General features: G+C 43.6%; 3 protein-coding genes across 3 annotated transcripts in view; 1 reads left to right on the top strand and 2 right to left on the bottom strand.

The window, feature by feature from the left end:
- The window catches only part of nanp (N-acetylneuraminic acid phosphatase), a 5,647-nt gene extending 3,993 nt beyond the window's left edge, over positions 1-1,654 (top strand). The window contains exon 2 of the mRNA XM_084321559.1: positions 665-1,654. Within this exon, the coding sequence (XP_084177685.1) occupies positions 665-1,306 (642 nt within the window). The 3' untranslated portion in view covers positions 1,307-1,654. The remainder of the gene's footprint in view (positions 1-664) is intronic.
- A 10,286-nt stretch (positions 1,655-11,940) lies between these two features.
- polr1b (RNA polymerase I subunit B) lies at positions 11,941-61,917 on the bottom strand. Its single transcript, XM_084321727.1, has 15 exons — positions 61,721-61,917; positions 58,561-58,728; positions 57,257-57,403; positions 56,792-56,924; positions 45,063-45,199; positions 43,794-44,017; positions 42,818-42,989; positions 42,501-42,672; positions 34,505-34,786; positions 29,408-29,541; positions 25,415-25,585; positions 22,107-22,263; positions 15,568-15,764; positions 14,383-14,633; positions 11,941-13,625 (listed from the first exon to the last, which is right to left on the bottom strand). The coding sequence occupies exons 1-15, from the start codon at positions 61,895-61,897 to the stop codon at positions 12,743-12,745; spliced, it is 3,405 nt and encodes a 1,134-aa protein (XP_084177853.1). The 5' UTR covers positions 61,898-61,917; the 3' UTR covers positions 11,941-12,742.
- Positions 61,918-71,570: 9,653 nt separating this feature from the next.
- ttl (tubulin tyrosine ligase) overlaps positions 71,571-72,089 on the bottom strand; it is an 8,746-nt gene continuing 8,227 nt past the window's right edge. Inside the window, exon 7 of the mRNA XM_084321764.1 lies at positions 71,571-72,089. This exon is cut by the window's right edge and continues 732 nt beyond it. The gene's annotated coding sequence lies outside the window, so the exon portion shown is untranslated.

Here is a 72,089-nt window from a genome sequence, read left to right as displayed (position 1 = left end):
CAGCACTACATATTATAGCTCCATCAAATCAGTGTCCCATTCAGTGTCTATGGTGGAGTAGGGACGCACCAACACAGACACTGGTGTCAGATATCGGTCCAATACCAGGTTAAAACGGATACCAGACTAAAATAGGGTAACATTATCAGAATCTGAGAATTTCCCCAAAATGAATACTGATACCAACCTAACCCTAATGAATACTGGTACCAACCTAACCCTAAACCCAGAACTGAGAGCAACGTGACTTGATTTTCTGCATTTTTAACACAGAAGTATGTTATATTTCTGTAATGGGGAAAAAATGTATTAGCCTGATATCTCAAATAATTTTTGTCCACTGACTCAACTGATGTTCAGTAAAAACGATAGATCGGGTCGATACTGTATCGCTGCCAACGGATCGTTCATCCAGGTGACGTCACCAATCTGAGTGTTATCTCTGTGTGTATGTTCACATTTCTATTGACTGAGCCGTCCTGGGACACAGGAATAATGATGTGATAATGGTTTTCTGACCACTCGTTCTGCTAAAACGTGTAGTGAAACGATGGGGCAAAAGTTGAAAATGTCTGCTTTTATTTAATGTGGCTTTTCTTGAACATGTGTTGAACTACACAGTAAATTCCGCTTTTTAATTCCTGATCTATTTTGACTTCCGCAGGTCAGTGAGCTTCTGAAGACCACACTGGGCCATGATGACATCACCATCGGTAACATCTGCGACAGGTTCCGGCAGAAGCTTCTGCACGAGACCTTTGATCCTGCCAACGGCGGGTCCATAGACGAGGTACGGACCGTCCACTGGGAGGACAGCATCCAGGAGCTGGTGGGAAGCTGTCCCAGGCCTTCCTTGGCCACAGAGTGCTACTACCTATGGAAAAACAGTCGCCTGGAGACTCTGAGTCTGTCGCTGGAAATCTGCGACATGCTGAAGGAACTCCGGACGGGATACAAGCTGCTGCTGCTGACCAACGGGGAAACTCAGACCCAGAGGGAGAAGGTGGCGACGACGGGCTGCGAGGAGTTCTTCGACGTGGTGGTGGTGGGGGGAGAGCAGCCGGAGCAGAAGCCAGCGCTCTCCATCTTCACACACTGCTTCGCCCTGCTGGGGCTGCGGCCCGAGGCCTGTGTCATGGTAGGAGACTCCCTGGATACCGACATCGAGGGGGGGTTCCGTGCCGGGGTGCGGGCCACAGTTTGGATCAATGACGAGGGAGGCTCCCCACCGGCGGGTTCTGTCAAACCAGACTATACCATTGCAACAGTGCTCGACCTACCAGATATTCTGGCGGGTTTGAAGTAAGGCCAGATCGGGTCAGACATTTTAATCAAATGCAGAGGGATACTGTGGAAGTGGGGGACTTACTTTTTTTCTTTTTTTTTTAAATACTATTCTATTTGTTGCCAGAAATGTATATCAAGTATTTCACCAAAATGTAAAGTGGATTCATTATGCGCCATAACCTCATACATATCCCAAAAAAATTATTTGGTTGGAGCGTTATCGAGTTGGAATGTACAGTATGATGTCATTATGGCACATATTCCAGAAAGTATTAAATACAGATCAGCATTGCTTGTTGTAGTTAACAAAGAGAGGCAGAGTTGATTTTGCAAAAAAAATAAAAAATTGATTTCTTTTTCTTTTTAACACTTTGATTGCCTAAGGTTAAATTCATGATATACCATCCGTTGCCAGCTCTATTTAACATGGAGAAGTTCCCCTTCTTTGCAGGGCTATAACTTTTTAAATTATATTGCTAGATTGCCATTATTAGGGCCAATTCAAGGTCCTATATGTATTGTTCATGGTGTAGCAACGTTAAACTTTTTCATTCACATATTCATACTAAAATATGGTCTAAAGTATAAGTATGTTTTCATCTCTTTCTGCAGCTTTCTCCAGAACGTGATTTATAGCCCCAAATGCATTATATTGATGATGAAAATACAGTTTGGTAGGAATCTGTGCGAGATCAAAAATTTCAATTGGACGTACTTCTAGAATTTACTACACGTCATCTGATGTTGACCGGATGGGCGAGGGGGCGTTTATAATTCCGTGGGCAACGTTATACCATTCATCTAATGTGGGTCATATGTTCATCATAGCAGTTAGTAAAGAACACGTTAGAATATAACGCTAAAACTCACCCCAGTCTCCTCGGGCCGTTGGGCGATCAGCGTGGGGTAGACAGTTTTCAATTATGGGATGTCGAAATACCGGATCTATTTCCAGGTTGTATAATAGTATATACGTCCAAATCATGTTTTTTTTCGAGTTATTTCCACCCATCGATGTTCACTGTGTGAATACTGAGTCTCTCTAACATTAGCGAGTGCCCGGACCACATATGGAGTGAGTCCTGCCGGGTTAAAGGTTGACATCCGGTTTTTCGATCTGCCGATCGGCCACCAGATGGCGCTCTTGAACCGCTAGAGGATTGAGAGGAGATCAGAACTGTGTGTGAAGGCTGCAGAGGGGAAATATGATTCCGATCACAGATTTTCGGCAGTTAAAGTGTTAATATATTCAAATTTTATTTTCATATTCGAATCCCATGCCCATCGAACGAAGCTTCGAAGTAGGACAGCCCTACAGATCAGTGAAAAAATATATATCATGGCCTTGGTATAGTGATAAAATGATAAGACATTTTATAGTTTGGGATATGCATTATAGGCATAATAAATCAGCTTTATGTTTTGGTAGCGTATTCTTTTAATATATTTAATTTATACATATGAATGATTTTATTTCTGTCTTTTTTTTTTACAAAGCATAGTAGTAGTGTACATACAAATTGAAAAACATTTAAATAAAGAATCCTACTTGAATTCATTTGATGATCAAATAATAGCATGTAAATAAATAGCCTGCTAAGATGTACACGCTAATAAACATCCTTATTCTGCTTGAAATAATACTGTAACGGTCATTCAAATTGTATTTCAGGGCCCCGTTCCTCGTACCTGGTTCAACTAAGCCGATCAAATGTCCTATTAGCCAGCTTAAAGGGGAACTATCTTACTATTCCTTTCACTATTTGGGCAATTTTACACAATTCCTGTGAGTCTATGGAACACATCTGTAAGGTAAAAAAAAATACATTTTGTATTTCTAATCAAGTACTCTAAAGCAGCATTTTTCCACTTCAAGATTTCAAGCTGTTTTGGGCTGGGCTCCGCCCATAAGCGCTTTGAGTGACAGTCACCCACATTCTGCACTGGCAGACCGAGAGAGATATAGAGATTGAGGGGGATACTAATTAATTTCGCCACGGGGGGCATAATCCCACGGGACAATGCATTGGTAACTTGTTTCAAATTACAATATATACCCCTGTGAATATTATTGCACAGATCGGAATACGGGCACGCGTGCATGATATTTTGCGAGTGGAGAAGCCCCATCCCTGCACGCCGGTCGGGAGGTTGTGTGTAAATGCGTGTTTCCCCCTCTCTCTCTCTCCCTCGCTCGTTCTCTGCCGTTTTTATTCTCCGATTGATCTTTGTGACCACCTTTTGTGCCATGCTCACCCCTGATAAGGTGTTGTCCAAAACACATCCTAGGTATGCGACTTCCTCCTTTGCTATTACCTTGATATCTCCTACCACTACTTTGAACCCAGGAGACCTCTTAAGTCGTATGGCAGAGCCAAAAAGGATAGCTTCGGTTTTACCCAGGTGGAGGGATGACTGATCTTGACAAGCTCTAGACTGAGTGACCTCTCAACTTCTCTTTTGTCCTGATGGGAGACCATGAGTGCAGCATCGTTTACAATTTACAATCACATGCAGTTTTCATATCATTGACATATAAAAGTGGTCCTAAAATACTCCCTTGCGGAGTCTGTTGAAGTGAGGAGGGGGCAGGCGTTATTATGCACATGAGAATTGTTTGACGTCAAAGATACGCTTAAGTTTCAGATGACTCAATTCAGTGAGGGAGAATATTGTGAGATGTGAATTGGAACGCGACAAAATGAGAATTAGAGACATAGACCCCATTAATATAAACCCACGTAGCTAGAAAACAATGCTAAACACTGGAAAAGGCCATTTATAAGATAGTTCCCCTTTAAATTAACCCAATGATTGATGTCAGGCTATCTTAGTTTCTCAGTCTGATTTGCGCTCAAACAATCTCGTTAATTCGAACCAGACTTCAGTAATCAGGATAACTGCGCTTACCCGTCCTAGTTCAAAAGGGGGAGGCATCGATCACCGAAACCATGATTTTCTAAAGGGAAAATATCGCAGACAAGTTAAATGCGTAAGTGTTGGGGGAATGTATAGTCTAATTTTAAGTGCCTCATTACCCCAATCAATCAGATTATATTTCTTTTTTTTTTGATCAAATATTTTATTATTATTCACATGAAACAAGACAACACATTAACCACAATCACAGTACATAGAACTTCACAAGAAAATAACAAAACAATAATAATAATACAGACTAACAATTATACAGACAAGAGAAAAGAAAACAGAGTTCAACCTTCTAAATTTTAATTCCAAGGGGTACTATCTAATAAATGGTCTTTCCCAGTGTTCAGCCCCGATTCCCGGCCGTGTGACCCTATATTAATAAAACGTACATCTCCAATCCACCACAAGGACCATTTTTTGAGAACACGACCCGAAAACAGAGCAATGAACCTTCATGAAAAAACAAAAACCTGTAGAGGTGTTCCATAGACTCACAGAGACCGTGTAAAAGTGGCCAAACAGTGAAGAAATAGTTAAATAGCTGCCCCCCCATAATATCCCCAGCTAAACTCAAGATGACAAGACAAAAGACAAGACAGACAAAACATTTCCTCCTCCCCCTCCCAAGAGACCGCCGGACTCACCCGAACACGCACCTCAACCCCGCTCAGCCGCACACTGCGGTCTTTACCTTCTCAGCTGCTGCGAACCATAGGTCAATTCCAGCCTGCCCCACCCCAATCACCCGGGCTGTGGATATCTCAAGATAAATCACATCCAATAGAGTTAGGGACCAGTTAATCATTGAAAGCTTCTCAGGCTCCTTCCATCTCATTGCTATTAGCTTCTTCGCTGCTGTGACGCCCGCTAGGACAACCCTTTTCAGTTGTACGGACGCGGGTAGTGTCGTTATATCGTTCAGGAGTAGCGTAACAGCTGTGCTGTACCTGTACCCAAAAAATCTACGCCCGCTTGCCTCAACGACTACCGCCCTGTAGCCCTCACCTCCATAGCCATGAAGTGCTTTGAGAAGCTAGTGAAGGGCTACATCTGTTCCTCCCTCCCCATCAACCTGGACCCTCTGCAATTTGCATATCGCCCCAACAGGTCCACGGAGGACGCCATAGCCCATGTGCTGCACACAGCAGCATCACACCTGGACAAGAGGCAGGGGAACTATGTGAGAATGCTGTTCATCGACTACAGCTCAGCATTCAATACCATAGTCCCCTCCAAACTCATAGCCAAGCTCAGGGACCTGGGCTTGAACTATGACCTGTGCCAGTGGGTCTTGGACTTCCTGACGGGCAGACCCCAGGTGGTAAGAGCCGGCAACTGCACCTCCTCATCCATCACGCTCAACATAGGGGCCCCCCAGGGCTGTGTTCTGAGCCCCCTCCTCTACTCCCTGTACACACATGACTGCGTAGCACAGCGGAACAACAACACCATCATCAAATTTGCTGATGACACAGTAGTGGTGGGCCTGATCTCTGCCAACGACGAAAGGGCCTACCTGGAAGAGGTAGAGAACCTGTCACAGTGGTGTCAGGAGAACTGCCTCTCCCTGAACGTCAGCAAAACAAAAGAGATGATTGTGGACTTCAGGAGGTCGGGGGTCAAGGACTACAGCCCCCTCAGCATCGACGGGGCACCGGTTGAGAGAGTGAACAGTTTCAAGTACCTCGGAGCCCACATATCCGAGGACTTGACATGGACCACACACATTGACAGTGTTGTGAAGAAGGCACGACAACGCCTCTACTTCCTCAGGCGCCTAAGGAAGTTCCAAGTCAGTCAGAAGATCCTTAGGAACTTCTACTCATGTACAATAGAGAGCATCCTGACCGGCAACATCACCTCCTGGTTTGGGAATAGCACTGCACAAGACCGTAGCAGACTACAAAGAGTGACACGTTCAGCCGAACGCACAATTGGAGGGGGGCTTCCCACCCTCCAGAACATTTACAACAAGCGGTGCAAGGGGAAGGCTAAGAGAATTATTAAGGACTCGAGCCACCCGAACAACTGCCTCTTTGAACTGCTGCGGTCAGGCAAGCGATACCGGAGTCTTAAGGCGAGCACAGAAAGACTCAGAAGAAGCTTCTATCCCCAGGCCATCAGGCTGCTAAACGAACAATAATCGCTAAACGAACAATAATCACTATGCAACAACCATCAAATGCACACAGCACACACACCCACACGCACACACTCACTCAAACAAACAACACACTGCAGCACCCACTCTCCACACTTTAGATCACACAAACACACTTACACTTTATATTTATTGATAAAGGATTTGCACTACAACTCGTACACCTACTGTGAATTGTACCTAAATTGCACCTCGTCCCATTTCTCCATTTCTGCCTTGCACTATATAGTATTGTATATTAGTACACTGCACAGTATTGTATATTGTATGGTAACTACGTCTATTCTGCATCGAACATTGTACATATGTCTAAACTGAACACTGTGACCTCTTTTTTTTACTTCTAATTTTACTATGTTTTTATTTCATACTTATCTTGTCTTGCACAGTCTCTGGAGCGCAACAGTAAGAAGCATTTTGTACAAAAGTATTCTGTACTTCTGTATGACAACTATTAAAGAAACTTGAAACTTGAATGGGATAGTTAAGCCACACAGATCTGAAAGTTTGTCCGTTATTGACCTCCAGAAGCGGGCCACTGGTGGGCAATCCCAATACATATGCCTTTTTTGAGAGCACAAAGTGCACAGAGAGTCGGTTATCAGTCCCATAGCATATAGCTTCCTAGGTGTAAGATAGGTCCTATGAATATAATTAAAATTAATTTGCTGGTGATTGGGGTTGCGGGAAGATAATGCCACATTTGCCCAAACATCATCCCAGTCAAACTCGGGGTCCAACTCCGGGATATCCACACGCCAGATTGTATCCAATGATACATTTTTATACGTGGATTGAATTAAGAGCGTATAAAAGTCGGAGACAAACCCTCTGGATGTCGTCCTGTCCACTATGAGCCTGAGGAAGGGGTGTGGGTGCAAGGCTTGAGCCCACGGTACGCCATGCGCCCTCAGTGCTGACCTTAGTTGAAGGTAAAGAAAGAAGGACTCGCCGGGAAGATCATAAAATTCTCTTAAGTCCTGAAACGCACGGAGGCCGTTCTTATCATAAATATCCTCCAGAGTATGAACCCCCCTCCTTTGCCATTGAGGAATATTAACCGGCTTGTGTCCAACAAGTAATTGCTGGTTATTAAAAATTGGAGAGTCCAGGTGCCAAGGGCATTTAACCCCACACGACCTCTGTACATTACGCCACGTTTGGATCACGTGAGTTATGATCGGTCCATACCTCAGCCGGCATTTCGAAATAGAGACAGTGGAGTACACTACATCCTGCAATCTTAGCGGAGATACCGCCGCCGCTTCTAAGGAGCGCCACGATACAGCCTCTACAGGGTCTAGCCAGCACAAGATTATATTTCTTTAAATGTGCCTGCTGGCAGTAGGCTTAATGGAATGAATCATCGAATGAGATCTTGCTAGAGAAAATAATTATTTAAACTTTCAGAATAAGTAGATAAAAACAAGCCCAAAGAGTATCTAATTGATACGAATTAATAGATACTTATAATATAAGGATATATGTACTATATTATAAATACATGTATGTGTTCCCAAAGTTTTCAGGCCGCGACCCCCACTATTAGGAGGTAGTTGAAACATGCAAACATTCACAGGCACTAATAAGCATTGGGAGGCTTTTAACACGCACAATAACTACACAAAATAACAATAATCAAACAACTATAAAATAATTTTGGAGACAGCGACTCGGAGCTCATCCTCCCCATTCAGACGTGATCTGTACTTTTTTATGTCAGTGCAGAGAATGTTTTTTCGCATAGGTAGGTAGATCCAAATGGCGGATAGCCGTGCGTATTCCCCCTCAATTGATATCCAGAACTCAGCCAGCGGCTTGGACTGAAACACTATTTTTAACTCATTCAGTGCCAGCTATTAGTCTTGGCCTTGTAGCTAACGTGCCAGGTTTCCATTACATATTTTCACTGTGCGTCATTATGTTTGGAGAGCTATATCTATATTATAGCTATGGGGACAATACTATGGTCATTTGACAGTGACTTTCTTCCATCCAAGATGCAAAAAAAGAGAATTTCTTCATGCATACGTTCGCGCGTGGTGAATATAAGTATAATCTCAGAGTGATCCGGGATCATTCCTGGGAAGCGAGTTATAGGGCGCAACGTGAATTCTACTATAAGCGTTGGCGTTTCTTGCCTGGACACACTATTTCCAAATCAAATGTATATAATAGGTAGGGCTGTACCGAATGCTTCGATCATAATGTTGACATTCGAATTCGAAATCAACATTCGAATCTTATTTTTAATTAAACATTTTTTTAAATCATTTGTTTTTTGTCTATTGAATCTGTTTAACACTTTGATTACCAGCAATGCGGTGTGCCTTACCCCCGTTGAATGCCACCACCCACTTCAATGATAGAGCTCTAAACGCATAAACTATGTCTTAAATTATGTGTCTAATCTGCCCGTCGCTTATCAATGACTTGTTTGCAGTCAACATTGTCGAAACGGATTTTTTTTTTTTTTTTTAATCTGTTCATTTCAGTTTTATAGCATTTTGAAAAGCCCTCATTTTCTTGAGTTTCAGGAAAATATAAAGATTCCGTGATAAACGGCATTTACTGGAATACACAAAAAACGTTGTAATCTTTCGGTCTATTTATGAATAGTTTTCAAATAAACGCTAGATTATCGATAGTATATGTGTACTTATGCACGCTAGAGAAGCAATCTGAAAAATCTATTCGCTCATTTCCTGATCAGCGCGCGCACACACACACATGGGGCAAATGCTGATATATAGGTGAAAACAGATCCGATTACCCCAAGACTGGTAAAATAGATTCCTTACCTCATATCAGATGTTCTCCAAAAAGATTATTCCAATTCCTGATCGCCATTCCAAATATCGATCGCGTTTATTGATTCAGCGCTGGGTACTGTTAGTGTAAATATGTATTCTACATTGTTTTCCGGCTCTGCAATCACTTCGGTCTCTTCAGATGACTTGCCGGATAAGTAAAATGAGGAAAGTGGACTCCCCCCCCCCCCCCCATCAGTCTAATCCAATGGGGTGCAGTTACACAGGGAGAGACGATAGGGGGCGGTATTTTCCCAATGGAGCTCAGAGAGAGTTTGGAGCACTAGCGTGAGGCTCGATTGATGAAATATGAATTCAAATCGCTAATAAAAAAAACGACAAACAAACGCTATATAGCGTTGCTGGCATTCAACTGGCGGCATGAACTAACGACTTATAGCGTCCATGGCACTCAAAGTGTTAGACCAATGGGGGTTTTCTTCACAGTTGCAGTTAAAGATTAGGCTACACTAATATTATACTATAAGACGTCACCATCACTTTCATACCAACCGTGCCCTTATTGGATTATTTATGTTGACGAAACTGTTATATTCATTAAAGAAAGTTGATTTAATAAAAGAAAGACTCATTTAATCAGATGAACACTTTGGATGCCACGCCCGAGATTTCTCGGGTTTACCCCCCGCGGGTTGAATGCCCAACACGAGAATACTCAGGTTTTAATTTGATTAGCAATCTGAAATCATATTGCATCAAGCGAGCCTACCGTTGGAGATCCAGTCACCCCAGGCGGCGTCTATATTTATCACAGCCGAAGAGTGCAAGAGAGCTTCCGCATTCTTCGCCATACGCCAGTACGGTAATGCGCATTTCCTTTTCCTTCGCCCAGGTGCTCGCCGCGCATGCGCATGAGGTCGCCGCTTGGTTCGACGCGGTTCAGACCCCCATTAATCACAGATGCCAGAACGCGCCATATGCCATATTAAAGCCAAAGCCTTTGGTTCATATTAACGCTGGTCAATCACATATTAACACGCCAAAGCCTTTGGTTCATATTAACGCTGGTCAATCACATATTAACACGCCATATTAGCACACATTAACGCTGGTCAATCACATTAATTGCTATTGCTATATATTGCTATTGCTATATGCTATTAATACTAATACGGTATATATATACACGCGATGGACGCAGCAGGCGATCACTGCTACTGTTATTCAGCCACGCCAGCCGCCGCGCCGCGTAGCATGTGTGTGTGTAACGTACTGTACAAAATAAATGTTTTTTCACAGGAAATTCACTATTATTTTACAGATTACTTTTGTTTTTCTACTTTAAGTGTAAATGCCATACAAATATAGTAAATTACCCTTTATCAAAATATTAACCATTAAATAAAGGTTGTAATTAGGGCTGTCAGTTTATCTGTGTGTCATACATGTCCTGATGAATTGAAAATGGGGGACCCTGATGTAAACAAGACGAAAGTCTTTCTCTGGTCTGCATCCCCTTAACAATTGTGTGTATTGAGCCGTACTGTATTGTACCCATTCTGCAATCTGTTAATAACATTTTCATTCAATCAATTTCATTCAATCAATTTTATGAATGCGTCGCGATAATATACATGTATTCCATAATATGTAAAGTACAGTTGACAGCTGCGTTGTGTTAACGTTGCAATGTACAGGGAAATGCTGCGTTGTGTTAACGTTGCAATGTACAGGGAAATGCTGCGTTTGGATAATATGTAAAGTACAGTTGACAGCTGCGTTGTGTTAACGTTGCAATGTACAGGCAAATAACGTTATGGCGTTGCGAGTGAATCGCGTCGTGATAATATACATATATTCCATTTGGGCGTCTGAGCGGGGGAAAAGAAAATGGGCATTTGGAGGGCGTTACCGGGGCCAATCAGGGCAAAATGCGGAAGCTCTCTTGCACTCTTCGGCTGTGATAAATATAGACGCCCCCAGGCGCTCAGATGTGAAAAAAGCGCCCCCTATCGTCTCCCAGATGGTAAATCACCCTTTTGGATTGGACTCAATGAAAGTGAATGGGAGAAAGGATTTCTGACTCCACATTTTACTTCTCACTGATGTAACCGGGGTCTACCAGAGTTCATTCTGGAGCCTTGGTGCCGCGGCGAATATGTGTTTTACTGTATACACGATGGATCAATCAAATGAGCGTTTTTTTTTCGAATGGCGATCGGAAATTGGAATAAACCATTTGGATACCATCTGATCTCAGGTAAGGAATCTATGTTATCAGTCTTAGGATAATCAGACTCGTTTTCACGGATATATAAGCGTTTCCCCTATATGTGATATGGCTGTTTTGACTGTAAAAGCCATCAGGAAATAAGAGCAGCGATTATCAGCGCGCGGCACGAGCGTGCGTGCGCACACATATACTATCGATTATCTAGCGTTTATTTGAAAACGATTCATAAATAGGCCGACAAATGACAACGTTCTAGAATATTCCAGTAAAAGACGATTATCATAGAATGTATTGTTTTTTCCGCGAAAACGAGTGATTTTCAAAATGCTATCAAACTGAAATGAAGCGATAAAAAAACAATCTGCTTTGACAATGTTGACTGGAAAATGAGTCTTTGATAAGCGACGGGCAGATTAGACACATAGCCATAATTTAAAACATAGATTAGGCGATATTAACGTTAACATTGGAGTGGATTTGGGCATTCAAGGGGGTAAAAAGGAAAACACGGCTGGCTCTCAAAGTGTTAATCACTTTATTCAAATTGAGGATTTAGTTTGAAAAAAAGCCGATATGCAAGACAAAATTAATATGCTAGCCTTGTTATCCAGTCGGCATCGGAGGTGGGCAGCGAGCTGGGACGCATTCTCCGCTCAAACAGGTGTCGCGCGTGCCCTAGCTATGATGTGCATTATGTAGGAAATCCATAGGGTGAATATGATTTATTATCAGCATTTTAGGTCTACTATTTTACATTTCAAAAGCATTTCTTTTAATTGTTTTTAATTATAGGCCCATTTCACACATTCATCTCGCGAGCCCCACAGCTGCTCGCGAGCCCTCTAGAAAAACGAAGAACAAAAACATTATTCAGAATGGTATAATTGGATCTCTGAGCAAGGGAGCTGCCACGGAATGGGTCCCAGGTGTCTACACTTTTGTTTATGACCTGATGTCAATCAGTCTCAAAGTTAAAACAACCGTAGCAGGATAAAAAAAAAAAAAAAATGTATTCAACATCCTGGATTACAATAACATGGAAAAATGGCAATGTTTTGCATCAAGGTTTTACTGATTGGAAACCTCATCCCACATCCATGCCATCATAGAATAGACTACCGTTGAACCTTTCCTCAATACTTTGCCCTTTAGCCCAAAGAAACCACTCTGGACAAGGGAGCCCAACTTCTCAGGCACCATGTTATTCTTACATTTAGAATAGTTAAATCAGGTTCCAACAAAACCATTATGTATAGAAAAATATTATTACAATAGAACTCAACAATCTCAACGGATTTATACATTGCAATGAGTGACCGGTCACAGAATAAGCATCTCCGCTCATTAGTCCGATTGGATTCACTTCACGTCCAGTTTGACTTTGATGTTCATCGCCGCCAGCTCGGCCACAAAGTAGCGGAAGACGTACGGCACGGACACAGTGTCGATGGAGTCGCTCTTGCCGCACAGGGTGCAGACGGTCCTGCGGTGGCGCGTGGCCGACCAGGTGGGCGGCGGCTTCTCCAGCAGGGGGGACAGCAGGCTGCCGCAGTCCACGCACACCTGGGCCACCGAGCGGTCGGAGCAGTTGAAGAGCCGGTCATGCAGCAGGAAGGAGGTGCCGTGGGCCAGCAGGGCGTCCCGCTCCATCTCCCCGAAGCGGATGCCCCCCTGGACGTTCCTCCCGCCCACCGGCTGGTTGGTCACCTTGTCCCGGGCCCCCGTCGTCCTCACCTGAAATTTGTCGGAGACCATGTGACGCAGCCGCTGGTAGTAGACCACACCGATGAAGATGTCCGCCTCCATCTCCAGGCCGCTCAGGCCGCTGTAGAGCCGCTCGGTGCCATAGTAGTTGTAGCCGGCGGCCCGCAGCATCTCGCCGAAGTGCTCCAGCGCCACGCTCTCCTCGGAGAAGGTGAAGGGCGTGGCGTCGTGGCTTAGGCCGTGCAGAGCGCCGGACTTGCCGGCCATGCTCTCGATCAGCATGCCGATGGTCATGCGGGAGGGGAACCCGTGGGGGTTGAACAGGATGTCTGGCATCATGCCGCTCTCCGTGAAGGGCATGTCTTCTGCCGGCCACAGGCGGCTCAGGATGCCCTTCTGGCCGTGCCGGCTGGCGAACTTGTCGCCGATGGTGGGGTTTCGCGGTATTCGTACGGTAATGCAGATGCGCTTAAAGAGGCCGGAGCCGGTGTCGTTGCTGCAGACCTTGATGTTGTCGACAACGCAACTCTCTTGGCTCCTATAGGTAGAAGGGGAATTTCTTTTCATTATTGTACGCCGTGATACTTTTTCAGTAAGACTACCTAGATAGGTTAGCTGATGACCAGGTTAGGGTTCAGTTCCCCCTGGGGCTGCGCCAAAGAGAGGAGGCCATTCCTATCTATACACCGTACAGTGAGATTACAGCTTTGAGACAGAGTACTCACTTTTGGATACTTGCCAATACAGAGTACCAATGAGTATTTTTAATAATACTGCAATTTTCAGTTACCAGAATAGTGAATTATTATTATTCATTATATGGCCTGGGCGAATACTCGATTGCGATTGGTTGGTAGGAGTCCATTAAAACTTGATAATGGTCACCTTCTAGGTAGTTCCAGCCAAACTGTCTGATCACCATTTTAAATGCTGGTTACATAGTATCTACTGTTGTAGACTCGCTACATAATATCCAGTCAGACGGTTAATTTGCTTGCCTGCAGCCTGCCTGACCACCACAGGATGGCAACAAAGTAACACACAAGCAAGACAGCACATCCAAAGTACCTCCAGTATCTCCTTTTTTGGAGTGTCAACTCTACGCAACTATATTACATTAAGTTGATATTTGGGTTTGTGTATCTCAGTGTTTTTACAAGTGTGAGTACATGAGCACAGTATCGGACCCGATATCGATACCAGTATCGGCACATCCCTACAGATAATAAAACATAGAAAAGACACAAAAGTCTTTGATGGACCACAATAGAGTTTCACAAATCATTATTACTCACTTATAGAATGTGACAAAGCTTTGGCCAGTATTGAGGTTGATGTAGCTGTAGAAGGGGTCTCCGTATTTAAGCACTGAGCCTATGTGGGGCAGCCCGTCAGCATCCAGCTTGTCGTTCACCTTGGGGTCACCGGGTTTGGTGCCAAACACCAGGCAGCCGTCTACTTTCATCTTGTCTGCCAGGTCCACCAGCTCAGTCTTGTAAACACAGCCGTGGGCAAAGCCCCTCTCCCAGGACGACTTGTTAATGATCTAAGATAAAGAGCTGTCAGTATGTCTCCCCATCTAAACACCTGGCTATTACATTCTCCTATTGCATGTGTTGAACGTGAAAATGAAGAATTCCATTCCAAAATTAGATATCAACCATCAGAAAAGATCTAGTCTTACAAAAGAATTGCGGACATGATAATAAAATGTATTGACATCTTTACCCATCTTAACACTTTGGACGCCATCTTTGTACCTACTGCGCCACTGCACTGTGCGTGGCCGTGTTTGCAGGGCTATATCTATATTATAGCTATGGAGACAATACTATGGCTCATTTGACATCAACTATCCATCGTTCAATATGTGAAAAATAATACATTTGTTCATGTATTCGTTCGCGTGGTATACCGTGGTGAATATTGTATAGTTTCAGAGTGATCCAGGCTAATTCCTGAAAATGGCGCTATGGAACAATATGTGAATTTTGCTACAAGCGTTCGCCTTGCTCGCCTGGACACGCTACTATTTCCAATTCAAAGGTATATAATAGGTATTATGTTTAATCATGAATGCATGAACGGGGGGGGGGGGGGGGGTCGTTTTTTTATGGTTTGATCGTCAGCAACGGCATACGTTTTGGAGTACGATGATCGTTGCGATCGATGTGAAATCATGGTTGGATCAAAGTAGGATTGATGTCATAGTCCTTACCTTTACTAGGAGGTATTCCAAAAAGAATATTCCAATTGTCTGATCGCGATTTCCAGTATCGATGTCGATGGGGTCCCTGACATGAAGTGTAAGTGAATAAAAAGAAAGAATGATGTATGGCGCTCAACCGCTGGCGAGATAACCCGACTATCATCGGGTCTGGCGCTGAATGAGTTAAGATCTTAGTTCTTTTTTATTTGTATTTTTTTTTTTTTTTTTTATCTTTTGTGAGACGTCACAAAATGTAGATGTGACGTCTCACCATGGCGTCCTCCATGTCGTAGCCGGTGTAGGAAATAACCGCCACAATGGCGTTGGTGCCGATGGGGTAGTTGTCCATATTGTAGTGGTCATACATGATGGGTCTGACCAGAGGGCTCTGCGGGGTCTGGAGGCGGTACAGCTTGTTGTCGGAGCGCTCCTGGAAGGAGTGGAGGGGGAAGCCCATAGTCTGTTTACCTGTAGGGGATAAAGAGAGCTTGATCTTCTGGCTCACCTAGTGCTTTATAACTCAACCTTGTCATGGGCAATCTTTAAGAGACTGGAATAATATACATTATAATGACATCACACTACTTAAAGGGGCACTTCACCCAAAAAACAATGCAGATTTATTTTACACATAATCTTGCACACTTATAAAAACTAAAAACGTTTTGCACACATTTATTTTTAGTTATTGAGAATATATTAGTTTGAATATGGCCACCAGTGATGTCATCTGGGACATTTAATCTGTGTATTGTGTTAATTACAGCTCAATGAAATGATAAAGTAGCAGTACCTACAAACTAAGGTATTTTTTCATCTACATCATCTACATCTACATTCATCTACATCTACGAGGTGGTGCCGACAGAAGCAGCCTCACCACACTCACCAACCCTCAGCAGCATCATCCTCACGGAGCACGAGGTAAGACGCACACTGAAGGGAGTGAACCCGAGGAAAGCAGCGGGGCCGGACGGTGTCGTGGGACAGGTGCTGAAAGACTGCACCGACCAGCTGACGGGGGTCTTCACTAAGATCTTCAACCAGTCCCTGTCCCAGGCCATCGTCCCACCCTGCCTGAAAACCTCCATAATCATCCCGGTCCCAAAGAAGAACTCCATCAGCTGCCTGAACGACTACCGTCCAGTCGCACTCACCTCCCTACCCATGAAGGTCTTTGAAAGGACACTCAAGCCCCACATCATCTCTAGCCTCCCACCCGGACTAGACCCCCACCAGTTCGCCTACAGAGCCAACAGGTCCACGGAGGATGCCATCGCTCCACTCTACCCTGTCCCATCTGCGTGAACACTTTCGGCAACGCACATGTACTTCCGCGTTTCTCTGATTGGCCAGCGTTGGCCAGCGCTCTCCTTCATGAATACCAGCCGCTCTACGCTCGTTTACCCCCTCATGAGTCACGTGAAACACTGCAGACCACTGATTGGTCAGAAGAGAGACGCGTCACTCGTTGGAGGCTCTCCAGAAAAACAGAAAGCCGCCATCTTTAATGTCTCTCGCGTAGGATTTCATTTGCAGCAGGAACAAGTGCAATAAACAAAAAAGGATACAGTCACTGTGTATTCTGCCTCATTTATTGATGAAACAAAACCGACATCAACACAATTTGCCACCGAGCGGAGAGTTTAGTCTCACAAAAAGATCGCTGACTTGTTAAGCTTGTTGTTGTTGTTAGGTTAGGTGCTAATGTTGTGCTAGCGTTTTAGCATGGCTATCGTACATAGCGCGATCAATATAACTCGCTATTGATTGTTTGTACTAGTAACTAATGGTTAATGCTAGTAGAATAGACACAACGTGAGGTAATCACCATCCATTTTAAACCGGTTATTACCTAATGCTAACGTTAGCAGATAGACGCAAGACTGGTGCCGTTACAGCTTGTTAGCTTAATGCTAACGTTAACGTTAGCAGATAGACACGAGAGCCTAGCAGTGGAGGCTGCTGACCAAATTTTTAGGTGAAGCACAAAATTATATTATATATTAAATTATATTTTTTAAACATCCCCAACGCTGCAACACCCCCATTTCTCCCAGGTGTCAGGCTCCTCATTCGCTTCCATTCATTTTGGGGACCATGTTTAAATATCATCCTTCTGAAGTATAAACAAACTATACTGCTGTGACGATTTCAATAAAACAGACCTTTCTGAGTCAATGGTATGCAGTGGTGTTGCGCAATATGTCGGGGCACCCCCGCAGGGCAGACCACTCCCCTAAATCAAACCAAGCAGACCATGGCTCGGCGGCCCGATCAAACCAAGCAGACCATGGCTCGGCGGCCCGATCAAACCAAGCAGACCATGGCTCGGCGGCCCGATCAAACCAAGCAGACCATGTACAGTATACAGTGGCTAATGTACTATCAATACTACTATTGAATATACATACACTATTTGTTACAAAGGGTCAGATTAAACAGAATATATATATTTATTGCCTGAGATCCCATGTATAATATCTGTATATCGTTTGATATCCCTTGTATATTCCTTGTACAATGTGCACGGAATGTCCCTTTAGTCTAGCAGGACAGACCATAATATTCATTCCTCTATTGGAAGCGATCCCATGGCGCCAGGCACCGAGTAAAGCCTTGCCCACTCGAGCTGACTTGAAAGCTGCCGCCGGGACTCGCCCAAACATGCCCGCTTTTCGCCCACGGCTACGAGACCGAGAGGCGACAGAAATGAGATAGGCACTATTTGTTCACGGTATATATATATATGGCGCAAGAAATGTAGAACCCCCCTTGCAGTTCCTCTTCAGTTCGCCTTCAGTTCAGTCTGGTTCAGTTACCAAGTAAAGCCTTACCCACTACGTAACGTGAGGTATAGCAGGGCTCGTATCGCCCAAGATAGAATCGTGTTATCCTAAATACGTCTGTTTGTCGTATCGTTCTCTATATATTAGTAAACCTTCATTACGAGTCAAAGACCACGTGAAGTGGGTAATTGTGTGTCTATAATAGAGCACTTATTGCCGCGTGCTAATAGTACAGTAACGTCAAGTTCAGCCGTGCACTACCGCACCGGAGAGGATATCTACACCGGAGCAGCAGCACCACGGAGGACTTACACCCCGCCAGCGGTGCCACTCTCCGGGCAAGGATTATCATTCTCCATTCTTCACCACGCTGCTGGAAGCAGGGAACCGCCTACACCCCCTGCTGTGGGATCCACGTGCCCGTGGGACCACCGCCCAACCCCGTCTCTGCCGGAGCAGAGACTTGACGGCTCTCATCTGCGCGGAGCGCACCCTGGGATCACCACTGCTTTCCCCGCTGCCACAGGGGTGACATCACCCCCTTGAACCCTGGACTTGCATAGAGCTTTGGCCCCCTCTGCTGGCTTACAACCGGTAGTACACCCCTTCCCAGAAGACCCCCTAGATAATTACTTAATATGCACTATTGATTTACCTGCACATTCTATTTGCCTTATAAGCGCATCTAAAGTGACAAAGTAATGTAATCTAATATTCCCCTTTGTGTAATAAATATTGTAAACTAGTATTCTGTGTGGAAAACCTGTTATTGTGCGAGTGTCGTCATCTAGAATACCTTTGTACGGTGTTGGCCAGCAATGTACAAGTCGGTAGTGATTCAATGATATCAGTACTTGATTAATACAGTCAGGGAATTGTACCCCTCAGTTACACTATTCATTTAATTTACACTATACATTTCATCAAACCAGCATGTCATGTCTCCCTTAACTGTCGGTGAAAAGAGGGAGAACTACAATGACCAGAATGCCTGGCAATGTTTACTTCCTCCTCCACAGAGGCACTAGTGACTAGATCTGATCAGTGCAAAGTACGCTAGCCTAGCCACAAGCTAGCGGCAAACATTCATTCATTTAGGCAGCACCACTAACACAGTGCACATAAATATTATCTGCAGGCTGCATTAGCAGCCAGCAGCCAACGTGATACATTACATTGTGTTTATAATGTGACATAGCCAAGTTAACAACGTTGCAATCCCTTAATCAAGTCTACTACAAGTATGTATTGTTCGCTAAACAGTTAGCTAACGTTAGCATCCAGGCTAATCAGGCTTTCGTTTTACAAACACTACAACTTACTTTTTTCTGATCCAGGTGCATAAGTCCACTTCTTCATGTTGCTCAGTTGCTGGTTTATACTTTGGTCCTAATGTTGGCGCAAAGTTTAATTTAGCCTACTGTGTGTTGTTACAGCTGTACTGTAAACTACTAGCTACAAGTTAGCTTGCCTTCACTGTCCAAGATGGCACGTTCACGTCAACTACAACTACACTAGTCTTCAACTGAGATAAAATAAAAAAGATATATCATCCAGTGCACAACAATAAGTGAACAAGTGAATAAAGATCTTAAAATATGAATGATTATATTAGGCAAATTAATGTTCTTCTTCAGGCAAAATGCACACATGAGATGATGGAACACAACTTTGACTAGAACACAGACGCCAGCCCAGCTGCAGTTCTGCATGTATTTTACCAGGCAGACTCTGATTGGATTAGCAAGGCTGCCAATCATTCAACCTCCGTGTATTGGATGTCAAGGGCTGTCAATCATTAAATCCTCCATTCAATGGCAAGAGTTTAACTGCACAGTCCGTGCTTAGATGAAGTTAATAGCCTATTTTGATTGGCTGTTATTTATTATTTATTTAACAATGGGTCAACCTGTGAAGTATTCTGCACGAATAATTACTGCAGGCAATACCTGCAGTGCAGGCCTGCTCAGAGCTGTCAATTTTGGCCATTTTTGAAGAAAAAAAAAATTCACTGGCATTTTTTTACAGAGGAAAACATTTATAATAAAAAAAATAATAAAAAAAAAAATATATATATATATAGGTATATGTAAATTAATAATAATTATGAATTATGAGTGAATTTGTATTTCACGTGTTGTCATAGAGAAACCTCCACTGGAGCCTAGGTAACGTTAAAGCAATGAGAGGTAACGTTAGCAGAATAGACACAACGAGAGTCTCGTTAATGTTATTATTGATTGATTGATTGAATGAAAACTGTTTTACTCTGGCTTGCGCCTAGCTCGCGGACATAAGTTAGCTATGCTGGAGTTCTCAGCTGTACACCAGCGGCCCCAGCTTGTTAGCTTAATGCTAACGTTAGCAGATAGACATGAGAGCCTAGGTAACATTAATGCAATGAGAGGTATGTTATTATTGATTATTGATTGAATGAAAACTGTGTTTTACTCTGGCTTGCGCCTAGCTCGCGTACATAACGTTAACGTTAGCAGATAGACACGAGAGCCTAGGTAACGTTAAAGCAATGAGAGGTATGTTATTATTGATTATTGATTGAATGAAAACTGTGTTTTACTCTGGCTTGCGCCTAGCTCGCGTACATAGCTATGCTGGAGCTCTCAGCTGTACACAGGGAGACAAGTACGAAATGCGCATGCGCACATTACCAGCGTAGGGGGAAGAGGGCTGGCCGATTGCTGGCCAATCAGAGAAACGCGGAAGTACATGTGCGTTGCCGAAAGTGTTCACGCGTCCCATCTGGAGATAGGGGGGGGCTACGCATGGCTGCTCTTCGTGGACTTCAGCTCGGCATTTAATACCATCCTGCCTGACAGACTAGTACCCAAACTCCTAGATCTTGGACTAAACCACCCCCTCTGCCGGTGGTCCAAGGACTTCCCGTCTGACCGCCCCCAGAGGGTCAGGATAGGCCCCCACACCTCCACAGCCATCAGCACCGGATCCCCCTAGGGATGCGTGCGGAGTCCCTTATTTTACTCCATTTACACCCACTGCAACGCCATCAAGTTCGCTGACGACACCACCGTGGTGGGCTGTATCTGAAAAGGTGACGAGACCGTGTACCGCAATGAGGTAGAGCAGCCGTCAGCCCTGTGCAAAATTAACAACCTGCAGCTGAATAAGCTAAAAACCCAGGAGATGATCGTGGACTACAGGAGGAAGAAGACCAACATACAGCCCCTGTACATCGACGGGGGATGCATGGAGAGAGTCTCAGTCATCAAATTCCTGGGCGTCCACCTGGAGGATGACCTGACCTGGAGAACCAACACCAAGGCGATCGTGAAGAAAGCACAACAGAGACTCTACTTCCTGAGAATACTCAGAAAATACCACCTCAGACAAGACCTGCTTGTGTCCTTTTACCACTGCTCCGTGGAAAGCATCCTCACCTACTGCATCAACATGTGGTTCCTCAGCTGCACAGCCGCAGAGAGGAAGGCGCTCCAGAGGGTCGTCAACTCGGCCCAAAAAATCATTGGATGCCCTCTCCCCTCACTGGAAGAACTATACAACTCCCGCCAGCCGCTTTAGCCATCTTTGTACTCAGTGTGCCACCACTGTAAAGTATAGGGATTTTCACTGTGTGTTGCGGTGTTTGCAGGGCTATATCTATATTCTATATTATAGCTATGGAGACAATACTATGGCTCATTTGACATTAACTATCCATCGTTCAACATACATAAAAATTTTCATGTATGTTATACCGTGTTATACCGTGGTGAATATTGTATATTGTTATTATCTAGGACTGTGTGACTGTTAGCAGCTAGGGCTGCATTTTAAATTGCGTTGTACCATTCTTGTGACAATGACAATAAAGATAATTCATTCATTCATGGAGCTGCAAAATAAATCAGCATTGTTTTTTGTGCCCCTTTAACGCTTCAACTCAATAACTCTGAAACCAAATTAATTTGTACGAGACAGTTTACAGTTATGGGATATGTGCGAGATTATATGAGTATAATATGTGTTCCTTTAAGAAACATACCCATTTGACACTGGTACATGTTCCTGGGGCTCTGGTTGTGGTCGGAGTAAGGGATGAAGTTAGCCACCACACTCAGCATGCTGTGCGGGAACAGCTCCTGGTGTGTGGTCACCCCTGGCTCAATCTCATCCTCCATGACCCCCACGTTAATGTAAAGCTGTGGAGGGGCAGACCAAGATACACATCAGAACAAACCGCACACACCATACAATACAAAGTTCAAGTTCAAGTTCAAGTTCTTTAATAGTTGTCATACAGAAGTACAGAATACTTTCATACAAAATGCTTCTTACTGTTACGCTCCAGAGACTGTGCTAGACAAGATAGTATCAAATAACATAATAACATAATATAGCATGAATTTAGAAGAAGAAAAATGAGGTCACAGTGTTCGGTATAGACATATGTACAATGTTCTGAGTTACCATATAATATACAATACACAATACTATGCAGTGTACTAATGTACAGTACTATCTAGTGCAAAGCAGAAATGGGATGAGGTACAATTTTAGGTACAATTTACAGTAAGGTGTACGAGTTGTAGTGCAATCCTTCATCCATAAATATAAAGTGTGGGGAGTGGGTGCTACAGTGTGTTTGTTTAAAGTGGGTGTGTGCTATAAAGTGTGTGGAGTGGGTGCTACAGTGTGTTTGTTTAAAGTGAGTGTGTGCGTGTGGATGTGTGTGCTATGTGCGTTTGGTGGTTGTTGTTGTGTAGTGTTCATTCATTGTTCGTTTAGCAGCCTGATGGCCTGGGGATAGAAGCTTCTTCTGAGTCTTTCTGTGCTCGCCTTGAGACTCCGGTATCGCTTGCCTGACCGCAGCAGTTCAAAGAGGCAGTTGTTCGGGTGACTGGAGTCTTTAATGATTCTCTTAGCCTTGCCCTTGCAACGCTTGTAGTAAATGTTCTGGAGGGTGGGGAGCCCCCCTCCAATTGTGCGTTCGGCTGAACATGTCACTCTTTGTAGTCTGCTTCGGTCTTGTGCAGTGCTATTCCCAAACCAGGAGGTGATGTTGCCGGTCAAGATGCTCTCTATTGTACATGAGTAGAAGTTCTTAAGGATCTTCTGGCTGACTTGGAACTTCCTTAGGCGCCTGAGGAAGTAGAGGCGTTGTCGTGCCTTCTTCACAACACTGTCAATGTGTGTGGTCCATGTCAAGTCCTCGGATATGTAGGCTCCGAGGTACTTAAAGCTGTTGACTCTCTCAACCGGTGCCCCGTCGATGCTGAGGGGGCTGTAGTCCTTGACCCCCGACCTCCTGAAGTCCACAATCATCTCCTTTGTTTTGCTGACGTTCAGGGAGAGGCTGTTTTCCTGGCACCATCCCGCCAGGACCTTGACCTCTTCCAGGTAGGCCCTCTCGTCGTTGGCAGAGATCAGGCCCACCACCACTGTGTCGTCAGCAAATTTGATGATTGTATTGCTACTCCGCTGAGCCACACAGTCGTGTGTGTACAGGGAGTAGAGGAGGGGACTCAGAACACAGCCCTGGGGGGCCCCTATGTTGAGGGTGATGGATGAGGAGGTGCAGTTGCCTGCTCTCACCACCTGGGGTCTGCCAGTCAGGAAGTCCAAGACCCACTGGCAGAGGTCATAGCCCAAGCCCAGGTCCCTGAGCTTGGCTATGAGTATGGAGGGGACTATGGTATTGAATGCCGAGCTGTAGTCGATGAATAGCATTCTCACATAGTTCCCCTGCCTCTTGTCCAGGTGTGATGCTGCTGTGTGCAGCACATGGGATATGGCGTCCTCCGTGGACCTGTTGGGGCGGTATGCAAATTGCAGCCTTTTCCACTCCTAGACTCACACTCAGACTCTGGTCGGGTCCTCACGGGTCGGATGGAAAGCTATAAGGAGCGTGGAGGAGGCAATTCAATTTCATGACAACTGAAAACCCAACGGATTATTATTTCTTTTTTGCAAATCATGATGGAGCGGGGGGTTGTACAGTACGTAAACAAAACTACTGGCCTGTTGGTGAGCATTTACTGCGACAAGTAGCAGAGAATTATAAGGAGATGGATCACCAGTGGTTTTGAATGGGGAAATCCGTATGATTTTTTTTTTTTTTTTATCCACTTTTTCTCCCATTTTTCTATATTTTCTCCCATCCCAATTTCGTATCATCCAATTCAACCCTCCCCTGTCACGAACGCTGTTTCTTGCCTCCCACAAGCCGGCTGCAATGTGGACTAAGTCATACATAGCACAAGTCCCCTCCGGTACTTGAGGTAACAGCAGTCGCATCTTTTCACCTGCGCAGCTCGATCTCTCAGTGTCGAGGAGTAACGCGTGGGAGGCTCACGCTGCCCCCGACACTTCCTGATTCTACTGCGCAGGCGCACCAACCGACTTGTAGGAGTCGCTTGTTCACAACGTTCGATCCCCACCCTTCAGTTTTCCCTCCCCGTAATACGGCCAATGTGTATTACTGCGGACGACCAGCTAAACTGAAAACAATGTGGAGAGCTGGATTCGAACACACGAATCCTAGCGTCTCCACACTGGTGGCGAGTGCCTTGCCCACTACACCACCTAGCCGCCCTAGAAATCCGTATGATTTAAAGATGGCAACAAAATGAGTCAGAGAAAATAATTAAATGCGATTTAATTTGGTTGAGTAGAGGTATAATTCACTGCATCTTGAGGTGAAATTAGAGTTTTAAAGATGCTAAAATGAATGATCTCTGGGCACCCAAGTGGCGACCCATGTAACGCGCTGCATCGCGAAGCGGCCGACCCGGGTTCGATTACCGGAATCATGCAGTGAACGGTTGCTATGGTAACTAAGGACCCATTGGTGGCACATGCATAGGAGCTGGCCAAAGTGGAAAAAAGGCATATTTCTATTACAAATTTGACCAAATTAACTCTTAATTCTGTGTTGTCAGTAATTTATCAGTGCCTTCAAATAAAATAAAAAATTGAAATTATAAGATGACATGTGACAAGGCAGCTGGGTGGCGCAGAAAGGAGAAAAAGTAGATAAAAGAAAAAGATGACATGTGACAGATTCTTAGATACGGATGAATCAAAGAGACAGGTCTGGTCTTGTAAGTTCCAGTTACCATGATGGCGGGAGAGGAAACAGACTTCTCTTTAGACAGACCTTGTTTGGAGCCTCCAAACTTCCCGCACAGAGTTACTACACACAGAACACTCAAAACAATTCACAATTGTTCCTGGGTTCCTCCGTTTCGTTCAGCACTTCCCACCAGTACTGCATTGTGTTGGACTTATATACACACACACACTACCACAGCAACCACATCATCCTACAGTTCAGTTTCCACGCGACCGTACCTGTTCAAAAGTGCCAATCAGCTCTTGCTCGCCCAGAGCCAGGTTGCGGACAGGCCGCACCATACGACAGGGGGTGGTGAAGAGGTAGAGGCCTGGGTACATGCTGGCCTTGCCCGTCTTGGGGACCAGCACTATCTCAGTCCACGGAGGGATCCTCTTTTCTCTCAACACCTGCGTGAAAGAGTGCAACTGTTACTTTACTGAAGTCAAAGTAGATACAACTCTGATGATGGAACACGACTCTGGTCCACTCAAAGGTTCTAATCGCATAAACAAGGTATTACAATGATTTTATGTGAAATGTTCAATATCAAAAGAAAAGGCGCTTGTGCAAAGTTATGGCCTCATACTTCGCTATAGAGAGGGATTCCATCTTTTACTAACTTCTGATTAGCCAATAGTTTGTGGTGAGCTAACGCCACTGGAAGAACAGTCGGCTCTGTCCCTTCCTGTAGAGGGCCTCGATGTTGTCCGTCCAGTCCAGTTTACTATCACTTGACCCAGGGTTGTTCCCAGCCTAGTGCGACTCAAGGTTCTTTGGTAGACTATTGCATTGGTCCATTCATTGAAGATGAACACAATGCGACATCCTTTACTAGGCTCACCCATCAGGTGCTGAACTGCTGATCCGAATGTATAGGTAAAAACCATATTATGCGTTTTTCATCAATAAATAAATAAATGGCCAAAAAATTGGGGGAATGGATTGGGGGCCCACAAATACATTCTTTCATGGGGCCCAGAATCTACAGCTACGCCCCTGGTTGGGACTAACGCATTACAAAGTAACGCATTACAGTAACACCGTTACTTTTGGCAGTAACTAGTACTCTAACGCATTACTTTTGAAATTCAGTAACGCAGTTACCATTACTGAATGGTTCGTTACTTCGTTAACTGCGTTATTTTTATGTAGATTGGTAGCGATCCAGTGTAGTTCTCCTGACTCCTGTCTGTGTCACCTCACCTGCGGAAAGACGCTATGGGCGTGTTTTGTTTACTATAGTCTTGACTGTCATGGCGGCAACCACTAGTCACGTTTTTACACATGGATATTCTCACTATATCTCTTTTGTCGAGCACAAAGAAAAGAACGTTTTAGTTAAATGTAATTTGTGTCTTGGCTCAAAGATCCTATCTACTGCCCATGCTTCAACGAAGATAGTAGCGGAGTCTAACGTTAACAGGAGTCATCCGAAGCCACTCGCCACCCGCTTTCAGGGATCTAGTTAGCATACCACCAGGCAAATGGGACGGAACACTTTTTCCAACTACTTGGAGAGAGAATATACAAAATGGAAATGAGCTAAAGAAAATGTTTGAGGGGCTGGACTACATCTCGACCACCGCAGACTTTGGTGAGTTCAGTAATGTGAATGCAAATGAATGGGAACTGTCAAGTTGATCAACAGATTTTGACTGTAAGAATCTGCAAGGGAATCTCATCAATACTAATAATAATAATAATACATTTTATTTGGTGGCGCCTTTCACGACACCCAAGGTCACCTTACAGATCATAGAAAAAAACACAGCAAGGCAGTTAACACTTTGATCGCCATGGTTAAATTCATAATTTACCATCCCTAGCCAGCTCTATTTGTCTATGGAGAAGTTCCCCTTCTTTGCAGGGCTATAACTTTTTAAATTATATTGCTAAATTGACATTATTATGGCCCATTCAATGTCCTATATCCATTGTTCAGGGTGTAGCAACGTTATACTTTTTCATTCACATATTCATACTAAAATATGGTCTAAAGTATAAGTATGTTTTTATCGTTTTCTGCAGCTTTCTCCAGAACTTGATTTATAGCCCCAAATGCATTATATTTATGATCAAATACAGTTTGGTAGCGATTGGTGCCAGATAAAAAATTTCAACTGGAGGTACTTCTAGAAGTTACTACGTATGATCTGATGATGACCGGATGGGCGGGGGGTCGTTTATAATTCCGTGGGCAACGTTATATCATTCACCTAGTGTGGGTCATATGATCATCAGAGCAGTTTATATGGAACACATTAGAAAATAACGCTGGATCTTACCGTATATTCCTCGCGCCGTTGGACGATCAGCTTGGAGTAGACAGTTTTCGATTATGGGATGTTGATCTAGATGAACCATTTCCAGGTTGTATAATACTATATACGTCCAAATAACGTTGTTTATTGAGTTAGGGTGAGTGATTGATTATCCAGTGTGTCGAGATGGAGTCCGGCTAACGATCGCGAGTGCCCGGACGAAATATGGATGAGCACTTCCTGTTTGGCGCGTCACTTCCTGTTGGCCAATCTGCCACCAGATGGCGCTCTTGAACCGTTAGAGAGTTGAGTGGAGATCAGCAGTATATATCAGGTCCCCGGAGGAGAAATATGATTTCGATCACAGACTTTTGAAATATTGATATCAAAGACGAGTTACGGCGTCTTCGGCAGAATGAGCATGGCGAGCAAAGACGAGTTACGGCATTTCCGGCGATTAAAGTGTTAAAAGTCAAGGTTAAAAATAAAACAAAACAGTAAGTATAAAAACAGTGAAGTTAAAATAACAAACAAACAAACAGCAGGGGGTATAGGACAGTGACAGAGGTTATAGTGAATATGCAAGTTTGAACAGATGGGTTTTCAGTTGTGATTTGAATGATAGTGAGTCAGACTGTCGGATATGTGGGGGCAGGGAGTTCCAGAGTCTGGGAGCCAAGCAGCTGAAAGCAGAGGCGTAAACTGGGGATGGATAAGAGTCCAGTAGAGGATGAGCGGAGTGTGCGTGAGGGAGGGGGGTGTATTCCTGGAGGAGGTCAGGGATGTAGATGGGGGCTAGATTGTGGAGGGCTTTGAAGGTGAGTAGGAGGTTTTTGAAGTTGATCCGGTAGTGCACAGGGAGCCAGTGTAATTGAATGAGGACGGGAGTGATGTAGTCGGATGAGTTGGTGCGGGTGATGATCCTGGCAGCAGAGTTTTGGATGATTTGGATGATGAGTGGACGAGGGTTTCCGTGTTTGATTGGGACAGAGATGGGCGATCGTCTCGGGTTACTTGTCTGACAAGTAAAATGTGGAAGCAGGATTTTTTTTTCTCCATGCGTTTCATTCAATCCAATCCAAAGGGGTGCAGTACCATCCGTAGAGACAATAGGGGGCGGTATTTTCCCAATGGAGCTCAGAGAGAGTTTGCAGCACTAACGTGAGGCTAGATTGATGAAATATGAATTCAAATCGCTAATAAAAAAAAAACTAGATATCTCGTCGCTGGCACTGAACGGTTGGCATGAACTAACGAGAAATCTCGTCGTTGGCATTCAAAGTGTTAACAATTGTGTGTATTGAGCTGTACTGTATTGTACCCATTCTGCAATCTGTTAATACAATTTTCAATCAATCAATACTTTATGTTGATGGCCTTTGTCTATAATGAGGTCAAGTTTGTTTGCACTAAGTTAATACTTTGACAAATGTTGCCTATATTTTTCAGTCAGTTCGGTCTTTGTGTGCCAGTTCGGTCTTTGTATTTAAGGCAAACCGCTGTAAACCTTATTTTTTACCAAATAAATGAGAAACATGTTTAAATCAGCAATGCCCCTCTTGCTGTACCAACATCTCTCCTAGCTCTAACCGGTCACTGTCAAAATAATGTGCCTGATGTCAAACTGCCTCATTCTTTCAGTTTTGCATGACTACGTCCTTGAGAATAACTGAAAAGTTGGATTATTTTCAGGCTTATGCTGATGTATGGTATTTTTGTAATGTGTTACATTAAAAAAAAAAAATATATATATATATATATATATATATATATATATATATATATATATATATCGAACCGAACCGAAAACTGTTAAACCAAAACAGTGATACAAACCGAACCGTGAATTTTGTGAACCGTTCCACCCCTAACACACATACATTCATTCTTTAATTTATTTACACTAATGTTAGTGCTCCAGTCATGAATGTTGATGCACAGCGTGCATAACGTGGCCTGCTAGTGTACCTTGAACCTGCGTAGCGAGTCAGCCAGGAGGGGAGCGAGGTCCGTCTCCACCCAGCCCACCACCATCCCATCCAGGAGCACGGGGTAGCAGTCAGAGTAGGGCTTTCCAGGGGTACTGTCCACTGGGGTCACGCCTAGGTCACAGGATTGAGACAGATGCATGTTGTACAATACGCTTTCACACACACTAGCTGTGTTTCTTTACACTTTCACACACACACTAGCTGTGTTTCTATACACTTTAACAGTTCACACACACACACACACACACACACACACACACCAGCGTTTCCGTTAGCCGGTAATTACCGGTATTTGACCGGCAAAATCTGTTGAAGTCCGACATATTTAATCTCTCCGGTCATAGTGTCCGGTGAAAATAGTTCCCTCTGGGCACAGTTTGATTATTTGAATTGTATTTGGATGGGCTGGAGTTGGGTGGCCTATGCGATGAACGAAACAATCATTGCGTTTGTTGTCGTCGCTTCGCTCAGCGAGAGCTTGCTGCTGGATTTGCGGAAGGCATGCAGCTGCAGACCCACAGAACCCACCAGCTTTGCTGGCACAGTGCGGTCCCCAGACCTGGAAAGCTGCTCTGCGGGTCTGCAGCTGGATGCTTCTTGCAAACTAACTGCGGCCGGCTCGCGCTGATAACAGCTTTCATTGTTGGACCGGCTGCTTGGTGGAGCAACGATGAAACGAATGTAATGAATCGTTCGTCGCATGGGCTATTTAATTTTGGCCTGTTTTGGTACGGTTCGGGTGGTCAAGTTGTGCTTGGAGGGAGTTGTTTTCACCGGACATTATGACCAGCACCAAGTCGTTGGGAGGTGGAGATATACATCACGCAAACCCACGATAATGTTGCCGTCTCTCTCTGCAAAATTTCTCAGTTCTTCGCTTGATATAATTAATACAAATGTCCAATATAACGGAATTCGTTAGCTCATAAAAATGTGATTATAACAGACTGCTGTTTAGTGTCAGACCGACTGCCCACATACGCGGTCTATTTTATTTCAAGTCAGCAGCAGCACGGAGTATCGAGGGACTTATTTTATTTGGAATATATTAATGACTGTATACGCAAAAGTAGCCTAGTAAATAAATAAATCTACATGCCTTGAGGATGACATTCTTTATATAGCCTGCCTATCAATTGTTTTAAAGCTCAATAAACTATGACCGGAATTAATCTCATTTGTCCGGTAGATTGAAATCTTGCAGGTCACGGAGACCGGCAACAATTTTTTCGAACGGAAACCCTGACACACACACACACACACACACACTAGCTGTGTTTCTATACACTTTCACACACACACTAGCTGTGAAAATCTATCTTCTATCTTTCATCTACTGACCCAAAACCTATTCTGTACTGATAAGTAAAGATTATGGATCAGATCACTACTCTGTAATGGACCAATACTTCCGAATTAGGACTCAAGAATCTGCACTGGGAGTGAAAAAATGCCATCCCTGCTGCCTAGGGTTGGGTTCTGTTAGCTGGTTCTGTTTTGGAACTGGTTCCAAGTGAGTAAAACCAGTTGGAACCAGTTCTGAGTTAGTAAATAAATAATACAATTTGTTTATCTCTGCGTCTAACAAATCCTCTTCATCACCCACCCCCCCCTACAACTCCCCTCGATCCCAGTCTTCAAAAACTTAAATATTAAGTTATTTATCATTTTGTTGTGTCACAATAGGGATGTTAACTCAATCAGCACCAGACCCCGAGGATAGTCGGGTTATCTCGCCGACCGTTCAGCGCCAGACCAGAGTATAGTCGGGTTTTCATCGTTATTTATTTTATTCAATATTTCTATTAATTTCTCTCACACAGACCTGTGGTTAACATGGGGAATCATCCTGAGATCGCCAAAGTGCAATACCGGCCGCATCGAGCCAGGTGGCAGTATCGAGCACCCTTTGAAACCTTATATCTTGCCCTGTGTTACGTTCAAATGTCTCCGGGCGCAGTTGTCTTTGTCAGGCGAGTCGAGCGGTTATCCCAATTGCATTGAGAAGCGTCAAATGCCCCCGATGCATCTGTTGTTGTGGATTATGTGGACACCAATACTGGGACTCGCGATCAGACAATTGGAATATTCCTTTTGGGGTACCTCCTAGTGAAGGTAAGGACTAAATGATATAATTTCTGCTTTGATCCAACCATATTTTCACTTCGATCGCAACGTGTGTAACGTTACTCCACAACGTATGCTGTTGGTGACGATCAAAGCATCAAAAAACGACCCCCCCCCCCCACCCCCCTTTCATGCATTCATGATGAAACATAATACCTATTATATACATTTGATTTGGCAATAGTAGCATGTCCAGGCGAGAAACGCAAACGCTTTTAGTGAAATTCACGTATTGCTGCATATCGTCGTTTTCTGGGATTACACAGGATCACTCTAAAACTATACTTATATTCACCACGGTATAACACGCGAACGTATGGATGAAGAAATTCATTCTTTTTCACATATTGAACGATAGATAGTTGATGTCAAATGGGCCATAGTATTGTATTTGTATCCATAGCTATAATATAGAATATAGATATAGCCCTGCAAACACTGCCACTTATTCCTATCTCTTAGAGCGTTGGCATGGTAGGAACAAAAGATGCTTAAGTCCGTGGCGTCCAAAGAGTTAACAATTCATCAAAGATCGATTGATTTATCGTTAAGGATTTACTCAAACACATGACATTTACTCAATCTATTATCAAACAATGATACGTTACAATGTTGTCGTCTCTTATTACTTTGTAGCCGTCAGTAGAATGGTGTATGTTTCAATGAACAGATAGAGGGCGCAATATAACTATGACGAGGAGGCAACTACCTCTGTGTCTGGAAAATAAGCGAGGGAAAATAAACACGAGCAACAGCAACTTGCAAAATTAAGCAGGCTAAGAGAACGTTGATTTTGAAAAAATAACCCAAGTCAGTCTGCGCATTTATCAAAAACAACATGATTGATATGGTTGACAGCGAAGGATTTCGGCAAATTATACACCTGCTTGAGCCAGCGTACCATATCCCATCCTGAGGCACAACCACCTTGCGCATTGAGAAGAGCTACACCGATGCGAAGTTCGGAGTTGCAATAGTTAGGCATATTGGAAATTTTCGTCGAGATAAGTCGATTTTTCATTTTTGATAATTTATTAAGTTAATATAAAACCGTGTTTAGAAAGTTTGTTCAATACATGCTTTTTTGGCGTTTTATTTAATTGTTTTGTAGCCACATATGCAGTTTGCCTGCTTAAAGTCGACACAAATGTATTTGTTGTTGCTACACTGAGTGCTATCAAATCAATACGTTCTTTTTTTTTATCCACTTTTTCTCCTCTTTTTTCTATTTTTCTCCCATCCCAATTTTAGCCGTGCCAATTCTCCCCTCCCCTGTCTTGATCGTTGCTCGCATGTGCCCCCCACTGGCCGGTTGTAGGGAGGATAGAAGCCCATCGCATGTCCCCTCCGATACATGTGTAGGCAGCCAGTCGCATCTTTTTACCTGCCAGCGCGGACTCTCATTTGGCGAGGAGTAATGTGTAGGAGGCTCACACTGCCCCCGCCATTTTCCTGTCTCTGCTGTGCAGGCGCCCCAACAGACCTGTAGGAGTCGCCGTTTACAACGTCCAGATTACCACCCATCGACTTCCCACCCGCTAACTCTGCCAATTGAGTTAGTATGATGGCCGGACCAAGCCGTAGGCAACGCCGACAGCCGGATTCGATACCGGTGTCTCATGCGTTGGTGACGAGTGCAATGTCCGCTGCGCCACCCAGCCGCTAAATCAATACACATTCTTTACCTAAAACATTGTCTCCCCCAAAAAAAGAGAATTATCTAAGAAAACAAACAATAAGTGATTTGGATTTGAAAAGATTTGATACTGGATTGAAATTCAATTAAATGCCTTCAACCCCCAACCCTACTCCTGCCAAACTAATCCCAAGAATAACTTCAACCCCTAGCTCATGTGTGGGCAGGGAGCGAAATTAACTTTTTGACTCACCGGCCAGTGGCGGGTAGATGGGAAGAATCTACCCGCCAAGCATATTTCTTACCTGCCAATCTTTTTTTGATAAAAAATAAATTTATTATTATTTTATATAATTTTTTTTTTTAATAAAATATATATATTATATAATCATACTTGTGATTGTGTTATCTGCGAGACATCGCCACCTCGCTGTCTGCAAACAGCTCCACTGTCTGTGTGTATACTCGAGTGGCCTCCAGCTCCAGCAAGGATTCTCCGGCGCTGCAGCTGGACCCTAAACGCTACATTCAGCATGCAAAAGGATTCTCCTGCGCTGCACCTGGACCCTATTCAGCAGCCCTCACTCATGCGATGTAAGCCAGGGACTCGAATACGCATGTTGTTGTTGTAGGACATTGATGTCAGGAGCTTTCTGTAGCTACTGCTGGATGGCGTTGGGACAACGCCTCAGTGAACTATTTAGTTTACTGCGACATTTCGTAGTGACTAGTGAGCTACCTAGCCAACAGAGGTATTATGCACTGGACTATTGCTGGAGCAGTTTTTGATGTCGGGAGCTATCCGTAGCTAGCCGGCTGGATAACGTTACACAATGCCTCATGTATTAAACTAAGTGAATAGTTGACTGGGTCATTTTGTAACGGTAGCTAACGTTATCTCACGAAGGTCCCACACTGACTAGACTAATGTCACGGTGACTGTCGGAGGCAATAGCCTCTGTTTACATGCAGGCATACAGAAACAGGTGGGGAGGGGTAGCAGCAGCAGCAGCAGTGCGCGGTGACTGTCGGAGGCAATAGCCTCTGTTTACATGCAGGCATACAGAAACAGGTGGGGAGTATAGCAGCAGCAGCAGCAGCAGCAGTGCGCAGTGCGCTGCATGTCTGTGCTGAGACAGCGAGTGAGAACTCCGCTAAAGAATTGGATCATGATTTTCGGTTTTCACATGACTATTTGATTGCCCGCCACACGGCGGTCAGACCTCTCAGTGGGAGGCGCCAAACGTAAAAACTGAGCGCAAATGGCGGGTGGCGCTCTCTAGTTTCGGTCCCCGTGTGTGGGTAACTCACCCAGGGAGCAGAGCAAGGCCGGCAGGCTGCTGGTGGGCAGGGCCTGGGCCACGATCTCACAGCTGGCCGTCATGTGGTTCATGAGGCCGCAGGGCTCTCCATCCGGCGTGTGGACGGGACACAGGAAGCCCCATGACTCTGGCAGCAGTTTACGCACAGAGGTGGTCCTCATCTTGGCGAAGGCCGCCCCTCTGTGCACGCAGCGGAAGTGGGACAGGTAGCGGATGAAGTTGAGCTTGTCGGCCACCACGCACAGGCCAGTTTGCTGGATGATGCCCAGACCTGGGGAGGTAAACACCAACTCAATTACTGTATACTCTAATTGACATCTTAATATGATCCAGCTTAACAATGAGCAGTAATTTATGATCATATCTTAACGATTTTCAGTTTGTGACTTTGTTTGTTTCTGACCTTCAGTTTGACCTTGTTCGTCTTCACAAGATACTCGGGAAAGGTCGTGGAGGAGAGAGAAACTAGGGCCGGGTATTCAAGAGAATAGTAGGTTGGACAGATAATGTGCTAATCTGCATTGACCATATTCAAACGGCAGACATTTTTCTCTCATGCTCAGGTTGGATTCCTTTCCACCCTGTTCCCACCCAAGGTGGAGGCGCTGTGGTTCATCACAGCAACACAGTGCAAAAGCCGACCTCGGGCTCTCAGAGTGGCACTCAAAGCCACCGTTTGTTCGCCGCAAGCCATTGAAAATAGTGGGTTTCATGAACTGGATCTATCCCATCCTTCTGAAAGCCCCATGGTCATAAGGCGAACAGGAGTGAAACAAATGGCTTATTAGTTTCAAGTTTCAAGTTTCTTTAATAGTTGTCATACAGAAGTACAGAATACTTTCATACAAAATGCTTCTTACTGTTACGCTCCAGAGACTGTGCTAGACAAGATAGTATCAAATAACATAGTATAGCATGTAATTTAGAAGAAGAAAATGAGGTCACAGTGTTCGGTATAGACATATGTACAATGTTCTGAGTTACCATATAATATACAATACTATGCAGTGTACTAATGTACAGTACTATATAGTGCAAAGCAGAAATGGGATGAGGTACAATTTAGGTACAATTTACAGTAAGGTGTACGGGTTGTAGTGCAATCCTTCATCAATAAATATAAAGTGTGGGGAGTGGGTGCTACAGTGTGTTTGTTTAAAGTGGGTGTGTGCTATAAAGTGTGTGGAGTGGGTGCTACAGTGTGTTTGTTTAAAGTGAGTGTGTGCGTGTGGATGTGTGTGCTATGTGCGTTTGGTGGTTGTTGTTGTGTAGTGTTCATTGTTCGTTTAGCAGCCTGATGGCCTGGGGATAGAAACTTCTTCTGAGTCTTTCTGTGCTCGCCTTGAGACTCCGGTATCGCTTGCCTGACCGCAGCAGTTCAAAGAGGCAGTTGTTCGGGTGACTGGAGTCTTTAATGATTCTCTTAGCCTTGCCCTTGCAACGCTTGTTGTAAATGTTCTGGAGGGTGGGGAGCCCCCCTCCAATTGTGCGTTCGGCTGAACGTGTCACTCTTTGTAGTCTGCTTCGGTCTTGTGCAGTGCTATTCCCAAACCAGGAGGTGATGTTGCCGGTCAAGATGCTCTCTATTGTACATGAGTAGAAGTTCTTAAGGATCTTCTGACTGACTTGGAACTTCCTTAGGCGCCTGAGGAAGTAGAGGCGTTGTCGTGCCTTCTTCACAACACTGTCAATGTGTGTGGTCCATGTCAAGTCCTCGGATATGTAGGCTCCGAGGTACTTAAAGCTGTTGACTCTCTCAACCGGTGCCCCGTTGATGCTGAGGGGGCTGTAGTCCTTGACCCCCGACCTCCTGAAGTCCACAATCATCTCCTTTGTTTTGCTGACGTTCAGGGAGAGGCTGTTTTCCTGGCACCATCCCGCCAGGACCTTGACCTCTTCCAGGTAGGCCCTCTCGTCGTTGGCAGAGATCAGGCCCACCACCACTGTGTCGTCAGCAAATTTGATGATTGTATTGCTACTCCGCTGAGCCACACAGTCGTGTGTGTACAGGGAGTAGAGGAGGGGACTCAGAACACAGCCCTGGGGGGCCCCTATGTTGAGGGTGATGGATGAGGAGGTGCAGTTGCCTGCTCTCACCACCTGGGGTCTGCCAGTCAGGAAGTCCAAGTCCACCCACTGGCAGAGGTCATAGTTCAAGCCCAGGTCCCTGAGCTTGGCTATGAGTATGGAGGGGACTATGGTATTGAATGCCGAGCTGTAGTCGATGAATAGCATTCTCACATAGTTCCCCTGCCTCTTGTCCAGGTGTGATGCTGCTGTGTGCAGCACATGGGCTATGGCGTCCTCCGTGGACCTGTTGGGGCGGTATGCAAATTGCAGGGGGTCCATGTTGATGGGGAGGGAGGAGCAGATGTAGCCCTTTACTAGTTTCTCAAAGCACTTCATGGCTATGGAGGTGAGAGCTACAGGGCGGTAGTCGTTGAGGCAAGCAGGCTTGGATTTTTTGGGTACAGGGATAATAGTGGACTTCTTCAGGCAGGTGGGGATGACAGCCTGTTCTAAGGACAGGTTAAATATGTCAGTGAATACTGGGGCCAGTTGGTCGGCACAGACTTTTAGGACGCGGCCGGGGATGCCGTCCGGACCTGCTGCCTTCCTGATATTCACTTTTTTAAAGGTCCGCCTCACCTCATGCTGTTACCCTGAACACTGCGCCTCCATCAGCAGCCGACCCCCCCCCCCCCCCCCCCCCATTGCCGTGGCTTGTGAGCTGGTGTTGTTGTTACCAGCATCAAACCTTGCATAGAAGGTATTGAGGTCATTTGCTAAGGAGATGTCACTGTTCAGTTTGAGGGAGGCGCCTTTGTAGTCGGTCATCGTTTTGAGCCCCTGCCACATAGCTCTAGAGTCAGCTTGTTCAAACTGGAGTTCAATTTTATCCCTGTAGCGCCGTTTGGCCTCTGACACTGTCCTCCTTACGTTGTATCGCGCCACCTTGTGGTCATTCATGTTGCCTGCCACTAGGCCGTCGTTGTATGCTTTGGTGCGCTCTCTCAGAGCATCACGGACGGATTTGTCTACCCAGGGTTTTTGATTTGGGTAAACTCTCATTTTGGTAGTGGGGATTGTTTCTACCACCAAAGTACAAACATAGTCCAGCACTGTCTCCGTGTAGACATGAATGTTATCTGTGTCGCGGAACACATTCCAGTCTGTGCAGTCAAACGCAGACTGGAGCGTCTCCTCTGACGTTAAATCCCATTTCTGCACCTCTCGCGAGACTACAGGAGTACTTTTGATTCTCTGTTTGTACATTGGTGAAAGAAAGATGGACGCGTGATCTGATTTACCAAAGCCACTATCAGAATGAGCCTTGTAGCCACCTTTAAATTGCGTGTAACAGTGATCTAGGATGTTACCGCCTCTGGTGTTGCAAGTCACATGCTGATAGAAGTCAGGCAATACCTTTCTCAGATTGGCGCTATTGAAATCACCCAGCACTAAAATGGCGGCGTTAACGTTCGCCGCTTGTATTCTATTTACCTCGTCGTGGAGTCTGGAGAGCGCGACGTTGTTACTGGCTTGCGGTGGAATATACACTCCTACAAGGATGATCGCCGTTAACTCCCTCGGGAGGAAGAAAAGGACGACACTTGATGGTTATATATTCCAGGTCTGGGCAGCAGTGGTTGGATAATTCCTTCACGTTAGTTGGATCGCTCCAATTGTTGTTAAACATGAAGGCAATACCTCCTCCACGTTGTTTACCGGACTCTGCTGTACGATCCTTGCGGTGGATAAAGAAATGTTCGGCCGGTTGGATTGCGTGGTCTGGAACGTCCGGCGTGAGCCACGTTTCGGTGAAGCAGAGAACGTTGCAGTCTCTGACGTCTCTTTGGTATTGAATCCTTGCTCGGATGTCATCCAGTTTATTGTCAATTGATTGTACATTGGCTAGCAATATACTGGGCAATGGCGTTCGGTGGCGTCTGGATCTCAGCCTGTTACGGATCCCAGCTCTCTTCCCACGCCGTCTGGTTCCTTTGTTCCTGGGATCAAGGAACAAAGGATCTGGTCCCATTCTCCGGAGAATCTCCTCAGGCCATTGTTGCGGTTCGGAAAGCGAACTTAAGACGATAGAGCCAGGATCCAGGGAACATACAGTATTTCCCACCATAGTATAAAGTCAAGTCAAGTGTTCCTTTATTAATCCCCTTGTGGATATAGGGAGGTGTAGTCTGACGTCACTGGTTGTTCCACCCGTATAAGGATTCATCATTGGGAAAATGGATTATCGGCTATTGTAACAATTCTGCAGCATGGAAATTGAAAAGCTTTAATTTTTGCACAAAATGAGTTCCCTTCTACCACTAACATTATTGTTTAAGCATTTCTGGTTGAAATAAGGTAGTTATAAGGTTTTTAATTTGTTGTTAAAAAAGAACTACACTTACCAGGCAGGCAGAGTGTTGTCGTTCAGTGTTGTCACCTAATACACGTCACGGCCAGCTGATACCACGCTAGCTAACGTTACCTAGCTAAAGTTAACGTACTAGACATTAGCAATGTCTACCGTCGTGTCCATAAGTACTAGGGATGTCCCGATCCGATCACGTGATCGGGGCCGATCGCGTGATTTTCCGAAGATCGGGATCGGCCAAAAGAATTATAATAATCTGGATTCTTTTTTTTTTTACTTTTTTTTTCTTCTATTCAACAAACATGACCATGTTCACGTCTTAGGCCCTGTTTAGACAGAAACGCTAGCAGGTGAATCCGCAAAAATATTTTTTCGGATGTGCCTTTAATTTATACGGAAACAGCGTTTTTACGGGGAGAAACCGCAAAAAAGTGAGACCACCTTCCTGGGTGGAATTCCTAGAAACGATAAACCTTTGCGCTATCATCTAAACTGTCAAACCGCATAAAACAATGACGAAAGGGTTGTCAAGGCTCTCGTCGCGCGTACTGCTTACATCACAGGCATGCGCCAGTAGCCTAGAAGCGTAAACAAAGCATGTCTGATTCTATCCATGGCGGTCACCTGAAGGCTACATTGGCAGTACTTTTAAATACACAAGAATCTGTCCCGCGGCTATCACAACTATTAGTGACTGGACCCACTGTCTGTGAGTGACTCTGCTTTGGTCCAATCACATTCCCCACCCACAGTCTGCGAATAAGATGCAGAGTAGGGCGGGTCTTCACAGCACGTCATGTGACATATGCGCCAATCGTGTGACAGTGGGGCTCCGTCGTCTCGAGTCGTTACAGCGTCGTCTGCACGCAGAATTCCATCCCAAAACACTAGTCTAAACGCAACATTAAAAGTGAGACCGCAAGACGACTTTTGCGGTTTCTGTTCAGACTCTCTCCGTCTAAACATGGCCTTAAACTCATACTGAGGCCTTAGTTTTGGTTTTAAATTGCATATCATCATTCATTTATTTATTGTCACACAGAGCAGAAGAATTTTGCCAAAACAAACCAATAGTATCCAGCTGCAGAACAGCAGACCAGCCACACTCTCAGACCCAAACGCATTTCCTTTGATTTAATTATACATCAAATGATTTATGTCAAGGATTGCAATGCCTCGCTTGAATGAAGTTAACTTTTCACCTGGATAACGTCAACATTCAGGGTGAATGTAATGTGAGAAATTGGGATTAAAAAAAAAAAAAAAAATTGTTTTGATCGGATCGGGAAAGATCGGTATCGGTAGATACTCAAAATCACATGATCGGGATCGGATCGGGAGCAAAAAAATGTGATCGGGACATCCCTAATAAGTACCCTGGCAGAATACTTTGTTGGTGAGGACAAAAGTATACAAAGAGGAGAGAACCATTTTAAATCGGGGCATGTAGAGGAGTTTCGGGAATGCAAGCTAGCTAGGTACTAACGTAAAAAACAATAACGTTATAAACTATACACAATATGTACAACGAAACAATGATTTACATTAGTATTTACAGTGATTTAATATGCAGAGAAATAACATACGATTTAAAATATAAATACAAATAGTTAACGTGGTTGTTGCTTTTAAAAATGGTGGTTGGCTTTAGAGATTAATGGTTATGATCGCCAGAGAGATACTAGCCACAGATTCAGGGTCCGTTATGATCCTAGGTCTGCGACTAAAGCCAGGAGTCTACGCTGTGGTGACGCCAGTCAGCAGTGCCAAATGGTAGTGTAGTTTCTCAGTGAACGAAAACATAAACGTTGTTATTTTGCTACCTTTGCGATTAACACATTGGGCGCCAGAGGTCGCTGTGGGCGTATGGCCGTGTGTGCCAGCACTGTAATGAATGGGGGTACATGCCGGTGTTTGCAGTGCTAAAAGTATATTAAAGGGGACATGCATTGCTATTCCTTGCACTATTTGGGCAACTTTACACAATTCCTGTGAGTCTATGGAAGACATCTGTATGGTTTTTTTCAAAGAAATTCATTGTTTTATATTTCTAATCAAGTACTCAAAAGAATAATTTTTCAGCCTCAGGATTTCAGGCTGTTATTGGATGGGCTCCGCCCATAAGCGATTTGAGTGACAGTCACCCACACGGCGTGATACATACGAGAGAGAGAGAGAGGAGAGATGCATCTCGACACACACGCAGTCAAGTTTGTGTGTAAATGCTCCAACGAGGGAGAGAGAGAGAGGAGATATGCGTCCCCGACACACACGCAGTCAAGTTTGTGTGTAAATGCTCCGACGAGGGAGAGAGAGAGGAGAGATGCGTCCCCGACACACACGCAGTCAAGTTTGTGTGTAAATGCTCCGACGAGGGAGAGATGGCGCACACACATTTTTACACACACTTCTGCACGCGGTCCCGCCGGTCCCTCTTTCTCTCTCCCTCTCTCTCTCTCCCTCTCGCCCTCTCGCTCGTTCTCTGCCTCTCTGTCAAAACCTGTTTGAGGAAGTGTCGGGTTACACTATGCGCTACAACCATAGAGGGGACGTTACTGCAAATCAGTGCTATAGTCACATCAGCAATACCGTCAAATCAGAACAGCTTAGTTGAGTATGGGAAGATCTCGTGAACTCGAGACTAGACTGATGAGTCAATAATGATAATTAACGACACAGACCACATTTGATATAATCCCCAATTGCTAGGAAACAATGCTAAACACTGGAAAATGCCATTTATAATGCATTTAAATTTAAATATTAAAATTTAAATTAAAATTAAATCTAATAATATAGTCGATTGTCATTGAGTTTCTTTCAGTCAAGATGCAAAAAACATAATTTTTTCATCAATACATTCCCGTTTTATACCGTGGTGAATATGAGTATAATTTTAGAGTAATTCTGTGTAATCCCAGGAAACGCTGCTAAACAGTGTTTTGTTGCATTTCACTATAAAGCGTGCCATTCCTCGCTTGGATCAACGATCAATCTGAAATCAACGCTAGATTATCGGTATTATGTTTCATGAAAGGGTGGGGGGGGGGGGGTTCTATGCTTCGATCGTCACCAACGGAATACGTTACACAGTACATTACAGACACACGCTCCGATTGCGGGGAAGGAATTATCGGATCAACGCAAGATTGATTGATTGACGTTCGGCGAGTTAACCCGCCTTATCTTGGGTCTGGCGTCCCATGTGTTAATTGCGAATATTTTCATGTTGAGCTATAGATTGTGGATGAATACGCACAGAAAGGTACACCATGCAAATGTCCATGCTTTATTTGTTTTAAACGAGACGATTTAGAAATGGACAATGGGGAAATACATTGCATTGGACAGAGGGTGGAACACGGAAAAACGGCAATGAGGTACGTAACCACTACACATCCCTATAGCAGTGGTCATAGCAGCATGGGGGAAGGGGAAGGAGAGGTACAGGTAAGGAAACAGATCATAGAAATTATAATAATATAAAATAAAATAATAATATATGATAAGAAAAGATTATTATAATATAATATAAGAATATCATTTTAAAAATAAATAATAGAACATAACAATAATAATAACAATAATAATATTATGGTTATACCTGTCTTGGAGACAAGAGTCCCGGTGGCCAGCAGATAGTCAAATTGTTTGGTCAAAATGGTGCCCGTGTTGAACATCCTGACCATGATTTCAGAGGTCAGTTTTGAGGTTATCCTTTTGGACCTTTTATTCATGGAAAACTTCACAGACAGCAACCAAGCAGCCATTCTCTCCTGTTAACAGATTACAGGTGTTACAGACATCACATCATATGACATAAATACAACACACTGAATTCAGTCTGCATACATTTCATCGCCGTTTTTTCTGGTTGTTAGCGATGACTTATGTTTGTGTAAAGAGGTCCCAATACCTCACCTTTAGAAACATCAGGTAGAGCAGCCCGGGAGTGAGCACCTCCTGACACATGGTGCTGTCCGGATTCTCCTCCGTACACTCCTGCTTGGCGAACGTGAACAGCTTCCTGGTCATCAGACACAGCAGGTAGAACTTCTCCACATCCGACTTCAGGTGGATGCAGATACACTCGCTGGTGATAACAGAGGAACAACGACTTCACTGTTAACACACTGATATTACACACAGTGGTGTAGTGGTTAACACTGTCGGTATCTCCCGGGCCTTTCTGTGTGGAGTAGTGGTTAACACTGTCGGTATCTCCCGGGCCTTTCTGTGTGGAGTAGTGGTTAACACTGTCGGTATCTCCTGGGCCTTTCTGTGTGGAGTAGTGGTTAACACTGTCGGTATCTCCCGGGCCTTTCTGTGTGGAGTAGTGGTTAACACTGTCGGTATCTCCTGGGCCTTTCTGTGTGGAGTAGTGGTTAACACTGTCGGTATCTCCCGGGCCTTTCTGTGTGGAGTAGTGGTTAACACTGTCGGTATCTCCTGGGCCTTTCTGTGTGGAGTAGTGGTTAACACTGTCGGTATCTCCCGGACCTTTATGTGTGGTGTAGTGGTGAACACTGTCGGTATCTCCCGGACCTTTCTGTGTGGTGTAGTGGTGAACACTGTCGGTATCTTCCGGGCCTTTCTGTGTGGTGTAGTGGTGAACACTGTCGGTATCTTCCGGGCCTTTCTGTGTGGTGTAGCGGTTAACACTGTCGGTATCTCCCGGGCCTTTCTGTGTGGAGTTTGCACGTTCTCCCCATGCTCGTGCTTTTTCCCCTCCAGAAGAAAAGAGATAAACCCAATGGAAAAACATGCATGACTACGTTGCAATGTATAAAGACTTCTTCAAAGTCCAGTTTAATCTTAATAATGAGACTTAAACTACATTTGTATTCTAACCAATGACATGTACTGTGTTAGCCCAGAAAAGGCAGAAAGTCCTTACTCCAACAGGAAACTGGCACACTGCTCATTGGTGTACCACTCCGGCATGTTCATCTTGACCCGGAAGCGCTCCCCCAGGTAATTGAGCACCTTGTTGCGGTTGATGCAGTCCTCCTCCAGGACAAGGCGCAACATCTCTGACACACAGTTCTTGTAGAAGGAGTTGTCCTCGCGGCCCTTTATCAGCTCCTGGTAGATCTGGAAGTCTGTGAAATCCACCAGGGCCTGAAAGAGGACATTTGATGTATGGAGATGTTGTATGGTGTACTAAAATACTATCAGACAAGACTATCACCCTTTTTGTTAAGGGGCAATACCCCTTGTTGGGTTTTTATCGTCTTGTGTTAATGTGACAATCAATCTGCTTTTAATTTGAGTCAATGGTGGTTATAAATGCCCATTTTAAAGATAAACTGGAAGCATTATCATAGTGACAAACCACTACACAGTAAAAAATAACATAGTCTGATATGTTACAAAACTGTGGTATTGGCCTTAACACATTAATTGCCAATAACGAGGCAGAGGTAAGAGGAGTCAATAACGTTATTTCCAGTATGATTGTCCATTTATTTCATTGCAATCTGTCCGATCAACGTATGGTGTCTTACTAAAGAAAGCCGTTAGTGCCAATCAAGGAATCATAAACGACCCCCCCCCCCCCCCCCCCCTTTCCTTCACGCATGATGGAGCATAATGTATAGCGATCATATGCATTTGAAATTTTTAATATAGCGTGTATAGTAGGGCTGTCTTAAATACTTCGAAGCTTCGTTCGATGGGCATGGGATTCGAATATGAAAATAAAATTTGATTATAAAAAATTAAAAATCTTTTTTTTACAAAATCAACTCTGCCTATCTTTGTTAACTACAACAAGCAATGCTGTTTGTTATTTAAGATGAGGTCGGACTCTGCACTGACAGATTTGTGTTCATTGTGCTGCTTTTATAAAGCCTCAAATGACGGCTTACAATATTTCATGAAAGCAAAGTGTTTTGTTTGTCCAAGATTTAAAAAGGTTTAAACTTTACAGCACTGACAAAGTTGAACAAAGTGATGTACAAGTCCCACAACATAAAAAAAATTTAAATGTAAAAAAAAATGTAAATAAATTTTATTGTAAAAATCTCGAAGCTTCGAATTAAAATTGAATCGCGCGCGTTCTAGGAATTACTGCTACAGCATGGACTACATATGATATCAAGTTTTCAAACATCGACCATCATGTCACTTGCTGCTACTCTGCATGGTTTGGATCCAACGTTACCTTAAGTGCAAAGCCTAGAGGTAGGAAGAAGAGCTCTTTCTGGTATATGAAGTTCAGCATGACTGTTCCATTGTCCAGGTAGTGCAGGTTCATGTTGATGGCTGTATGCTCCTCCCTCACACAGCGCATGGCGATACCTGTGGACAAAAATAAACATGGCTTAACAAACATCTGGCTTGATCTCTTGAGGCATTGGAGTAAAATGTATTTTCTTTCCACTCACGCCAAAGATTTAGATGTTTTCAGCTAAACCAATACACTGTTAGGGCTTACAGCTAACGTTATCTCTTCTCACAAGCAACCCAGAACAATCCAAAAGTTATTTAGTGACGATTTCTGACATTTTGTAATATATATATTATGTACTAGAACCATCTTTGTATCTAATTTTAGCATTGGGCAGATTTTCCCACTATTAATACCATATTTTAGCCTGGTGCCAGCCTGACATTCGATTGGTCTTTATTTATTTTTTAAATGCAAAGCACATCTACATGAGCAGCAATATCATTAACTCACTCACGGTTAGCCGCCCTGTACCTAGCCACACCTCACAAGAAATGTGCTTCGTATCTATGACACCGTGTGTTCATCTATCGTCCCAGGGCCATTCCTAAATCCTGTTTTGTAACATCCTCCCAGTAAGGCTGAGCCCGAACGTTCCGCTGACATTCGGACTTTAATTAATAGGTTCGAACGTTCGGTGAAAAAAAAATAAAGGATGCAGACGGGGTTGAGGTGATGTGAAGCGGCGCGTCAGGTGCTCGGCTCAACCAGTATGGTCTGCCGGGCTGCAGCGGGATACTATTTCTCAACCAGAGCTCTATTTTGATTGACAGGCGATTCTGCCAATTACGTCACACCGCTTGCACCCGCCTCTGCTGTTACCACCAATTGGCAAGCGTTTATTAGTTTTTTACTTCCGGCAATGCCGCCATTGATCTGCTTGCAAGAAGCCTCAACAGACTTACCGTAGCTACCGGGGAGCCGTAGTTAGCTCCCCGCCGAGGAAGTAATCGGTAACAAGGTTTCCGTAGGTGAACCTGCAGAAGGATCATTAATGAATACCAGCCTTTTTCTGCCACGGAGCGCGAGCTTCATGGCGGGAGGTGGTTGCGTTGGAAACAACTCTGGCCGAGGGCGGACGGGCGGCAGGCGTGTTGGGAGCCGGTGTCTCTCTGTCTCTCTGCCGTCCCCCGTTCCGAGGTAGACGGGTCTGTTGAGGAGCCGAGGCGCGCGCCTCTCTCCCCTCCCCGTCGACCAAGAGTTTATACCTGTTATTGAACGTGTAACACTAACTATATATAACGTTAATGCCACAAAACGAATGCCTTTGTTTATCTAGCCCCTTACGTGACTGCGGTGTGCAAGGGCTATTGTTTATCATAAGTAGTAACTTTGATGCAGTAGCTTGTTTATTTTCTTCTGAGTGCTTTGTTTAATTACATGTTTACATGAACAGCCACCACTGTAAACATGTTTTTCACCAATAGACTATGCAATGCCGCCCTCCGTAGGATCTATAATAATACAATAAAAAAAATATATATTATTAAAAAAATGAAAAAAATAATTTTATTAAAAAAATAATTTATTAAAAAAATTTAAAAAACGAACGTTCGAACGTTCGTTCGATAAACCCTGGCGAACGTTCGAACCCTAAAAACAGGGTTCGGGGACAGCCTTACCTCCCAGACACAATTTGTATCGTCCCCGGGACAAGACACCCTCAATTTCCAGCCCTGGCATGTACTGGACATGATACACCAGGGGTGTAATTAAGGGGGGGGGGACATGGGGGACATGTCCACTGCATGTTTTCAGAAGGCAGTTATTGTCCCGCACTTTTTTACCGTCCAAAACAATGTTACACGATAATAAACGGATAATAAACAGAGACACAACAGGCACTAGGACCACACGGAAAGCGGCTGCTAGTTTCCTCTCCGAGCTCAGGTCTTTGACGACCTGAGCTCTTTTGTTGTGCAAAGACAGTAGCCAGGTGGTGTCTATTCGAATCCTAACGCATGTATGCTTCCGCGTTCGCGTTTTGCGCTCTGATTGGCCACTGCCGTTTCTGGTCGCGCCAATCGTGTGACGGCAAGTTCTTTCGCCGGTTAAGCTTAGGCAGGCACTCTTTCGAAGTTGGTTAAGGTTAGAGTTTGTCTTAGAGCAGGGCGATAGAACGCCAGCCCTGATTCCAAATTCTAACCTTAACCAACTTCGAAAGAGTCGCCTAAGCTTAACCAGTGATAAACTAGGCGTTGGGTAGTTTGCTGCTGGTCGAGGCGGAAATGGGCCTGTCACGCGATTGGGCGGCGGGCGCACATGTCACATGACCAGAAACGTCAGTGGCCAATCAGATCGCACCAGAAACTGCAGTGGCCAATCAGATTCGCAAAACGCGAACGCGGAAGCATACATGCGTTAGGATTCGAATAGACGCAGCCAGGTGGGTACTTGGCACATGGCTACCGTCTTTGCATAACAATAGGCGTGTTTGAGATTAATTTCAGCTTGCCTAGAAAACAAGCGAGAGTAGACGATTGCAGCCGGGGGAGGAGTCAGAATGTCGAACACTTCAGAGATGACAACAAGCCTAGTTTCGCATGGCAGATATCGCGTTTACGTTCCCCCACACACACACGCACCTGTCCATCTCATTATATAATGCGAGGGCCGAAGTGCTTTGCGACGGATCAAAATTAGATTAGATTCAAATGTATTGTCATCACACAGCACACTACCTATAGTGGAATAGACTGTATTCGTATTCCATTATACCATCTTATTCTTGTTAGTTGCGCGCTCCTGCCCACAACACACACAGAGCTGAATAATTCTGTTTTGCATCAATATATATATATACTAGGGATGCTCGATATTGGCTTTTTTACCAATACCGATATTGTCCAACTCTTAATTTCCGATACCGATATCAACCGATACCAATATATGCAGGGTTTCCCCCCCAAAAAATGGAATAATTTCAGGTAATTAACACTTTGGCTGCCTAAGGTTAAATTCATGATATACCATAGATTGCCAGCGCTATTTGTCTATGGAGAAAGTCCCCTTCTTTGCAGGGCTATAACTTTTTAAATTCTATTGCTACATTGCCATTATTAGGGCCCATTCAAAGTCCTATATGTATTGTTCATTGTGTAGCAACGTTAAACTTTTTCATTCACATATTCATAGTAAAGTATGGTCTAATGTAGAAGTATGTTTTCATCTCTTTCTGCAGCTTTCTCCAGAACGTGATATATAGCCCCAAATGCATTATATTGATGATGAAATACAGTTTGATGGCAATCAGCGCGATATAAAAAATTCCAACTAGACGTACTTCTAGAAGTTACTACACGTCATCTGATGTTGACCGGATGGGCGAGGGGGCGTTTATAATTCCGTGGGCAGCGTTATACCAATCATCTAATGTGGGTCAAATGTTGATAATAGCAGTTAGTATCGAAGACGGTAACGTTACACGCTGAAACTCACCCCAGTCTCCGCGCGCCGTTGGGCGATCATCGTCGAGTAGAAATCTTATCATTATGGGATATATTTTTACCCGGTCCATCTCCAGCTTGTATAATGGTATATACGTCCAAATCATGTTGTTTATCGAGTTATTGCCAATCGATCACCGTGTAGCGTGACGAGCCAGAGTCCCATGAACTATAGCGAGCGCCCGGAAGTACTACGGTCGTCATGACAACCTCTATTCAACATCCTGTTTGGCGATTGCGCCGATCGGCCACCAGATGGCGCTCCTGAACCGCCAGAGAGCTCAGTGGGTCCTGCTGGTGGATCTCAGGCCAGCGGAGGGGACATATGAATCCGATCGCAGATTTTTGAAATATTGATATAAGGACGACGTAACGCGTCCTCCGGCAACTTTAGCATGGCCAGCAAAGACGTCTAAAGACGGGTCCCGGCACTCAAAGTGTTAACATTACATATCTCTTGTTGTGGAATTAACACAACATTATGCATACTTTTGACAATAAATTAAATAAGAATTTATTCTTACTTGCTTGCCTGGGTAAATAAAGGTTATAGAAATGTTTAAAAAAAGAAAAGAAAAAAAAACTCTTTAAAACCGATAGATATTTTCCGATATCACATTTTAATGCCGATATCGGCCGATAATATCGGTAGGTCGATAATATCGGACATCCCTAATATATACTAGAGCTGGGCCGTTAACGGCGGACTGTTATCGCGCGATAAAAAAAGATTTACGCCGTTAATCTATTCTCAATGTTTGGTCTCCTCTCCTCTCTCTGTCTGCACGAGAAGCGAGCCGCAGTGACTCAGCGAACCACACACACTGTCGCAAGCCGCTCACACACACACAAAATACACATACGGGTACTTAAGGGAGGGGCCTGTCCGTGGCTCCGTGTTGAAGCCACACAGACCGAGCTCTGCGCTCATCATGGCGGAGAGAACAAAACGAAAGTCTGGGTACACTTTACGAAAGTCGATGCTGACAATGCACGTTGCCACAAGTGCAATAAAACATTTGCAAGTAAGGGTGGCAATACAAGCAATTTGTCGAAACATATGTTGTCAAAACATAACATTAGTCTGCAGAAATGCGCCGTTTTCGACTGCTTTGCTCGCAGTGTTCCATCTCCATCCACGTCCACTGCAGGTAAGCAGCCAAGATACGGAGTTAGCTAGGCGAATAGCGAATTATTACAAATAGGCCAATAAATTAAATATAATTGCTTAGCTAATTGTTTAGCTACAAATATATTTGAAAGATGACAACTTTTTATAGATTGTCATTAGTCAGGCTGAGGCTGCAGCCACCATGTCCCAGCCCACCCCTCCTCCCTCTACCACCACCGGTCCCAGCCAAGCAAAGTCCCTTCACCCTAGCAGCTAGGAAGGATGACAGAGGATAGGGGGAACGAGTGTCACAGGGCTGTGACCCAGTTTGTTGTCAAAGGCCTGCACCCAATGTTCCCTCCAATTTATTTTCGGTCTGAGCAAACACTCAAACCTCCTGAGCAGACATCAGCAACTACTGAGCAACATACGTCACCTGCCGATTAACCGGTTGGTTGATAAGCGGCAGTTTGTGATAAATCTGAGAATCTTAATTTCCCTCAATGTCTAACATAAAAATATATACATTTGGCTGATAGAGAGAAATAATACAAAAAGGCATATTATATTCCTTAATCAAATATTTATTTGACCACTAATTGACGATACAGAGCAAAGTCCTTACTTTGGTGTGAGTCATGTCACTAACTTTTGTCTTTTTAGGAGGCTGACTCGTCATTATTTTATTAAGTAAGTAAGTAAGTAAAGTAAGTAAACTTTATTTGTATAGCACCTTTCTCAGATAAAATCACAAAGTGCTTCACAGAAGTAAAACATAGCAACATAGAGATGAACGCACTACACATAAAACAATTCTGACACATCGTAAGCATAGGCATAGTTACAATTAAATAACTAAATATGAGTGCAACTAAAAACAAAACAACAATTATAAATAAATAAACAACGTATACAACCAGGAATTATTTAAAAGCCTGTCTGAATAAAAACGGATGCGGAGCTAATGATGCTAATGATGGAGCATCGCCGTCGGTTGTGTGATAGTAAAGGGCTAACCTTCTGTATTGTCACAGTGAAAGGGTTAACCGGCTGTCGTGTGGCAGTGAAAGGGTTAAAATGTTCACAACAACATGGATGCATGTACTCTGCCAGCATGTTTAATATCCATAATACTAAATGTTTGACTAAGATTTCTATGAAACTTTATTCTAAAAAAAAAAAAGAAAAAAAAAAAAAAAAAAATTATTTTTTTTTTTTTTAATATATAATTTTTTTTTAAAACTCATAAAATATATTGGGTCGCACCTAAATCGGCAGGGTCGGTCGGCAACCTGAAACCAACCATTATTTTTGTTAGGCCTAAGTGCACGACTGGGGGAGTAGGGGCGCAGTAAATTAAAAATGTACACAGGGGATCTACCTTGGAGGGCTTTAAAAGTTAAAACAAGAATTTTAAAATGGACACGATAATTAATGGGGAGCCAATGTAGAGTGGATAAAATAGGGGTGAATTATAATGCGACTTCAAGGGTGACCATATTGTGATTTTTTTTTTAAAGAGGACACTCTGCCTTCAGCCTCAAGATACTTAATGATACTCAAAGTTTACTCAAAGATGCCTTATCATTATAATATATTTAAAGTATGCCTCCTCTGTATTGATATAAAATTATTGTTTATATAATTTTATAATACAAAATAATCTCTCTATAACCAAAGTTACTCAACATGCTGTATTATGCCTAAAGTAATCCATCTGACAAATCTCAAGAAAATAACAAAATCAAACTACGGTATGTAATAATATATATTTTCAAGTCTTACTGGAAAAAATAAATAACAAGAAAAATATGAAGTAATGTTCTAAATAATACCTCTTCTGTATTAGAAAATCCAGCTTTAAAAAATATATCTTTGTGGGCGGCTAGGTGGCATAGTGGGCAAGGCGCTCGCCACGAATGCGGAGACGCTGGGCTCGCCTGTTCGAGCCCAGCGCTCCACATTGCCTTCAGTTTAGCTGGTCATTCATACTAATACACATTGGCCGTATTAGGGGGTGGGAAACTGATGGGTGGGGATCGGGCGTTGTGGACAGCGACTCCTACAGGTCGGTTGGTGCGCCTGCGCAGTAGAATCAGGAAGTGTCGGGGGCAGCGTGAGCCTCCCACGCGTTACTCCTCGCCACTGAGAGATCGAGCTGCGCAGGTGAAAAGATGAGACTGCTGCTACCTCAAGTACCGGAGGGGACTTGTGCCATGTATGACTTAGTCCACATTGCAGCCGGCTTGTGGGAGGCAAGAAACAGCGTTCGTGACAGGGGAGGGTTGAATTGGATGATACGAAATTGGGATGGGAGAAAATATAGAAAATGGGAGAAAAAGTGGATAAAAAAAAATATATATATCTTTGTATCTTTTCAATGTAATGTATATTATAAAACAGTGAGTAATCGCACAAAGATACTAATTTAAAAGTGCACTATGCAGTTTCAGATTTGTTGCAATTAGTGTACTAAACTAATTTATTACACACATAATCCTTAGAATGATTGTATCATAAGCATCTTATCAAACCAAAACATCATTTTGAGGCATCAAAATAGTTTTCAATTATTTTCTTTCTCTCTCTGTATAGCTGCATTCTTCAATCAATTCGGTCAACTTTGCCATCAAACTCTCGCCTCGCACTGCTTTGTTTGTAATGTTTTTCTGTGTCCATGTGAGCTTTGAGATCGCCAGCACCTTTATTAGTCACAGAAACATATGGTCAAGCTTTGCACTCGTTGCACTCCGCTTCCAATTAGTCTCGCCCGGGACGATAAATTGGGAATTTTCTCTGCAGTTCATCTGTAATGTACATTTTCGCGTTTGCATTGTGAGGAGCCAGCGATGCTGGTCGGATCTGTGCTTCCTGCTCTGTTGTGTGTGTCTGTGTGAGAGCGCAGTAGCGACGCCCACAAAGCACTGAAAGCGAGGCTTCTCTTGGTAACGTCACACGCAACAGGTTACCGTAGTATTCGGTGCAACGCGCCAGTCAATTTAACTACATGCATATTTTACACAAACGTTTCTGTGCGCAACAGATTTCAGATGTGCGCGGGAGCGTTTTGCCATGTGCGCCCGTGCGCAGCTTAGGGGGAACATTGCCTGCACCCCTTCTCTACAGTGGAGTCCAAGGGCTTTAGGTAACAACTAATCATTCAGTGTATATAGTTTTTTTTATCTTACATTTGTTGTTTATTATAAAAAGTCTATAATTCAGACACATTTAAAACATTGTTGCTGCTGTTGCTGAAGAAATAATATTTATTTATTATATTTATTTATAAAGTTATATAAAAGAACATTGCTACTGCTGTTGCTGAAGAAATACTATTTATTTATAAAGTTATAAATAATAAAGCAATGTCGATAAAGTACCGAATCGTTAAGCAGTATCGATAATAGTAGTAGTATCGATAAAATCCTAACGATACCCATCCCTAGGTAGAACACACATATTTTGAATGCCTTCTGCAGACTTCAAATGAGCCATTTTAATCTAGATTAACTCCAGGATTGCAGATAGATTAATCTAGATTAAAAATAATTAATCTATGCCCACCTCTAATATATACTGTATATTTAGGCAAAACAGAATTATTCAGCAAACGCTTTATCATGTAAGATGTGCAACGAGATATAGGCCTATATATTATAGTTTTGGCTAATTATAATTTCGAGAGCACTGATAATGTTTGGCCAGCTAATTATCCTTTGGATTTCATGATATCGTATCATGAGAGCAGGTAGAAATACTATAACAGTCACTCATTCACACAAATTGATGTGAATCAAGTCTTAATTTATTATTATTATTGGATACAGGAGTTTATGTCACATCACCCCCACCCTCATCCATCTCCACTGGCTTCCAGTCAGGTTCCGCATCACCTTCAAACTCCTGCTCCTCACCTACAAATCCCTCCATGCCCTCGCCCCCCGGTACCTGTCTGATCTCCTCCACCAGTACACTCCATCCCGGAACCTACGATCCTCTGATCTAGGTCTCCTCTCCATCCCTCGCACCAGGTTACGGACTTTTGGGGACAGAGCCTTCAGCGTGGCGTCCCCTACCCTCTGGAACTCTCTCCCCCCCGAAATCCGCAACGCCCCAACCCTGGACACCTTCAAATCCGCTCTAAAAACACACCTCTTCACCAAGGCTTTCCCCATCAGTTAGTTTTAGATTAAATTAGGTCCATTATCCCCTACTTTCCCTCATCCCCTCTTCCCCCTCCCCCCCTACTTTCCTTGCCCTATTTTTTGTCCTGATTGTAAAGCGACCTTGGGTTCTATGAAAGGCGCTATATAAATTTGATTTATTATTATTATTATTATGTACCAAGAGCTTCTGCAATTAACTTTCCCATTATATTTGGTTCCGGGGGGTTGATACTGTTATTTTGATATAAACTCCATTGGAGAGATGGTTATTAAGACAGTATTTATGAGGAATGTGTAAAGCGTTCAATTGTGAATGTCAGTACTCTGATACAAATAATTTGGTTGATTGATTGAACATTTTATCAACAGATTGCAGAATGGGTACAGTACAGTACAGCTCAATACACACAATTGTTAACACTTTGATGACCGATGGGCTTAGTCTAATTAGTGGCTAGAGGACCGGGGAATGTAAACAAACATGTGGGTTTTCTAACAGCTATATCTATACTTTATAGTGTTGCTATCTGTCCATTCTCATTGTCAATTGAGTGCATAAACCGTCCCTTCAGAATGGATTAAAGAAAAAGAAAATCCATCGGTAGGTTGTCATTTTATAGCGCCGTGAATATAAGCTTTATCGCAGATTTCGTATCATCTATTTTCTGGAAAGCTAGTTATAGAGCTAAAGGCTACTAACGTTATATTCAACTGCATTTCCGTTGTATATATGCTAATGAAATAACACAAACTGCTTATGATCCGGACTATCCCAGAGCATCTATGGATGATGGGCGGGGAACGTCGATCAGTATTATTGATTACCAATACCCGTGTAAGTAGCCACATTCACAGATCGATTGCTAGCGTTGCACAGCAAGCTCCGATCCGGCTATAAATTAGGTGATAAATGTCTTACCGTCAGCCCGTGTGATACCCGGCAGCATTTCCCCGTTATCGATCGGCATCTGGTAGATCGATATGTCCATTGGTTGATGATAAATCCCCTTATTCCATGGTGAAATCTCCGCTTCGAAACGTGATACACGGTGCATGCTGTTGGTTTGTGATCAGAGTAATATGATACTCCGTTGGAGGGTAAAAAAAAATTCCATTCGCCCACAATGATACTGCAGTGGAGCGATGGCGCCCCTAAGAGGATCTGGCCGGTATTGCATGTTGCCGATTCCACAGAGGCGGGTAGATCTGCAGAGTCGATCGGGGATCTTGATCCGGTTATTAATATGGAATAAAACAATAACAACTTGCCACGGCTATATACGTGCCTCTGGTCCACAACGCATGGCACCGAAACACGTATATATACGTGGCTGGTCCTTAAAGTGTTATGGGGATGCAGACCAGAGTAAGACTTTCGTCTTGTTTACATCAGGGTCCCCCATTTTCAACTCATAATGACAGTTCATGAAGTTTATCTTGGAATAATGATGGATAAGATAACGTTATTTGAAGAAGCTCTTGGTACCCAAACTCCTGTATCCAATAATAATAATAAATCCACCTGATAGACGGGACCCTGATGTAAACAAGACGAAAGTCTTTTTCTGGTCTGCATCCCCTTTCACTGCCACGCGACAGAAGGTTAACCCTTTACTATCACACTACCGACGGTCGCCGACCTTCTGTCGGTGGACTCATACAAGTTCCTTGGGGTACACCTGAACAATAAACTGGACTGGTCGGATAACACAGAGGCCCTCTACAGGAAGGGACAGAGCAGGCTGTTCTTCCTGAGGAGACTCAGGTCCTTCAATGTGTGCAACAGACTGCTGCAGTCTTTTTACCAGTCTGTTGTGGCCAGCATCCTCTTCTATGCTGTGGCATGCTGGGGAGGCTACATCAACTCAAGGGACACCAACAAGCTCAACAAGCTGGTGAGGAAGGCTAGCTCCGTGGTGGGAGTCGAGCTACCTAGACTTGAGGTGATGGCAGAGAGGGGGATGATAAGGAAGCTGGCTGCCATCATGGAGAACCCCTACCACCCCCTCTACGACGAGCTAGTCAAGATGAGAAGCTCGTTCAGCCACAGACTCATTCCCCCACGACACTCAACTAACCGCCTCGGACAGTCCTTCATACCAGCGGCCATCAGGCTCCACAACAGTGGGCAGCGACTAGCAGCCTCCAGGCTCCACAACAGGGGGCAGCGACAGCGACTGCTACCAGACATTGACCTGGGACTTATAGGAACCCAAGGAGGACAACCTACACTACCATAGGCTTACTGCACCTTATGTGGACACTGTGATACTGTGATACTGTGAATAATGTATATTTCAGTGGATACCGTGATACTGTGAATAATGTATACTCAGTAGATAGTAAATTATAACACTACCTCACGCATACTGCACCTTATGTGACACTGTGAATAATGTGAATATTTCTTCAGCTAGTCAGATAGTAAATTATATTGACCATATTGACCAAATTGTTTACACTGCCTGTGTTGTTTTTACTACCTGTACACTGTGTTGTTTACTACCTGTACCCCCCCCCCCCCCCCCCCCACTCCCCCCCATGCTGCTATGATGCCTGAATTTCCCCAAGGGGATCAATAAAGGAATATCTTATCTTATCTTAAAGGGTTAACCTGCTGTCGTGTGGCAGTGAAAGGGTTAACAGGCTGTTGTGTGGCAGTGAAAGGGTTAACCTTCTGTGTATTGTCGCAGTGAAAGGGTTAACCGTTTTGGTAGTGCGGCAGTGAAAGGGTTAACAATTGTTTGTATTGAGCCATACTCTGTATTGTACCCATTCTGCAATCGGTTAATAAAGTTAATTAAAGCACAGTGCAACTAGGTATGAAATCGCCAACGCACCACTGACCACGCCCCCAAATGTGTCCCCTCCACCATTGAAAACAAAATGACGCCCTTGTGATACACACACACACATCATCCGAACCACCGTCCCATTTACCATACTGAGTGTATCCCTGGCCTCTGTTCTTCCATTTGGGTCTGGACATGGCGATGGGATAGTTCCTCCTCTGCATGATCAACATACGTATGACCTTCTCAATCCCGTTCACAATGAAATAACCCCCCATTTCCTGTTTATGAGAGGGGGAGAGCGGGAGTTTAGACTTCAACATAGAGCATGCAATGACATCATTTTTTTTTTTTAAGACAATGGACCTGTCTCAAACCCTGCCCCCTTTTCTTGATCCTCCAATCACAACTGTCGCTTACCTCGGACAAACCAAGTTTGTCCGAGGTAAGCGACAGTTGTGATTGGAGGATCAAGAAAAGGGGCAGGGTTTGAGACAGGTCTATTGACCATTTGTTTGACTGAGGGAAGCAACAGTTGTGATTGGAGGATCAAGAAAAGGGCGGGTTTGAGATAGAGTCAATTGTCTTACTACCCTATTATTCCATCCCTTACCTCGGCCTCCTCGTGGTGCCTGATGAGCTCCTTGGGGGGCAGACCGTGGAGGTTACATAGTTTGGACTTCACCATGATGGGCACATGGCCGAGAGCCTGCTTGACGATGCCTTTGGGAACGCCATTGAGAGACCAGCTGACATCTGCCTGAGAACGACCAGAAAATGTCCTGATCAAAATACAGATACTACATTTATTAGCAATTGAAATGCTCAGCGAAGATGGTATATCTTTGCCCTCGCTGTCAGAGAGATGCATGGTTGTTAAGAAGGGGTGTGTGACGAACAATAATCGTGTCACAATATATGGGGCAATATGGAAATGAGACAATATGTTATCAGAGACAAAAAAATTGATCATAATAATCCATTATCAAAATAACCCATTATTTATTATACTTAACACCAGCAAAACTGCCCTGAGAACGTCACACTCAGCAAAACCCTTAGCCCCTTTCGTGACTGCGATGTGCAAGCCAGGGGCTTTTGAATACGCAGTCACTTATAGCTCCCTAGTAGCCAGGTTAATTTGGACCACCAAGCACTGCTTAAAAGCTCGGGGTGGGTCCGAAATATATCAGATATAAATTTCAAAGGTACCCAGCGTTCAATTAGGGTTTCACACACACACACACGGCGGGGTTTGAAAGCTCGGCGTTGCTAATAAACATTTTAAATTAATTTTTATAAACTGGTCGACAACACTGCATTATTTCCGGCGTTGGGTGCATGATGCACATGCGCTGTGATCACAGCGCAGGCGCACCAGGCAGCCAAATACGGAAATACAGCCGTTTTGAGCAGTGTTGACCAGTTTATAAAAATGATTTAAAATGTTTATTAGCAACGCCGAGCTTTCAAACCCCGCCGTGTGTGTGTGTGAAACCCTAATTGAACGCTGGGTACCTTTGAAATTTATATCTGATATATTTCGGACCCACCGCGAGCTTTTAAGCAGTGCTTGGTGGTCCAAATTAACCTGGCTACTAGGGAGCTATAAGTGACTGCATATTCAAAAGCCCCTGGCTTGCACATCGCAGTCACGAAAGGGGCTATAAAACCCTTAGTTTATTGCCATTCATGGCGAGATGGACAGACTATAAGATGCTACTATAAAACACAACATTTTGTTTACAATTTCATATCAGAAATGGAAATATAGTGGAAATGTCAGTTTCAAATTTTTACAAAGAAAACATTTTTCAATAATTTTTCGTTTTTTCTTCATAAAATTTCGTGTCCTGGCTGTATCGTCGTCAAATGCCTAACGTTAGCTAGTTGTGACTAAGAGAAGCTCCAGCTTACCACCAGCTTCCCTCTGTAGGAGCACCTCCTGCCTCTGCACTCTGCCGGGAACACCGCCAGGTCTCTGCAGATGCTCCCTTTGGCGACCACGGGTTTATGAATGACGGCCTCGACGAAGGCAAGACTGATCCTATCATTTTGAAATGTGAACTCCAGCGGAGGAATGGTCTGAGAGAGAGATGAATGAAATGAATGAATGAATGAAACTTTATTAACAGATTGCAGAATGGATACAATACAGTACGGCTCAATACACACACTTGTTAAGGGGATGCAGACCAGAGAAAGATGTTTGTATTGTTTACATCAGGGACCCCCATTTTCAATTCATAGTGACATTTATGACACTCAACATACATGACATCATGACATTTATGGCATAGGGACATACATGACATACAGGTATTTAGTACTGTTACATTTGTGACATATACGATATGCAAATATACAGTACTGTTAGCCATAGATTAGATCCTGACAGGGTGCCGATTTGGGTCATATAATAACAACAACAATAACAATTGGGTAACAATTGAGAGATTTGGGTAACAACAATAATAATAATAATAATAATAATAATAATAATAATAATAATAATAATAATAATAATAATAATAATAATAATAATAATAATAATAATAATAATAATAAACAACAACAAACATCACGTCACGTGAATTGAATTGAATTTGCAGCACAGGAATTGCAATAAATCCCATGCTTGTTCCAGGTGTTAAGACTGGTTGTACTAATAGTAACACCAGGTGTTAACAAGACTGGTTGTACTAACAGTAACATCAGGTGTTAAGACTGGTTGTACTAACAGTAACACCAGGCGTTCAGACTGGTTGTACTAACAGTAACACCAGGCGTTAAGACTGGTTGTACTAACAGTAACACCAGGTGTTAAGACTGGTTGTACTAACAGTAACACCAGGTGTTCAGACTGGTTGTACTAACAGTAACACCAGGTGTTAAGACTGGTTGTACTAACAGTAACATCAGGTGTTAAGACTGGTTGTACTAACAGTAACACCAGGCGTTCAGACTGGTTGTACTAACAGTAACACCAGGCGTTCAGACTGGTTGTACTAACAGTAACACCAGGCGTTAAGACTGGTTGTACTAACAGTAACACCAGGCGTTAAGACTGGTTGTACTAACAGTAACACCAGGCGTTCAGACTGGTTGTACTAACAGTAACACCAGGTGTTCAGACTGGTTGTACTAACAGTAACACCAGGTGTTCAGGCTGGTTGTACTAACAGTAACACCAGATGTTAAGACTGGTTGTACTAACAGTAACACCAGGTGTTAAGACTGATTGTACTAAGAGTAACACCAGGTGTTCAGACTGGTTGTACTAACAGTAACACCAGGTGGTAAGACTGCTTGTACTAACAGTAACACCAGGTGTTAAGACTGGTTGTACTAACAGTAACACCATGCGTTAAGACTGATTGTACTAACAGTAACACCAGGCGTTCAGACTGGTTGTACTAACAGTAACACCAGGTGGTAAGACTGGTTAACAGTAACACCAGGTGTTCAGACTGGTTGTACTAACAGTAACACCAGGTGTTCAGACTGGTTGTACTAACAGTAACACCAGGCGTTCAGACTGGTTGTACTAACAGTAACACCAGGTGTTCAGACTGGTTGTACTAACAGTAAGACTGGTTGTACTAACAGTAACACCAGGTGTTCAGACTGGTTGTACTAACAGTAAGACTGGTTGTACTAACAGTAACACCAGGTGTTCAGACTGGTTGTACTAACAGTAAGACTGGTTGTACTAACAGTAACACCAGGTGTTCAGACTGGTTGTACTAACAGTAAGACTGGTTGTACTAACAGTAACACCAGGTGTTAAGACTGGTTGTACTAACAGTAACACCAGGTGTTCAGACTGGTTGTACTAACAGTAACACCAGGTGTTCAGGCTGGTTGTACTAACAGTAACACCAGGCGTTCAGACTGGTTGTACTAACAGTAACACCAGATGTTAAGACTGGTTGTACTAACAGTAACACCAGGTGTTAAGACTGATTGTACTAAGAGTAACACCAGGTGTTCAGACTGGTTGTACTAACAGTAACACCAGGTGTTCAGACTGGTTGTACTAACAGTAACACCAGGTGTTCAGACTGGTTGTACTAACAGTAACACCAGGCGTTCAGACTGGTTGTACTAACAGTAACACCAGGTGTTCAGACTGGTTGTACTAACAGTAACACCAGGTGTTAAGACTGATTGTACTAAGAGTAACACCAGGTGTTCAGACTGGTTGTACTAACAGTAACACCAGGTGTTCAGACTGGTTGTACTAACAGTAACACCAGGCGTTCAGACTGGTTGTACTAACAGTAACACCAGGTGTTCAGACTGGTTGTACTAACAGTAAGACTGGTTGTACTAACAGTAACACCAGGTGTTCAGACTGGTTGTACTAACAGTAACACCAGGTGTTCAGGCTGGTTGTACTAACAGTAACACCAGGCGTTCAGACTGGTTGTACTAACAGTAACACCAGGTGTTCAGACTGGTTGTACTAACAGTAACACCAGGTGTTCAGACTGGTTGTACTAACAGTAACACCAGGCGTTCAGACTGGTTGTACTAACAGTAACACCAGGTGTTCAGACTGGTTGTACTAACAGTAACACCAGGCGTTCAGACTGGTTGTACTAACAGTAACACCAGGTGTTCAGACTGGTTGTACTAACAGTAAGACTGGTTGTACTAACAGTAACACCAGGTGTTCAGACTGGTTGTACTAACAGTAACACCAGGTGTTCAGGCTGGTTGTACTAACAGTAACACCAGGCGTTCAGACTGGTTGTACTAACAGTAACACCAGGTGTTCAGACTGGTTGTACTAACAGTAACACCAGGTGTTCAGACTGGTTGTACTAACAGTAACACCAGGTGTTCAGGCTGGTTGTACTAACAGTAACACCAGGCGTTCAGACTGGTTGTACTAACAGTAACACCAGGCGTTCAGACTGGTTGTACTAACAGTAACACCAGATGTTAAGACTGGTTGTACTAACAGTAACACCAGGTGTTCAGACTGGTTGTACTAACAGTAACACCAGGTGGTAAGACTGCTTGTACTAACAGTAACACCAGGACCACGTGAGAGCAGAGAGACACGGACCTGCACGGCGCGAGAGAGTCCCTCTGTGACAGCGACGTCAAATGATTCTATGTGAGCTTTGGTCAGATCCTGGACAGCAGCGTGTTGGGTCTCCTTCGGGATGCCAAATCCGACTTCTGTTAAATTTTTCAAACTCGGACCTTTAGGTAAATGACTCCATTTGGTAGAAAAATCCATGCTTGCTTATTTACTACATGCGCACGGTGACACCGGAAGTACAACCCCTCCAAGTGTTTACTGTTTGACTTCAGGAAGTGAAAGGAGTTACTTAATTTAAAGAGACAGTACTAATTTGGGGAGACATCCCTATTACTCCGAATTCACATATTATTATATCATGTGATTTTAATAGAACCAATTTGGTAATGTAACATACTAGGTAATGTAATGTAATATTGGTGCATACCCGTATAATTCTTTTATTTGTATTATTCTATATCTATATGATCACAGCAGACTCTTACTTGATTAATTGAAAATGGAGGACCCTTATGTAAACTAGACAAAAGTATTTTTCTCTTAGCAGTTGTTTGTATTGAGCTGTACTATAGTGTACGCATTATGCAATCTGTTAATACAGTTTTCAATCAATCAATCAATCAATCAAACTCAGAGGATGAATTTCTTTGGGCACACCATCTATTAAAAAATGTCCTTATATTCTAAAATATATAGAGTATGATGTTAATAAAGTGCAGACTTTCAGCTTTAATTTGATACATCCATACTTACTGGCCAGTATGACTACTACCATACTGTATTTATACCTGTATCACTGTATGTTATATTACAACTATATACATACATCTGATAGCACTACACTCAGTAGTACTCATTTATATATTGTATACCCAGTTGTATCACCTGTATTAAAGGAGCTCCCGTCTCATACGGAGCTACTGATGAATTTGAGCCTGTAGATGGACCTGGCTGACGCGCCGTTATATTGTTTGGTCTGATACCAAACCGTGGCTGTGTGTCAGTGTTCCAATGATAATAAGATGCAGGCAGCTCTTCTTGCAAAATGGTATTTATTTTGCTTCACCGTGCAAACAGGATATCTTGGGTTGGGCTCCATAAACCGATCAATAATAATTAATACAATAACTAATTTACATACAAACATTGCGCCCTGCGGCGTGTTCAAGCAGCGGTAAACTGCGACCTACGGTCAAAAACCATTGCCCTTTCCGGGTCAAACTCTTACCTGACCTACAGTGTACCTGGCGCTTATATAAACAGAAGCGCCACCCCAAGACCGACGGCTTCTCAGTTACAGTGGCGTGGGTGACAATATTGTCACAAGGAAAGATGAAATTACATACCTGGGTTCCATCCTAGAGGCAAATCTTTCCTGTGACAAAATGGCATCCAATGTAATAAAAAAAGTCAATCAAATAACTAGATTCTTGTACCGGATCTCCTCTCTGGTAAACAAGAATACCCTGAAGAAGATTCAAGGGTACTACGACTATGCTTGCACCTCATGGTACCAAATCACCTCAAAGGCGCTAAAAACAAAATTACAAACATCTCAAAACAAACTGGTCAGACTACTGCTTGACCTTACTCCTAGAACCCACCTCACCCCTGCCGACTTTGACAACCTAGAATGGCTTAGAGTAGAAGACAGAGTACAGCAACTTGCAATGGGCCTGGTCTACAAGATACACTACACCACTAAGGTACCCATGTACATGTCAAAATACTTCCCAAAGGTCAGTGAATACCACGACCACAACATCAGAGGGAGCTCCACAAATCATGTTAAACCCAGATTAGGCTCAAACAAGGGACTAAACACGTTTCACAATTATGCCACATCTATGTGGAACGCCCTACCCACAGCTGTAAACGAATGTGAATCACTACCCACCTTCAAAACCACTCTCAAAGAGCATCTACGGGAGACTGCAATTAAAAACTGGCCCCTGTAAATGTCCGAACCCAACCCCCTACAATGTACAATTCACCCCCCCCCCCCCTCAATGTATACTCTTTTTAGACTATTTTTGTATCATAAACAGTACTGTATATTTGTAGATCTGGTATGTCATAAATGTCTAGATGCAACAGTACTGTCTACCTGTATGTCATGTATGTCATATGTTATGATGAATTGAAAATGGGGGACCCTGATGTAAACAAGACGAAAGTATTTCTCTGGTCTGCATCCCCTTAACAATTGTGTGTATTGAGCTGTACTGTATTGTACCCATTCTGCAATCTGTTAATAAAATTTTCAATCAATCAATGGTCACATAAATCCATTACACATATTTAATCCATTTGGCCCTTACAACCTGTACATTATATATTACTATTGCACTTTACTGTTACATTTGCACTCAGGTTTGGATGCCAAACCTCTTTTTGTTGTATTGTACAGTACATTATACTGTGCTGTATAATGGCAATAAATTTGAAACTAATCTAATGTTGGGTGAATCATGTATGAATTGTAGCCCTTTCTATACATACCTTAGTTCCCCCATTTTAGGGGACCACAAGTTATTGGACAAATAAAAGTAATTGGATACTTTGGCTTGCACCTCATGGTACCAAAGCACCTCAAAGGCACTAAAAACCAAATTACAAACATCTCAAAACAAACTAGTCAGACTACTGCTTGACCTGACTCCTAGAACCCACATCACCCCTGCACACTTTGCCAACCTAGGATGGCTTAGAGTAGACGACAGAGTACAGCAACTTGCAATGGGCCTGGTCTACAAGATACACTACACGACCAAGGTACCCATGTACATGTCAAAATACTTCCCAAAGGTCAGTGAATACCACGATCACAACACCAGAGGGAGCTCCACAAATCATGTAAAACCCAGATTCGGCTCAAACAAGGGACTAAACACGTTTCGCAATTATGCCACAACAATGTGGAACGCCCTACCCAAAGCTGTAAAGGAATGTAAATCACTACCCACCTTCAAAAATACTCTCAAAGAACACCTACGGGAGACTGCAATTCAAAACTGGCCCCTACAAATGTCCTAACCCAGTTGTACAATAAAGACCAAGCATGGCTTTGTCAGTATTCCAATGTACAGCCCCACCCAACCCCACCTCCTCCAATGTACAGTTTCCATGTCAAATGTATGTCAGTATTCCAATGTACAGTGTCCCCCCCCCTACCCAACCCCCCCCCCCACCTCCAATGTACAGCCCCACCCCACCTACCCAACCTCCCCAATGCACAGTTTCTATGTCAAATGTATATACACTCTTCTTCTGGATTTTTTTAGTATCACAAACAGTACTGTATTTGAAAATCTGGTATGTCATAAATGTATAGATGTAGCAGTACTGTCTATCTGTATGTCATGTGTGTCATATGATGAATTGAAAATGGGGGACCCTGATGGAAACAAGACGAAAGTCTTTCTCTGGTCTGCATCCCCTTAACAATTGTATGTATTGAGCTGTACTGTACTGTACCCATTCTGCAATCTGTTAATAAACTTTTCAATCAATCAATACATTCATTTATCTAATAACCTTTGGTCCTGGGAGGGCTATGTATAAAAAGGACTACAATTCTTCCACGGTTCACCCGATAAGGAAACACTGTCAAATGAAAGCTCTAGTCTGCATTTGAACCCCATAATCATTGTTCCATTTCAAATCCAATATGCTGGAGGACTGACCCAAAACAAGGTTTCACTGGACGCTAGACTTGCAGTTTTTACACAAGAGAACAGTCAATCACCCCGACTGTGACTCAAATGGTGACGTAACCCTATGTGAGAAATAGGATAGGCTACTTCATAAGTGAACTATGACATATTATAGATATATATTTATGTGTGTGTGTATAAATGACAATAGAGATCAAAGATGAGAGAAGTATTTTTATTCTACATAGAACATTGTTTTTCCTGATAAAGACAGTCAGGTTTCCATGCAAGAATTTGATAAAAAATATCAGCTAACAAAAAAAACACAACAGACATTCCTACTTCCTTTTAGACCATGTTCACCATCTGAAGCCACACCCCTTTATCTTGATCCTCCAATCACAACTGATCAAGAAAAGAGGGCTGGTTTGAGATAGGTACAATAAATCAGTCAGTCATATACTGGGAATTATAAAAATTATCGAGAATAGTTTTCTTTGGTAAGGGAGTGGAATCCAGGACACATCAACACAGGAATATGAACCAGCTGAAAATTATCAGATGTGCAAAGAAACACAAAATGTTATAAGTGGAAATTACATCATGGAAGATTGAACACTTAACAAAACAGCCAAAAAAACACAGAGGTCCAATAATGATAGGTGAATACAACCCATTACAATCAATCAAAACAAATAAAGGTGCATTAAAACGCGGGAGGTCTATTGCTTCTTTTGACTTTTTCAAAATCGGCAATTCCCTCTAAGGCACCCCTTCCCTTTAAATGGGAAGAAATTCCCATAGTTTGTATTAAAAAAAAATACAGAGTTTCCTTTTGATTTTTAATTCCCCAAATAATGAAGAGAATCTTGCTGTAACACATTTTGCACACACAATCTTGATACAAATACTTGTTTTCTGAATACATTTGTATCTAGCCAAACATTCAAGCATCATTTCATTCATTTTACCTACAAAAGGGCTCCATATGTTTCACAGACATGGAATAAACCTACCTCTACGGTAAATTACTCCTTTGAAAGAACTAGGCTCAGTTCGTGTCAGTGAAACATGCCCTAGAACTATTCAATCTTTTTGACCTTGTGCGTGTCAAATAAACACTATTTATAGTCGTCAGTTACGCTTCCTTCATTCCCCAGAGTTGTCTTCTTGTAAACACAAAAATACAATGAATACAAAATGTAAATAAATGTGGCAATGAAGTCCCTTACTTTTTGTCTTACTCAAAGCATGGGAAGCACAGCCTTGCGTATAAGAACTGAGGTTAAAACTAAGGTTATCCTGTAACCTTAGTTATATGAGTAATAGCGAGCGCTCTGCTCTATTGGAACATTCCCTATCACTTATTGTGATCTTGAAAACTTTCTGCCATTATGCACCTACACCTGTCCGGCCACGCCCACATATATAAGAGAGGGGTGTGACCGTACTTCCGCTCTTCCCTAGTCTTGAACGTTAAAACGGAAGACCAATAGGGGTCCTCAGTGAGTGAGAGCAGAGCGCTCGCTATTACTCATAACTAGGGTTCTAGGATAACCTTCGTTATATAGTGTAATAGCTTACGCTCTGCTCTATTGGAACACAAGAGCGGAGCAGAGTGGAGAGCCCGACAAATGCACCCGCTGTTGTAGGTGCCCTACAACCATCAGAATACGGGGGAGGGTCCGGGCCCCCCCACCCCCCCTAGTGAGGGGCGGAAGGGGGGGGGGAACAGGACACAGACTGTGCGAAAGAAAGGACAGCACCCAGAAACGCACAGGGTGAGCAGACCGCGGGACAGAAGGGCAGCAACACAATTGAAATCTAACAAACAACTAACTAACTTTTTGCTGCGAAGTGTGCATGTAGCCACGGACTTCCGTGAGTGAAAGAAAGGGAAGAGCGGAAGTACAGTCACACCTCTCGCTTATATACATGGGCGGATGTGGGCGTGGCCGGACAGGTGTAGGTGCATAGTGGCAGAAAGTTTTCAAGATCACAATAAGTGATAGGGAATGTTCCAATAGAGCAGAGCGTAAGCTATTACGCTATATAACAGAGGAAAAGAGGTGATTATATAAAAGGACACATTAAATAAAAATGACAGTGTAATAAATATTACTTAAGATGACTTCCTAATTCTGAGTTAAAACCATGATTATGACGTAATGCACCCTTAAAATGGATTATTTTGTCTGACTGTATCGTCTATAATGTTTATAATGAATTCCACAAAGAAAAATTACAACCAAGAAGGGGGGAAATCAACTACCCCGACATGCGATGTTCAAGCTGCTCACGCTTTCTCAAATGGAAACCTATATGCATAACCATTAGGAGAGGGGGAAAAATAAAATAAAAATACATAACAGTTTATTTTCTAGAGAAACGGTAAATAAATTAATCAAATTTAAACTTGACACACAGTAGTTTAAGGGTTTGACCTCTACAATATTTCTCAAATAAAAAAAAATCTCAAATAAAAAGTTAACCAATCTTCTGAAAGGCATCTTCAAGACCCCATGGAACAAACACAAACGGTGGTTATCATATAACCCTAGTTATAAGACTACTGGCTGAGCGTCTCGCTTCGCCTATTGGATTACACCATTCATGCACCTTATATCTACCATAGCCACGCCTACCTCCGGTTGTATATATCGTCCGGTGTAGTGGACATGCTTACCCTTCCGAGTCTGAATTTCACGTGAAAAACAGCCAAGGGTCATCAGGGCCGAAAAGCGAGACGCTCTGCCAGTAGTCGTATAACTAGGGTTATAGGATAACCAACTTTATACTTCCTACTGGCTTCGCATCCCGCTTCACCTATTGGACGAAATGGGCGGAGCAGAGCGCATAGCCTTGATAAATGTACGCCCTGCGGCTACGTGGTGCAAGGCGCTCACCACGAATACTGGAGACGCTGGGTTCGCCTGTTCGAGCCCAGCGCTCCACATTGCTTTCAGTTTAGCTGGTCGTCCGTACTAATACACATTGGCAGTATTAGGGGGTGGGAAACTGATGGGTGGGGATCGGGCGTTGTGGACAGCGACTCCTACAGGTCGGTTGGTGCGCCTGCGCAGTAGAATCAGGAAGCGATGGGGGCGGCGCCCCTCCAAAGCGCAGACCCCAGACGCTGAAAGATCGCGCCGCGCAGGTGAAAAGATGCAACTGCTGTTACCTCGAGTATCGGAGGGGACTCGTGCTATGTATGACTTAGTACACATTGCAGCCGGCTTGTGGGAGGCAAGAAACAGCGTTCGAGACAGGGGAGGGTTGAATTGGATGATATGAAATTGGGATGGGAGAAAAATAGAAAATGGGAGAAAAAGTGGATAAAAAAAAATTTACGCCCCGAGGTCCTTTATGCGCGTAGTCGCTCAGGAGACTCGCTCCACCAAGTATACGTCCCGCGGGGCCGGGGTAATTAACCCTGGCATGCCGAGCGGTGGGTAAAATTCAGGGTTCCGAGTCTGGCTAGACGGGGACACACCAGGAGTGGCTCTCTCTGTGGGACCGGGGTAATTAGCTCACTGCTCACGCCTGCCGATTTCTCGGTGCGAGGGGACCTCACCATGAACGCAGGGCGACTCGAGCCCTCCACCGACCGCTGCCAGCTGTCCCCGGGCTCCAGCAATCTTCCGGAGAAGTATTGCCGGTCTGAGGACACTCCATGACGAGCGACGGACGTCAAGCGCTTCTCTTTCTGAACGAGCTGGAGGAGTCCTCTCTAACGAACAAAAAAACTAAATCGTGCTCTCAGTGCTGCAGGTGCTTATGAGTGGCCTTTTCGCATGAAAAACGCGGAAGGGTGAGCATGAGCATAGCCACTACACTGGGCTATATACGACCGGAGGTAGGCGTGGCTATGGTAAATGTAAGGTGCATGAATGTTTTTTTTTCAGGCAAGTGCAATAGGCACACGAGTGTAATCCAATAGGCGAAGCGAGACGCAAAGCCAGTAGGAAGTATAACAGCTTATCATGACGCAAGCTTGCATGAGACAATGTCGACATCACTTTTGTCTTTGGTGATACTGTAGCCAAATAACCCAGTGGCACCAACTGGTTACTCAGTGATTGAATAAGTGGCCATTATCCTACACAGAGAGTTGCACTGCATTCCACTGTCAAACATCTCTGCCCAAACAGGAAGTAAAAGTAACCTCTTATTATTAACGCATTAACATATCTCTTAATATGTATAAATAATGTTTTGCCCTCTTGGGCAGAGGCACTTAGCAGGCTGTGGCGTACAGGCTTAGAGACAATAAAAAAAACAAATGTTATGCTGGAAAATGACTTTGAAATTATAGATATTGTCACCCCTATTCGCTTTAACTTATCGGGGCCGCTGGCTGTGCCGAATAGGATCGTTGTATTTTATAAAGACGCCTTTCTAACTGCCTTGGAAATGAGAGCCTTGAGCAGCAGCTTGCTGAGTCCATTTTTCATTTCACAGGGTCTTCACATACCTGACATAAGAGAGCACACTTCCTACAAGCTATTTTCAGTAACAAAACACGCTGCAGAGTAATCTATACAATAGTACAAAAAATAATAATAATAATAATAATAATGTACAATTACACCAATTCACTGGAGGTTCAAACATTTAAATTATAATAAAGTAAAATCAGGGTTCAAACACAAGCATCTGGGTAGCTCTTAAACCAAGAACTCTCAGTATGAGGTAAAAGGGAGAGGGGATCACTTGTATTTGGATGCATTAGGCTAGTCCTGCATGCTTTCTCACCAGCATGCTCAGTCTATTTAAATGAAAGACAAAAGAAAATGTAAATCCTACCTACTGTATATCCTCTTCTTAATTGAGAATAAAAAAAATCGAATAAAAAGAAATGTAAGCGTGTACTGTGAGCCGCCATGGAGGATCTGCCTTTTTTTGTCAACATCTAGCGTTCCAAAACTAAATGTAAGAGGGAGGTCCTTCTCAACAAGGAGTGGAAACACAGCAAAACATACATCTTGTTTAGGTTTTTTTTGGAGAGAAGACCGTACGACCTAAACTTCAGGATTACCTTTTGGAAATAGATTTCTGTTCCTGAAGTCTGAATTCATTGCATAAAAATTATATACTGTAATAAATCCTTCTGTGGCGAGGTTTCTCAAAAACGACAACAGCTAGGAGGGCTTGGGAGCCGACAGAGAGCCATCACCCAATGGTTTTCAGTTTTCAAAAGTATTGCCTTAAGAGTAGATGACGCATTAATTTTCATTCAATCATTTTGACGCAGGGAATACTTGAAATCCAGACTTTGGAATCGAGAAATATCCCATGCGGTGTTGTTATCTCCGGTCTGTAGCACCGACATAAATGTTGGCAGAAGGCTCTACAAGATCAGATGTACGTTGTTTTATGTTGTTGCCTTCCTTTAAAAAAGGGGAACTACGCTCAATTTAATAATTAATTTGTGTTATTCCTAGAGTGCTAAATCTCAAACTTGTGATGTCATCAAGTATAAAGTGTGGAGCTGCTCCATATAGTTAAATTAAATTAATTGGGTAAGATGGTAAAGGTGGCGCAGAGCACCCAGGGGGTGGAGACTGCTACTATAGAATAAACCTCATTTGGGTATAAAAACTCAAGCAAACATTCTGTGGGTCCACAAAATCAGTCTCCCATTCATCGTCAATGGAGCAACTCCAGACTTTACACCTGATGACATAAGAAGTTTGAGTCTTACTTCTGTGGTTTCTGGTTTAATGAGAGAGTACTTTGGTAGAAAATGTCTCTTAAATTAAATTGTTCACTACAAAGTCTGTGGAGCATCTTGAGTGACTGTGTTATGATTTCTTAAAAAAAGAGACATTGCTTTTGAGTTTGTTTTTTGGTGCTTTGAGCGCCACAAACCAAGTGCCATTCAGTTCTATTGTACTGGAGTGACAGCAGATGTCTCTATGGCAGGAGAGCGGCTGGGTAGCGTAGAGGTCTAAGCACATGCCTACCACCCTGGGTTCAATTCCCGGCAGCGGTACCTCCAGCTTGGTCAGTTGTCTTCGCGGGTGGGAAGCTGGTGGGGTATGAGTCCTGGATGCTCTCCCAGTGAAACTCCGAGCTACCAGGTGAAAAGAAGAGGAGGCATGTGGTAGTCTACACCCTCCCCAGACCGAGTAGGGTAACGCAACGACCAGGGGGGAATTGGCATAACAACTAAATTGGGGAATGGGAGAAATGGTTAAAAGGCACACAAAAAAAATACATCTCTACAGCAGATATCTCCAGAACTCTCTGTAAATCACACTAAAATATATATATTTTTATTTTTAATGAACTGCCCCTTTAATGATATATTTTGTGGATTCCACAGATGGATCTGCATAATCAGACTGGCCTACACCACAAAGACATATTGACTTGCCTGGCCATCAGTAGACAGGCTTCTAGAAAGAGCACACGCGCACACACACACACACACACACACACACACACACACACACACACACACACACACTAGCAGAGCAAGCCAAGTTGACAGTTTGCATCTTTTTTTTTTTTAAGGGAGCAGGGGTGGAGATGTAAGGCACTGCAGTCTCATCAGAGCATCCCTCCATCTTCAGACATCCATTATCACCCGTCCATCTATAGACATCCAATATCGCCATTCCATCTTCAGACACCCATTATCACCCGTCCATCTTCGGACATCCATTATCACCTGTCCATCTTCGGATATCCATTATCACCGTCCATCTTCGGACATCCATTATCACCCG

Source organism: Notolepis coatsorum (assembly GCF_963971535.1).
Source record: "Notolepis coatsorum genome assembly, chromosome: 9".
Taxonomy (NCBI): Eukaryota; Metazoa; Chordata; class Actinopteri; order Aulopiformes; family Paralepididae; genus Notolepis; species Notolepis coatsorum.
The sequence above is the reverse complement of the archived record's forward strand: the minus strand, read 5'-3'. Positions and strand labels throughout refer to the sequence as shown.

Coding starts and splice junctions, on each gene's coding strand:
- polr1b (XM_084321727.1), bottom strand. CDS start 61,897: ATGGATTTTTCTACCAAATGGAGTCATTTACCTAAAGGTCCGAGTTTG. Junction 34,787..42,500: donor GACTCTTGTCTCCAAGACAG/GTATAACCATAA, acceptor TTACCTCCCCAG/GTCTGGGCATCATCCAGCAA. Junction 13,626..14,382: donor AGCTTTGTCACATTCTATAA/GTGAGTAATAAT, acceptor TTCTACCTATAG/GAGCCAAGAGAGTTGCGTTG.